The sequence below is a fragment of the Rhinoderma darwinii genome, chromosome 1, assembly GCF_050947455.1.
Source record: "Rhinoderma darwinii isolate aRhiDar2 chromosome 1, aRhiDar2.hap1, whole genome shotgun sequence".
Lineage (NCBI taxonomy): Eukaryota > Metazoa > Chordata > Amphibia > Anura > Rhinodermatidae > Rhinoderma > Rhinoderma darwinii.
This window is the reverse complement of record NC_134687.1, coordinates 30,753,339-30,823,445: the sequence shown is the minus strand read 5'-3', so window position 1 is coordinate 30,823,445 and position 70,107 is coordinate 30,753,339. Positions and strand designations below refer to the sequence as shown.

The 70,107-nt window shown below is 45.9% G+C and overlaps 1 protein-coding gene across 1 annotated transcript; it reads right to left on the bottom strand.

Annotated features, from left to right (window-relative positions):
• Positions 1-10,803: 10,803 nt before the first annotated feature.
• On the bottom strand, positions 10,804-34,376 carry LOC142724025 (NELL2-interacting cell ontogeny regulator 1-like). Its single transcript, XM_075848953.1, has 4 exons — positions 34,241-34,376; positions 20,211-20,361; positions 15,440-15,528; positions 10,804-11,269 (listed from the first exon to the last, which is right to left on the bottom strand). The coding sequence occupies exons 2-4, from the start codon at positions 20,332-20,334 to the stop codon at positions 11,198-11,200; spliced, it is 285 nt and encodes a 94-aa protein (XP_075705068.1). The 5' UTR covers positions 20,335-20,361; positions 34,241-34,376; the 3' UTR covers positions 10,804-11,197.
• Positions 34,377-70,107: the final 35,731 nt, after the last annotated feature.

The window sequence follows — 70,107 nt, the reverse complement described above, 5'->3', positions numbered from 1 at the left end:
AAGCAGGTGCAGACTGATTACCTATGGGCGTTGACACAGAAGCTGTGCCTGGCAGATCCTTTACACCTTCCATGTGTCCCTCCTGAAACCAGTGGTCCTGAACCACTACAGCAAGACTTGTAGTTCCACAGTTGCTCCCAGCTGTCCTTCTGATATATTCGAGGTAAAGGAGATCCTGGACTGCAAAAGGGTAGGAGGAAGGACTTTCTATTTGGTGGACTGGAGAGGGTTTGGTCCTAAGGAGAGGTCCTGGGAGCCAGAAGAGAACCTCAGCGCCCCTGCTCTTATTAAAAAGTTCCTCTCTCACTCTGGCCCCAAGAAAAGGGGGCGTAAGAGGGGGATACTGTAGCGTCCATGGCCGCGGGCCGTCGGGTTTGCTCACCTCCCGACGCCCGCAGCCATGGTCTCCGTCTCCCTCCTAGGAGATGCCAGCGCTCACTTCCGCTCCGTTCGGCTGGGTCCCGTAGGGTGCTCGCGCACGCTCGCGCCCGGCCTTAAAGGGCCAGCGCGCGCAATTAGGAAATCGTCATCACGATCAACTGCCACGATTTCCTGGTCTATAAGAAGGCCCCTGGCCTTCTAATCCTTGCCTGAGCGTTGTTAGTCTTTCCCAGTCTGTCTCGCAATGGTCCCTTAGTGTCTCCCGTTCCAGCTGTTACCCGTGCCCTGTTACCGTTCCTGTATTCCGTATTGTTCCTGTGCCTACCAGCGTTGGAGTGTCATCTGCCATGTCAAGTGCCATCTGCCACGTCAAGTGCCATCTGCCACGCCAAGTGTCATCTGCCACGCCAAGTGTCATCTGCCACGTCAAGTGTCTTCTGCCACGCCAAGTGTCATCTGCCACGTCAAGTGTCTTCCGCTTCATCGGATACTGCCCGCCATGTCTGGCGCCACCTGCCGCATCTGCCTCCATCCGCGCTGAAGCCACAGCCACCGTCCGGACTATTTCAGGTACCCAAGCATTACTGTCTGCCATTGACTTCCGCATAGACTGTGACCTGGTCAACTGCCTCCCCGCTACGGCGGAGCGGCCTAGTGGGTCCACATACCCTGTGTCCGTCACAGATTGGAATGATATTTTGGAGTCTCATCTTCAAGTTTCCCCATCCGCAAACAATATAAAATGATCCAGTTATATATAATACACCAGGCATATTTGACCCCGGTTAGGATATTCAAAATGAGACGTTTGCCTTCTTCAGACTGTCTGAGATGCCATGTAGCACAGCATTGGATGAATGATCGACTTCCATCAATTGGTCATTGGAAGGGATTGGTAAATTCTGTAATACCTTTCGAGAAGGTTGTATTTCTGAATCGTGGTTGTAGTACTAAGTTTTCTAAGGTTTGGGATATTTGGAATAACTCCCCTCTGACAGTCAACCCCTCCGTTGGTTCACCAGATACCGTGAGATAGTTATATAGGTGACCCGCATTTTTATTATGTATCTCCATGAACTTGCTGTGCCGGATTTATTAGATGCTCATGGGTGACATGGGTCCTAGGCTGTTTTGTTTTCTTTTATCTCTGTTCTTGTTTTTTGTCCTTTTATTACCATTGTCATGCATACGTCCAAGCAAACCAGTCTAAGTGCCATTGTTTATGACATATCATCTTTTTGGAATGCTCTGTATGTACTCATTACTTGATTTGTTGTATGTAAATTTCCTTGATCCAATGTGCCATATTTTGTAATTAGTGATGTGTGACTGATTTTATACTTGTTACTGTAACAGTTCTTAATAAAACGAGTTTAAAAAAAAAAAAAAAAAAAAACCCTGGAGAATCAATTCCGAGGTAGGACCAGGGCCGGATCAAGGTTGGTGGAGTCCCCGTAGCAAACAATATGGCGGTAGCCCCCTCCACAGTACCAGTGTCATATAGCGTATGCCTAGATTATGGTGTCTCCTAAATGCTCTAGATTCAGTAGGAAAGTCCTATTGTCCCGGGACATATTGCTTCTGTCCCAGCAGTGGTGCCCTAGGAGAATTATGGCCAGCACTGTGGTCTGCACTATTATGGGTGAGACCTAAGTAATTCACTTCAACACACGATCTACGTGATCTACATGTCCCATTTTGGCATGGATGTCGACCGCTGGTGAAGCTCAGGCATCACTATTGTTTGGCTGCTGAGGCCTCAGAGGAAGAAGTTTGAGAAGCCTTCCTCTCGAGCTCTACAGAATATAATAAAAAATAAACTGTTTCGCCACTGTTGTCCTATGACGGGGAGATGTGTTCCTGCTGATACATGCAATACGTTAGTCCCGGGTAATGAATTATAAATGTTATTACATTATCTATCTGTAGAGCAGAATACCTTCATCTCTGGAAGCATGGGGATCCATCCAGAGAGCTTCATCTACGTGGCAATAAATGTTCTTCTGGCGGGAAGGAGTGAGAGTGATCAATAAAATATGTCTCCTAGAGAAGCTGTCAGGTTTACAGATTATCATTACAATAAATATTCAACCCCCGCCCCCCTCCCCTCCCCCCCCCCCCAGTGTTCAAGCTTCTGTCATCACATTTTCGCCTCCAAAACCGCTATATACCATAGGTAAGGATGAGAGTTTTTTTAAACATACCTATGTTGCCCAAGTCATCCCATTGTGAACCATAAAAAAGTGGGCACCATATGCAAATGAGCACTGATGAGTCCTGCAATCCAGGAAGTGTCCTGCATTCTAAGCAGAAACCATGTAGAATCCGGACACTTCCTGGATTACAGGACTCATCAGTGCTCATTTGCATACGACACCGGGAGGAATAAAATCACTATGGGCTGACTTGGGCAACATAGGTATTTTTCACTGAATAACCACCAATGGGGATTTTATTGTTAAAGCATAACATAATGTTATGATTTTCAAAAAAAAAATCCCCTTTGGTGTTTATTCAGTAAAAAATAAGAAATATTTTGCCCAGGGGAAACTCGTGTAGACCTGTTATCGGTGAATAAAGGGCAACATAGGTATGTTTGAAAAATGATCATCCTTAGGGGGGATTCACACGAACGTGTATTGGGTCCGTGCGGGCCGCGTGGTTTTCACGCGCCACGCACAGACCAATACAAGTCTATGGGGCAGTACAGACAGTCCGTGCTTTTTGCGCAGCGTTTGTCAGCTGCGCAAAAAGCGCGACATGCTCAATATCTCCGCGTATTTCGCGCATCGCGCACCCATTGAAGTCAATGGGTGTGTGAAAACCACGCAGGTCGCACGGAAGCACTTCCGTGCGAACCGACTGAAACAGCGCACCAGCTGTCAAAAGGATGAATGTAAACAGAAAAGCACCACGTGCTTTTCTGTTTCCAAACATCCAAACGGAGTGTCTTTGAGATGAACGAACCCGGACAACCGAACCGAACTTCACCGGGTTCGGCCGAACTCGTTTTGGCCGAACCCGGCAAAAAAAATTCCGGTACGCGACGTCAGGAGAAAGTCACTGTCCAGGGTGCTGAAAGAGTTAAACTGTTTCAGCACCATGGACAGTGACTTCCGATCCCAATATACATGAACCTGTAAAAAAAAAACAAAGTTCTGACTTACCGATAACTCCCGGCTTCTTCCTCCAGTCTGACCTCCTGGGATGACAATTCAGTCCAAGTGACAGCTCCAGCCAATCACAGGCCAAGCACAGGCTGCAGCGGTCACATGGACTGCGCGTCATCCAGGGAGGTGGGGCCCGATGTCAAGAGAGGCGCGTCACCAAGGACGCGTCACCAAGGCAACGGCCGGGAGGGAAGTTCTCGGTAAGTACGAACTTTTTCTTTTTTTTAACAGGTTTCTCGATATTGTGATCGGCATTCACTGTCGAGGGTGCTGAAAGAGTTACTGCCGATCAGTTAGCTCTTTCAGCACCTTGGACAGTGACGGGCGTCGACTAGCCTCATCTCTATGATGGCGGCTGCGCGAAAATCACACAGCCGCGCATTATACACGGATGACACACGCAGCTGTCAAGGTGTTTCTGCGCGCGCAAAACGCTGCGTTGTTTGCGTGCGCAAAAACGCAATGTTCGTCTGAATCTGCCCTCATAGCGGTATTAGCGGTTTGGGGGGTGAAATTGTGATGACAGACTCCCTATAATACATATTCGCTATCCTGCTGACGATCCATCTAATGCAATTCTATTTGTTAAATATAGACATTTAATGTTCCATGGTAAATTAGTCTGATATAGAAGTATTAAAGGGGTTTTCCACTACAACACTTTTCTGACATCTCAATCAGACCCCTCAATACTCCAATATTTTCCAATAGAGAGTGACTATGCAGGAGTGTACACAGAAATCACAGGGTCGTACTGAGACCGCCAACAAAAGTACTATGTTACACCCTTTATAAAGTTAAAGGGGTTATGTGGGGACTGAAAATTATTAGCAGTGTAGTCATTGCAGTATGTGTCTACACTCGCTAACATACAGTTAGGTCCAGAGTTATTTGGACAGTGACACAATCTTCATGATTTGGGCTCCGCTGCCACCACATTGGATTTGAAATGAAACAACTGAGATGCAATTTAAGTTTAGACTTTCAGGTTTAATTCAAGGGGTTGAACAAAAATATCCTGTGAAACATTTAAGAATTGCCACCATTTTTCTGCAGACTCCTCATTTCAGGGGCTCAAAAGTAACTGGACAAATTAACATTACCAGAAATAAAATGTTTTTTTTTTAATACTTTATAGAGAATCCTTTGCAGGCAATGACGGCCTGAAGTCTGGAACCCATGGACATCACCAGACGCTGGGCTTCCTCCTTTGTGATGCTTTGCTCGGCCTTTTCTTCAGCGTCTTCACTTGTTGCTTGTTTGTGGGTCTTTCTGCCTTATGTTTTGTCTTAAGCAAGTGAAATGCAGCTCGATCGGGGTGACATCTGGTGATTGACTCGGCCATTGCAGAATATTCCACTTCTTTGCCTTAGAAAACTCCTGGGTTGCTTTCGCATTATGTTTTGGGTCATTGTCCATCAGTCCTGTGAAGCAACGTCCAATCAACCTGCTGCATTTGGTTGAGTCTAAGCAGAAAGTAAATCCCTGAACACTTCAGAATTCATCCGGCTGCTTCTGTCTTCAGTCACATCATCAATAAACACTAGTCACCCAGTGCCTTTGGCAGCCATGCATGCCCATGCCCTCACACTGCCTCCACCATGCCCTCACACTGCCCCCACCATGTCTTACAGCGGCGTTTTTTACGGCCGTTTTTGGAGCTTTTTTCACTAGAGTCTATGGAAAACGGCTCCAAAAACGTCCCAAGAAGTGTCCTGCACTTCTTTTTCGCGGCCGCGAAAAACGCACCGTCGGAACCGAACGCTGTTTTCCCATTGAAATCAATGGGCAGATGTTTGGAGGCGTTCTGCTTCCGATTTTTCGGTAGTTTTTCGGGCGTTTACAGCCCGAAACACGGCCAAAAATAGGCCGTGTGAACATACCCTAACCGTAGTGACGGTGCTCCGCCTGCCCTGACTTCTACCTGCCTGACCTTGTATATTGCCTGCTTCTCTAGTATTTTGAATCAGAATTCTCAATCCTGCTCACGTTAGTCGTTGCCAATAAACACTAAACTGGGGGTAGCTGGGGACTCCGAGATGCAAAGTCCACATCTCCGTACGAAGGTTAAAGTGTGAACCTGGGAGTCCGCTCCCTGGACTAGCCTCAGGCTCACATTACTCTCTGCTGGCTCCGTGACATCAATTCTAATCCAAAATCACTAAAGTCCAAATGAAGAAAGTGGCATATTAGCATCAAGTCAATGAGGGTCAATGACTTCAAACCTCTTTTAGAGGATCTAAAGGAACTGAAGAGAACTTCTAGTTAGATGGGTTTATCTCAGGAAGTTGAAATTTCCTTCTAATTAAATGTAACATTCAGTATTGGCTCTAATGCAGTGTTTCTAAACGTTTCTGAGACAAGTGCCCCGCGTCACAGAAATTTGATCCAACTACGCCAAGACTATGCTCAATCAGGGTGGGGGGTCAGTTCGGCTTCCTATTCTTTCGTCTACCCATTTCTTTGCATGGAGGCTCTGCAGACAATGCAGGAGATCTATTCTTGGCACCCGTGCATCTTATACATAGTAGACGGGCCGACACTGGGCCGGTGCAGCGAGCGCTGATCAACGAGACATCGTTGGTCGGCGCCCGCTTGCTCCTGTCACACGGAGCTGTAGATGGGGACAAGCGGTCGTTACTCCGATCGCTCGTCCCCATACATTATTATCATGTCGGTAGCGCGTCTCTCTGTTTACACAGGGCGATGTGCTGCCGACAACGATTATATTTTACTTTTTTAAAATTATATGATCAGCAGATGATCAAGCGTTTGCTCGTTCATCTGCTGATCGCTGGCCTGTTTACACAGGGCAATTATCAGGAACGAGCCTTCTATGAACGTTCGTTTGCACGATAATCGTCCTGTGTTAAACCCCCTTTGGACTTCTAACCTAAAAGTTTAAGAAACTGCAGTTATGATAATATCCCATTTCCCCTATGTCACACCCTTAGGCTACATTCACACTAGCGTGTCCGATTTGCGTGCGCAACAAACAGACCGTATTTCCTGCATTTCATGTCCGTGTGCCATCAGTGTGCATTCCGTGTGGTATCAGTGTGCTTTGCATATGGCATCCGTTTTTCACGTCCGTGATTATCCTCGGCAAGAACTTCCTTTTTTTCTTTTCTTTTAAATTTCTCTGCTTTTCTTTAGCAAATGATGCGTGAAACACGGGCAGCCCACAGATTTCGTCCTTGTGCTGTCCGTGTTTTTCATGCACCCATAGACTTCAATGGGCGACAGGGTATATAGGACATGCAGTGAGTTTCACGCAACGAACATGCGCTGCGATAAAAATCACGCATGTCTGAATAGCCTCATTGATTTGCATGGGTCCGTGTGCTGTCAGTTTTTTCAACGGACAGCACACGAAACACGCTCGTCTGAATCTCAGGAACTTGAGATACAAGTGTTTGCCTCTGGGAAGCGGAGGGAATTTTCTAGGCATATTGATATAATTGTGGCACAAAAAAAGGTATACCAACACAATACAAGCCTGACGGAGGCCAAAACACTTTTTTTAACCTCTGTTGGGCTATTGGAGCCCTATGGGCATAATTAGTCTGTACATACACGCTAAAAGTAGGGCAAAAAACAAGATGTGAACAGGGCCTTATGCACAATGACATCATCTATTTGTAGTTTTGTAGGTTTGAAAAGGTTGTGCACCACAGGTTGATGAGTGATAGTAGTTGCTGCTATTGGGTTCACGATAACGTTTTAGCATTGATCTGCCATTTTTTACGCATCTCTTTGCTGTAAATCCAAATGCATAATGTTTTTTGTGTACACTCATTTACGTTTCTTATTCAGTCAGTTTATGCCTCATCCACGTTATTGTGTTACTAAACATAAAATTACGCTTTACAGATTACGGTAAATTGCAGACACGTAAACACAGCTGCTGTTTATCTCATCACATGCTATTCTTCTACGCATTTCAGATAAATCAAATACAATAAGATAAGAATTTACATCCTTGTTTTTCCTTTGTCAGATTGAGCTTTTATCTATATTATTTTATTGTGTAGTTCTATTGAGTTCATAATAGAACATGATGCATAATGCAATGTGGAAAATTACATATAATTACAGAGAGACTGCAGCAGAACCGTGAAATAAGTAAGGGTCCTTTTACACCAGCCGATATTGGCCGTAAAGATGAGCACCGATCAACGAGACAGCACATTGATTGGCGCTTGTTTGCTCCTTTCACAAGGAGCTATGATCAGTAAAGTATGGGGCGAGTGATCGTTACTACAATCGCTCGTCCCCATGCCTTACCATCAGGGCCGGCCTTAAGATAGATGGCGCCCCGTGTGAAATTATCTTTCATCGCCCCACCCCATCATTAAAAAAATGCCCCATAAAAAGTTATAATGCCCTATATAGTGCCCCCAGAGAGTAGAATGCCCCTTTAGTGCCCCCCATACAGTATAATAATAATATTTAATAATATAATATATTATAACCCCTTCAAGGACACAGTATTTTGTCCTCTTATTGTGCCCAAACAGTATTATGCCCCCTAAGTGCCACACGCAGTATATTGTGCCTGTAGTGTCCCTACACAGTACTGCTTAGTGGCGTCCACGCACAGGGGTCATGGGCCCCGGTGCAAAAGTCCATCTTGGGCCGCTCAAACTTCTTCTCATGGCCGACGGTCCGCAGATTTCAGCTGCATCGCTGGGTCTCCTAAGTGACCCAACGATGCAGCACCAGCAGCCAGGGGCGTCGCTAACGTCTTAAAATGTCAGGGGCGATAGCCCCAATACATATGTCCCCCCCCCCAAAAAAAGTGTGTGCATGTATATATATGTATATATAGGAGACAGAATATCTATAGCACTACTACCCTATAGCTATGGATAGGATTAGATACAGTGGCTCAGCAGACGGTAAGTATCACACATGATAGGATTAGATTTAGTGCCCAGCTCGCTGACATTGCGGCTCCAGCCCTGTACCCAGGAAAGGTAAGTATAAGAACTGCTCTGCTTTTTTGTATGTCACAAATTTGTTTGTGTTTTTACAGGTTCGGTTTTGGAATACTTCTTATACGAGAACTACTTCGATGACGGCGTTTATTTTATTCTCAATAAAATGGTTAATGAGGGTTGTGTGGGGGGTTTTTATTTCAATAAAATATTTTTTCTATGTCCTTGTATTTTTTTAAACTTTATTACTACTGTTTTAGTAATAGCTGCTGGTTGATTGACAGCGTCCATTACTAAGGCGGGGATTAGTGTTAGCTGGTCCAGAGGTTAACACTAACCCCCATTATTACCCGGGTACCCACTGCCACCAAGGGAACCGGGAGGAGGCAGGCGTGATCCAGTACCCGACCATCTGTAGTGATGGTCGAGCACTGGGGCGGCCGCTGGCTGGTATTATTAGCCTGGGAAAGCCCAAAATCAGTGGCCCTTCCAACTCTGCTAATGCTAGGCTGCTACTGCTATGTTGTATCTGGCTGGTTATGACAAATGGGGGCATTATTTCCAATTTTTTTTTTTTTTTTTTTTAAATGACATGTTGTCCCCCCCAATTTTGATAACCAGCCAGATACAACATAGCAGCAGCAGCAGCCTAGCATTACCAGGATGGGTAGGGCCACTGTTTTTTGGCTTTCCCAGCCTAATAATACCAGCCTGTGGCCACCCCGTGTCAGATGGTCGGGTACCGGATCGCACCTGGCTCTTCCTGGCACCCCTGGTGGTGGTGGGTACCGGGGTACTAATGGGGGTAAGTGTCTTGAGAGTGAATAGGTATCACCACCAGCCAGGACGCGATGTCTATTCATACTCCTGACACTTCGGTAAAGTTTCTTGGGGACTTACTCACACAGCACGGCGTGATCTCGCAAGATCACGTGTGCTGTCATTCACAGAAACTTTACCAAAGTGTTGGGAGTGTGAGTAGACATCGCGTCCTGGCTGGAGGCGATGTCTATTCACTCTCAAAACACTTCGGTAAAGTTAATGTGGGAGTATGTGACAGTACAGCGTGATCTCGCGAGATCACGCTGTGTTGCGAGTACTGCTAAAAATTAATGGAGAGAAGTGTATGACGCTGATTGGTCAGCGTCATACACTTCTCTTTACATCGCCCAGTTGCTAAAGAAGTAAAAACACGCCCAGTTGTCTATTAAGAAACGAATTAGCATAAATCTAAAATTGTTCATAACTTGCTCAAAATTGATCGTTTTTCAAAATAAAAACCACTGTTGTTATCTACATTACAGTGCCGATCATATTATGTAGGCAATTATAATGTGATGACAGAGCCTCTTTAACACCACACACGAACCTGGCCCACATTATAACAGCGTTTTTCAATTTTCCCTCATGCAATCTCCAGCTTCTGTCCACCATCTTGACTGTACAGATTACATTAGACATGAAGCAGCTCTGGTAAAAACATCTCTCAAGATGTCTAGTCCAGGCACGACATAGGGAATGGGCCTGATCACATGTAGCAAAAGCTATAGCTATGTAGATCATTCCAGATTTTGAGCATGATGCTTGAGAGCCACAGATGCAGGTCTAAGGCACAGGAGAGGCTACAGACTGTGCCCTGTGCAGCAGCATTTATGTCACATGCCGTGTGCAAACTTCAGCCTGCTACAGGGAGAGGCAGAGATGATTATTTTTATTTGCTAAATGACACATTGTGCAAATGACTGCAAGGTCTAGGATTCTTTCCTGAGAATCTGCTTGATGCGATTAGGTCCATCCATGAATGTCTTCACTAGTTGCCCTAAGCGGTACTTACAATGACCAGACTTAAGAAATGTTAGAAGACTGCGGATCTCTTAAATGTTGCTGCCTCCCCACTGTCCTAAAAGGGTAATCTTTGAGATGACATTTTTAATATATCTTCATTTTCTGCAATGGAAACAGGGCATACCAGCCCAACCAGGGCTATACAGGGCACTCTATGGAAAACCATTGTCTAAATGCACAGAATTTTTAATCAGATAGAGGGCTAGTGTTCGACCCTACCATAAAGGCAGACCACTCACTGCAGTGCAGGGTAAACTCTTTCAAATTGTTTCTCCACTCTGCCCTATAGAGGGGTGTACTGAGTGGATATTTGACATACATATGCCCTATTAGGGTATAAGGAAAGGGATTGACTTCTTGAGACAATAATTTTAACAAGAGAGGAAGACTTACGGACTTTCATTTGCTTATATTTTTTTAAATTGGGGCAAATGCCCTTTGATACATATAAATAAAGAGATAGTATGTTTGTTTTGAGTCATTCTCCCAATGGCTGTAGGAAAATAAATTTATTTAAATATGGATAAACAGACATAGCATGGTATCAATGACAGCATTCGTTATTTCAATAAAATGCATATCTAATCAAAAATGTGATTTACCCCCAAAAAATGCAAAATGAATACAATAAAAAAAATATTGTGATCTTTATTAAGAATTTCTCCCAGCCATAATGTCTCCTCGCACACATGCACGGTTCAGTGTCAGGATGGATTTGTCATGTGTATTCATGAGATGAGCTGTGTGTTTAACACTTAGGCTGCCAGAGGGAGCTGGTCCACAGTGCAAAGCAATGCATTGCCAAGCCCAAACCAGCAGCAGAAGAGTTAAGGGGATGTCCTTATGAAATGTTGCTCATCTTCAGCTCAGCCCCTCCACAGATATGCAGTCACACAGGGTTCTCCGCTCTACCTTGAGAAGAAGTGTTTCCGTCTATAAAAAAGAGAGAGAAGAGAAAGACGTCATGTTATTAATCACTGATAAGTATAGGTAGTTAATAATATCGCAGAATGACCAGGGACAGTATAAGGGGTGGCAAACTGGGCAATTGTCTAGGGCTCTCATTTTCAAGAGGGCCCAAGGACTGGGCTCCCAGGAAAAACGGTCAGTTCCAGTAGCCGGACAGAGTGCGCATTTATACAGAGTGCTCTCTCTGACAATAGATTAAAATGAACCCTAAATACACCCAGTATTATTCATTGCTGTATGGCAGTGTTATTTGGTGATGAATTGTTGTATTATGTGTGGACTATATGGCAGTATTACGTGGGTACTTTGAGGGAGTATTATTTGGATACTGCATATAATTTGAGCACTGTATGGATGTGTGGGCTGTATATGGCAGTATTATGTTGAGGCACTATATGGCGGTATTATGTTGAGCCACTATATGGCGGCATTATATTGAGGCACTATATGGCGGCATTATATTGAGGCACTATATGGCGGCATTATGTTGAAGCACTATATGGCGGTATTATGTTGAGGCACTACATGGCAGTATTATGTTGAGGCACTATATGGTGGTATTACGTTGAGGCACTATATGGCGGTATTACGTTGAGGCACTATATGGCGGTATTATGTTGAGGCACTATATGGCGGTATTATGTTGAGGCACTATATGGCGGTATTATGTTGAGGCACTATATGGCGGCATTATATTGAGGCACTATATGGCGGCATTATGTTGAAGCACTATATGGCGGTATTATGATGAGGCACTATATGGCAGTATTATGTTGAGGCACTATATGGTGGTATTACGTTGAGGCACTATATGGCGGTATTACGTTGAGGCACTATATGGCGGTATTATGTTGAGGCACTATATGGCGGTATTATGTTGAGGCACTATATGGCGGTATTATGTTGAGGCACTATATGGCGGTATTATGTTGAGGCACTGTATGGCGGCATTATGTTGAGGCACTATATTGGGGCATCATGTTGAGGAACTATATGACGGCATTATGTTGACACTATGGGAGTATTATTTAGGCATTGGATGTCACTATTTTTTGGGAAATATTACACTAAAATATGATGGTGTTATGTGGGCACTATATGGTTGTGTTCCTTGGATAATGTATGGAGGCATTATTTAGACATTTTATAGTGCTATTATTTGAGCACAGAATGGCTGTACTATATGGGCATTGTGTGGAGGTATTACTTGACATTGTATGGCAGTATGGGTAAATATGGGTATATATACATTTTGTTGCACAGGGCCTCAATTTGCTTAAACCCGGCCCTGAGAATGACTGAACTGTGCATTCACATATTCATAGGTATCTCGTGATTAAATCCGTACTTACATGACATCGGAAATTACTGTATGTACAAATGTTGTTTTTTTTATCTGACAGTATACACTGTTTATACTGTATCTTTGCCTAAGTGGTAATTTGTGAAAGTCCTTAACCCCTTTCAGCCAAAGCGCTTTTTTTTCATTGTAGTTTTCTTCTCCTTGCCTTCCATTGACATAGCCGTATGAAAACTTATTTTTTGGCGGAATGAGTTGTAGTTCTTAATGTTACCATGTAATGTGCTAAAAAACTTTAAAATAAAATTTTTTGTTGAATGGAATAAAACCAGCAATGATTTTTGAATTTTGATTTTACAGCATGGAGCTTTGTTAGGGCTTGTATTATGTGCGGCAAGTTGTAGTGGTGACATTTTGTGGAGCATATGACTTTTGAATCACTTCTTATTCCATTTTTTTGGTAGGCGAGATGACCAAAAAAAAGCAATTCTGGTGTTTGTTTTTACGGTTCGCCGTGCAGGATAAATATTATTATATTTTAATAGTTCGAATCATCACGAATACAGTGATGCCAATTATGTTAATTTTTTTATTGTTTACATTATTTTACAGAAAAAATGGCAAAAAGTTCAACAAATTCATGCATATATTCTTAAAAACGTATTGAAACTAAGTTTGATTTTTTTTTAGGGGGACTTAAATATGCAATTTTTGGATCGCTTATACAATACACTGCAATTCTTACGTATTGCAGTGTATAGTGCTTTTAAAGCTCTCCAATTAAGCTCTTAATAGGAGGACCAAGATGGCATTAGGCCCCCACCTGCCATGACAATCCATCACCACCCTGCAATTGCATCATTGTGCGGGGAACGATGGGATGCCAGAGGGCTCCTCTCTGTCTAATTGCTTAGAGGCCACTGGCGCTTTTGACCGTGGCACTTAAGTGGTTGAACGGCCTGGATCGGAGTAAGCTCCGATCCTGGTCATTAGAGCAGGGCAGCAGCTGTAATATAAAGCTCACACCCGCTGCGTATGGAGTGGGCTCAGCTCATGAGCCTGTGCCATACTTCCCCCGCCCAACTATGACGTTCATGTACTGTATGTCAAATGTCGGGAAGCTACTATCAATGTTTGTCTATGGAGATTACATGGCTGCAGTGGCGGATCATCATTAGGGCGGTACGGGAGGCCGCCCCGGGCCCAAGGCTCCCAGGGGGCCCATGGCTGCCCGAAGCGCACATGACCGCACGAGCCCCCTCATGCCCGGTGGTGTCACTAGCAACAGAGGGGGCCCCGGTGCTAGCGGCAGCCACATTTACTTGTATCTGAGTCCTCAGGACTCAGATACAAATGAATACTATAGGCTGCAGGCCACGTTAGGCCTGCAGACTATAAGGCGCCGGGAAGACTCCCTGCGCAGGCCGGCGTGATGACATACTGCATCACGCCGGTCTGCGCATGCGTCTCACCAGGCGGATGCGCATGCATTCGGCAGGAGCTGCCGTCGCGGGAACAAGGCAATGTAAGTACAATATATATTTTTTTAGGGGGGGCAGCACTGTGTGGCCCTATATACAAGGGGGAGCATTGTGTGGCCCTATATACAAGGGGGGAGTGCTGTGTGGCCCTATATCCTATATACAAGGGGAGAGCACTGTGTGGCCCTGTATACAAAGGGGGAAGCGATGTGTGACACTATACAAGGGGGGAGCGCTGTGTGACACTATATACAAGGGGGAGGGCTGTGTAGCACTATATACAAGGGGGCGCTGTGTGGCGCTATCCACACGGGTATGTGTGTGGCACTCTCTACAGGGGGGCTGTGTGGCACCATCTATAGGGGGCTCTGTGTGGCGCTCTCTCCTGGGGGGGCTGTGTGGCGCTATCTATAGGGGGCTGTGTGTAACGCTTTCTATAGGGGGGATGTGTGTGTTGCTAACTATAGGGGGATATCTACAGGGGGGCTAAGTGTGGCGATATCTATAAGGGGCTGTGTGTGGTGCTTTCTACAGGGGGCTGAGTGGTGCTATCTATAGCGGGCCATGCGTAGCACTCTATGAGCTATGTATGGGGACGAGCGCTCATTACTACGATCGCTCGTCCCCATACATTTCTATCATGTCGGCAGCGCATCTCCCTGGGCAATGATCGGGAAAGAGCTTTTTGTGAGCATTTGCCTGATAATTGGCCCGTGTAAAAGGGCCTCAACAGTGCCACACAATGCCTAACTAAATACGACCATTCAGTGCCAAAATAATACCGCCATACAATGCACAAATAACAGCTCCATGCAAAAACTAATGTAATAACAGTGCCATACAATGTCTAAATAATACCGCTATACAAATAATATTAGGATTGGTGTTTGTAAGCCTCGGATCTGTGGTGCCCCCTTAAGCAGAAGTGGCTAAAGCGCCTTTTCTTAAAGAAGCACTCCGGCAAAATCTTTTTTTTTTCCTGTTTGTAAAGTAGGTTAAGTAAAAAGGTAGTGAAAGATGTTTTCTTACTGGGGATTATCCGCTCTGTTCGGGGCCATGGTTACACCACGTGACCCGCACTGTGACTCTCTGAATTCTACAGCGTCTGCTGTGTGTTATGGCAAGCTGGGTGCAGGACATTGATCATGTTTCACCGCGATGTCACTAACGGTTGTGCACCCTGCCTTGGTGCAATCTTCTTGTGATTTTAGCAAAACCAATTTTTTTTTGCAGCGGAAATATGAAATATGTTAAATTATAAAGGACTGTTGTTTTGGCCTTTGGGCACTCGCCCTTTGTGCCCTCCCTATAATCTAGCTTTGGATGTGATTGCTTTTGTCATACGATACATACCCGAGAGTCCAGGTTGTAGGCTGTCTTTTTGAGGTCTTGCAGAGCTCTTTGCATAAATTCAAAAGCATGGCAATCCACACAGGGGCGACCTGAAAAAAATATTTAAAAAAAAATCAATTAATTCTCAAGAATTGGGTTTATTAATTTATCCAGATTTTGACTTCAGGAAAATGTGGAGTATCTATTATTCATGAGAATGCTATGGACTAGTGGGGAACAATGTTTCCTCTAAGCTTCGTGCTATGGAACTGTTACCATAATCATCAACATTAAAAGAAAAAAATGCTGGAAATAGATCACTCTGTGTGTAATGAATCTATAGAATATATGAGAGACACTTTTTGAATTGAATTACTGAAATAAATTAACTTTTTGATGATATTCTAATTCATTGAGAAGGACTAGTGTATATAATATAATAATATATAGTATTTTTTGAAAAGTAGGTTCCGGGGAACACCCAATTTTTTTGCAAATGCTCTTAGGGGTACCATGAGTTAAACATGGGCAATGGAGAAAAAAGGAGGGATCCGGCAGGTTTACAAGCTTGTAGATGTGTACGGTGTGGGGGATAAAAATTCCCAAATTACATGGAAATGTTGCTTTATATGCTTTATTGGATTTTGGGCACTCCTTGTCATTGTAAATAGTATGCAAGCATAATACTGCACTGTACCTTTATGATTTGCTGTTGTCCGCTGTTATCTGCTGTTTTACACTAGGTGGCATTGCAGAGGGGGAGTAGTAAGTCCGGCCACTTTATATTGCACAGTGTATTAAGTGTTGAGCTGATGTCATGTTGTTTTAACTCGGTTCCTTTGCAGGTCTAGCAAGGGATGGTTGGCTTACTGGTTCTATCTAAATTGTAGGCGTCGGGAAGCAAGGCCCAAGCGCCATTTTGGGGCGGAGCTTAGTGTATAAAATTACAGGCCCTCAGGCTTATTGGGACTATGACTGTTGGCAAGGAAGGGGTTAATATGGGTACAGCAGGGCTAGGGGAAGTTTAGTTCCCCCCCTCCTTTTATTGATGGCAGGGTAGCCTATAGGGCTATAAGGTCCCCTCCTACAGGGCATCATTAGAGAGATCAAGGGCGGGTTTACCCCTCCTCCTTGCCTGGGTTTATAAGACAAGGGTGGGAGGGCATCTTCCTCTTTTGGCCGTTACTTGTCCCACCCTCCTTCCCTGTTGACTGTTTATATGTGTGTTTTCAAAAAATAAATAAAAATATATATATATATATAAAAAAAAGAAAAACTATATATATATATATATGGGAAGAACAAGGATAAAAAAAAGAAAATAATAATAAAAGAAAATATAAACCGTATGTATATTTAAAAAAAAAGAAAAAACAAAAAAGATAAGAGTAAACGGTTTTACGGAGATCCGTGAGGTGATTTCTGACATCTGGTAGTTATGGACGTCCTCTTTGTCCTTCTGCCAGGGCGATTTGGTCATTTTATTTTCTGTTTTTTGTCTGTTTTTTCGATTTTGTATTGGAATACTGGTGTCACAGCAGGCGGTGTTTGGTAGAGATCTGACCTACATGCCCTTCCTTAGGCGGGCTGGCATTCGGGTAATAAGTTATGGTTATATATATATATTCTTTCAATCAGTTACTGTTACAAAAAGCTAAGCAAAATAAAAAATATAAATATAATAAAGCTGTGGTCGACCCTCGTGTCAACCCATGTTATAAAATAAAGAAAGCCTCATTTGATTTATTGTCATAGTGTTATGTATTTCTCCCTAGCCAAAATTGAGGTATCAGTGGTATGCACACAGTCCAGCAGGGAGCCCGCCAAACAGTGTTCAGAGTGTGGACTAAGGCACATGAAATAACAAGTCTGTGCAGGAGGGAGTGAGGAGCAGTGACAAGATGTAGTGCAGATGGAGATAGAAGTAGGTACATGCTCCCACACAGTCCAAATTGAAGGTCTTCGGCCGAGCGACGTCCGGCGCCATTTTCTTGTGGACCGGAAGCCGCGGCCGGACAGTAAGATTCTACTTCCGGTCGCGGCTTCCGGACTGTGTTCTGAAGCAAGCACGAGGAGCGGAGGGAGCAGACGGACCGGAGGGAGCGGCGGCAGGAGCAGGTAAGTTAGGTCTGTGTATGTACGTGTTTTAGTGTGTGATTACTACTGTATGTAAACCTACTACACTGTGTGTTAGCTCAAAAAATGGCGACACACAGTGTAGGAGGTTTGACCGTTCAATCCCCTCCTTTCTCCTGGCACTAGCCAGGATAAGGGAGGGGGGATTCTGTGAGCTCACTAGAGCGAGTGTGTATTCTCAAATTTTGCAGCATAAAGCAATGTGGTTGCTTTACCACATGCCAATGCTGCAATTTTGGGAATTGCTCCATCTAGTGACCAGCACTGGGAAATGTTATAAATTAGAATCTAATTTATAATATTTCCTGACTCGTGAAAATTTTTAAAAAATTAGAACAATGTTTAATCATTTATACACTAACTGTTTAACTAAAAAAATATATATATATTTCTAGCGACACATTCCCTTTAAGGTCTGCTAGACCTGATTATAGACAACCAGCAGCCGCCATTACGTGGCATACTGGGCCTGAATTACCAGACCAACCCCTGTACCAGGGAGGGGCGCTCTTGGCTCTGTCTGCAACCAGTATACAGCAAGCCAGTCATCACCTGCCCACCCTGGACCATTGCATTGCATATAAGACTTTGCCTCTCAGTGGCTACTGAGAAGAATTGTTGTCATTTTATGCTGTGGTCGTGTGTGTGATATTTCCCACCGGTCTGAAAGTAAAGATGTGTTTTGCCATCACCCCTGTTTTTGTATCATCTATTACACAACACAATCTTTTCCGGGCCCGACAGAATTTGGGGCTCCACCTTACAGATGCTCCACCCAAGTAGATCAGCAGGAAGCCAATTCTACAGTTATTCATTAGGCGGAAGAGATGCGTATCTCAGAAACACCATGATGCACTCCACCTCACACCTCCTACTATAAAACGCAATACAAAAGTAGAAGTATATCCTGCATTCTACAACCTGCGGCCTAGTACACAAGGATCACAAGAATTTGCTAACCCGTTTCCTGGGGGTGGTAGACTGAAGACCTGAGGCAATTATCTTTAGAAAACCACAAAGATCTCCACCACCACGGCACAGCTGCAAACCTGATGCTGTGCAGATATAACAAATTCCTTTTATTATAACAACCGGAAGTCCTTAACCAAGACATGAAGACCTCAACAACTGAGTCCCCCTGTGATTTGGTTGTGCCAGTGTGCGTGTCAGGTTTCACAATCTGAGGTCTACTGTGCCGCTGCGAGTCACTGAGGCATCACCATCTGCCACACGGCCTACCCAGCACCACTGTGACTCAACTGGGTTGCACCACACTCCCTGCAGAGGATGCCCTCTGACCAATTTCACCTTTGTGAGTCCACATGATGGCACCTACTACCTTTCATGGATAGTTCTTGCACTAGACAACAACAACCTATTTATTTCAATGGGCACTGTGTAATGCTTCATTACCCCTGTGGTGGTGCTGCAGGGAAATTGAACATTTAAGACAAGGCTTCCCCATAGATTACTGCTGATCGCTAGGGGTCCCAATAGGGGTGAACTCCACGGGGAAAACCAGGGTTCCCTCAGGCCCAAACAGTACAGGCTCTTCTTGCTGCGGTCTTGGTGCCCATTACCACATGCCTGCTCCTTCCTCCCCTTCTTAAAGGGAACCTTGCCATTACATGCCCCGTTGACAGTTCATGGGGTTATTTAAATATCGGGCGCCAAATATAACGGCACCGATATCTAAATAGCGGAGGAGGGTAGGAAAAAATGTAAAGTGCCCCAAGGTTTGTTCAGCCGTGCCCATTACATGCTGCACAAAGGTTCTCTTTAACTCACCACCTCTACAGGCGCCACATTAATCAGAATTGAATGGTGCAGCCAACTTGCCAACATGTTCGGCCCCTTCTCGCTGCTTAGTTGCCAGGATAATCGAATTACTGAATGCAGCACTGGCTCTAGAAGCATCTGGTTGCCCAAAAGAATAGTGACCAGGGACAAGGGCATCACATACAAGATGGGAACAAGGGACTGGGGAACTACAGGACACACTGAACAAGGAGAGGGCAGACAGATCAGGGAACACTACACAACAGACTAAGCACAGACCAGCGGCCGGGCATTCCCTGCTGGAGTCCGCACCGGCTATCCGCAACTAATCCGCCATGTCTGAACATTGTATCCAGTGTAGACAACTGTCTGTGAACTAAACAGACAGCACTCTACAGGCTGATACATTTTGTAGCATTGATACATTGTAGCAAAATATGAGGACTGGAGAGAGATTGTTGATGCTCCACAAATTCATCTCACAGGGGATTGTCTAGACTAGATAAAATTCTAGCTTTCTCTAAGCTGTAAGAAGTGTAAGGCTGGATTCACACATGCAGTTTTCGACGCAGTTTTGGTTTCGTTTTTATAGCCAAACACAGAAGTGTATACAAAAGAGGAGATGTACAAGTCTTCCTTTTTTACTTTACTGGATCTACTTCTGGCTTTCGCACAAAAAAAAAAACTGTGTCAGAAACTGCGATTTCAGCCTTAGTTTAATTTAAGAATGTTTCCATTCACTAACAGCAAGCAGAAATCTTGAAAACAATGTAAATATAATTTGCAAAGTATAAAAAAAATGCAATGAAATAAAAAAATAAATGCACTAATATAACAATTGAAATTGAAATGAAATAACACCGATAAGAATACCTACTTTCTGGTGGAATTGTGGTGCCAGGCAGCTCCTCTGCTTGGACGAGCTTGGTGAATGGCAGACCCATCATTATCATCAAAAGGAAGAGGGCATAGATCCTGGTTGTTGTGTTTCTATACGACATGGCACTTTATCCGTGTTTCTAGTCCCCCTGCAACGAAACAGAATGATTTATCTTGTTAAACACAGAGAGCAAGTGAATAAACACCGCTGCCACCTCTACAAAGCATGCGATTAATAATAAAATGGCTGCCTGGGCTCCATTAATAATGTATCTCATGGTAGTTTGTAAGATCATTAACTGTGGCATCAGATACATGAAAGTCTATGTTAAAATGTCTCGTTTTATATGTAGGTCAGATGCGGATATTACTAGAAAGAATGTTTTGTATTTCCTTTCTCTGCAGTACGTCTGGGAATAACTAAGAAGGTTTAATATCTTAAAGGCAATGTGTTGCCAGAAAAAGATGTTTGTTTTTTTTTAATTAAACATTTAGTGTGTAGGTGATTAAACATTGTTCAAATTTTTTTTATTTTTTTCACGAGTCAGGAAATATTATAAATTAGATTCTAATTTATAATATTTCCCATTGCTGGTCACTAGATGGCGCTATTCCCAAAATTGCAGCATTGCAAAATTGGGTAAAAAGCCCTCGCTCTAGTGAGCTCTCAGCATCCCCCCCTCCTTTATCCTGGCTAGTGCCGGGATAAACGAGGGGTTTGAACGGTCTAACCTCCTACACTGTGTGTCGCCATTTTTTGAGCTAACACACAGTGTAGTAGGTTTACATACAGTAGTAAACACACACAAACACGAACATACATTGAAATCTCTTACCTGCTCCTGCCGCCGCGGCTCCCTCCGGCCCGTCCGCTCCGTCTGCTGCCGCTGGTCCAAGTGCACAAGTCCGGAAGCCGCGACCGGAAGTAGTAATCTTACTGTCCGGCCGCGACTTCCGGTCCACAGGAAAATGGCGCCGGACGGCGCCAATTTCAAATTGGACTGTGTGGGAGCGGCGCATGCGCAGTTCCCACACAGACGGCGTACACAGAAGTGGATGGGACGGGAGCCGTTCGCAGTCCCTATGGGACTGTGGCTGCCGTATTCCATGTCTGTATGTGTCGTTAATCGACACATACAGAAATGGAACAAAAAATGGCAGCCCCCATAGGGAAGAAAAAGTGTAAAAATAAGAAAAAAGTAACACACAAACACACAAATAAATACAAACGTTTTTAATAAAGCACTAACATCTTTAACATATGAAAAATAAATTTGTGATGACACTGTTCCTTTAAAGGGCAACTCCAGTCAGAGAGGAAAATTCATCTTCCTATGCGTCTACCTAGGATAAATCCTGAGGTGTAAATACGGAGGGTGTGTCAGGAATACACAAAATACTTTCTGTAATTCAGTGGGTGACTACACATATCACCCCATGAACATGGAGATCCAGTGTAGTCACCCACTGGGAATGCTGTGTAAGACAGCTCAGATACCTGTGATATCTGGCAAGCAGGGCCGGCGTCAGCACCCGGCGAACCCAGGCAAGTGCCGAGGCCCACTACCCTCAAGGGGGCCCACTCGGTTGCCGGGTGCTGACACAGTCGTCGCGGCTCTCCTCATGGCTGCCGTCCTGGCTTCCCTGGGGAGTCCAGGGGCAGATTGGGCCGGGGTTCCGCCAGTAAATTTTTAGGGCCGCTCTCCAAATTTTTTCCCCTAAACTCCCCCCACCGCGGCCGTGCTATTCCTTTAAGATCCCTTATCTAGCAGACGTGCGGCAATTGGCACGTCTGATAGAACACGCCCCTCCTCTCCCCTGATGCTGCCCGCACTGCCAGAGCGGAGCAGGAGCGCCGGAGAGAAGATACCGAGGAGAGGCAGCCGGGCTGAGACTAAGGGGAGCGCTGTGTTAAAACAACTGAGCGCTACTCACTGCACTCAGCCTTCTGCGCCCCTGCCCCTTATTAATTTAAAAAAGTCATCGCCGGCCGACGCTGGGGATTTTGGCTGTTTGCAGGGGGGGATTTTGGATGATTGCAAAGGGGGAGGGTTGTCTGTTAGCAAGGGTTTTTTTTGGGCTGTTAGCAAGGGGGGATTTTGGCTGTTAGCAAGGGGGGGGGATTTTGGCTGTTAGCAAGGGGGGATTTTGGCTGTTAGCAAGGGGGGGATTTTGGCTGTTAACAAGGGGGGGATTTTGGCTGTTAGCAAGGGGGGATTTTGGCTGTTAGCAAGGGGGGATTTTGGCTGTTAGCAAGGGGGGGATTTTGACTGTTTGCAGGGGGGGATTTTGGCTGCAAGGGGGGGATTTTAGCTGTTTGCAAGGGGGTCTAAGCATCTCGCTGACTGCAAAGAGCTCTAAGGGGGGGATTATCTGCAAGGGGGTGTCTGAGTATCTATGACTGCTCAGAGCCCTCAGCAGTCAGAGTCAGACCACCACACATGCAGTATACTTCTTCCCCATAGAGCCCTCAGTCGGATGCTCAGACCCAGGGCCGGCATCCGCACCCGCTGCCCTTTGGGGACTCACTAGGCCACCCGGTGCTTCCATATGCTGCATCATGGCTCCTCCAGGAGCGGAATCCCCGGCCAGAGCGTTGCCCACGCTCTTGCAGGGGATTCCGCTCCTGTAGGAGCCCCTGACAACACTGTCCATGTATGGACTATGACATCAAGTGCTCCTCTGGAACCAAAATCCCCGGCCAGAGCGTTTGGCAACGCTCTGGCTGGGGATTTCACTGTTAGAGGGAGCCACAATGGCGCTATCTACAGGGGGGGTGAGGCACTATCTACAGGGGGCTGTGTGTGGCATTATCTACAGGAGACAGTGTGTGGTAATATCTACAGGGAGCAGTGTGTGGTAATATCTACAGGGAGCAGTGTGTGGCATTATCTACAGGGGGCTGTGTGTGGCATTATCTACAGGGGGCTGTGTGTGGCATTATCTACAGGGGAAAGTGTGTGGCATCATCTACAGGGGTCATGTGTGTGGCATTATCTACAGGTGGCTGTGTGGCAGTATCTACAGGGAGATATGTGTGGCATTATCTACAGGGGGCTGTGTGTGGCATTATCTACAGGAGATGTGTGTGTGGCATTATCCACTGGGGGCTGTGTGGCTTTATCTACAGGGGGCTGTGTGCACCATTCTCTACAGGGGGTGTGGCATTATCTACAGGGGGCTGTGTGCCATTATCTACAGGGGGTGTGTATGGCATTATCTACAGGGTGTGTGGCATTATCTACAGGGGGGTGTGGCATTAGCTACAGAGGGCACTGTATATATGTTGGCATAAACTGGGGGCCTAACCTCCATATGGGGGCATAAACAATGCCTAACTTTTATATGGGGGCACAAACTGGAGGCCTAACTTCCATATGGGGGCACAACCTGCCGTTTTACTGCAGCTTTAAGTGAGTTTCCCCGCAAATGGGCCCACTAAGTCTACCTGGATTCTTCAGGTAATATGAAGGATATGATAATATATAATGTCAAAAGGAAGCCCTGATTTTTTACTGGAGCTTCCCTTTAAGCACAATATTTGCTGAAGCTTTGTTTCTGTAGTACTGAATGGATCATCTATGCAGTGGTTTCACAATGTCTAATACATTGAGTCTTTTGAAAGGGCAAACAAATATAATCTGACCATCCCGGCAGTGGGGTACGTAGAGAAGAAGAGGCCCCATAGCAAAGCATAAAAGGGATTTCCCTCAAAAAACTTTAATGTCATATCAATTTGCTATGCCATAAACATCTTATCCGTGTGGATCCCAGATGGTAGGGCGGCAACTACCCAATGGGATTGGGGCACTGGGTCTCCTTGTTCTTGGGATCGGTGGGGTTCTCTCAACTAATAAGATCTTTATGGCACAAATGTTTATTGTGGAAAAATAACCCCTTTAAATTTGGGCACCATTAACACCACTAAACCCCTCTATACCTGGGAGAGTAGGGCCTGCTGCTGGTTTGCCTCCGAACACCCCCTTACTTTATCCTTGGGCCAATTCCCCACCTCATTGTGTGCTAAAGTTGCAATGGCCATGGAGAAGGAAAAAGGGCATATGGAAAACTAGGGCTGGGCCTCCTTCCTCCAGTGGCCTTATGGGCTACCTCTATGGTATGAATGCCATTCATCTCAGGATCTCACAACCATGAATCATTTTACAGGCTTATCACCTGATGATGGGGATCTCATAAAAGTGTATAGTGTATAGCATGCAACGTAATGTTTATGTTTATCTAATGTTGTGGGTCCTGGCTTGTGCTATGCCTACCTTGTGATTCAAATAGCCGTATGAGAAAATTGAACAACTGTCATCTGTCAGCAGGTCTATTCTCTCCTGCACTGATGTCTAACAGCAGAACAAAAGAGTCTGGGAAAAGAGTCTGAATGGGATCTTCCTGGTAGTGCAGGAGATAACACATCTGCATAACACCATAGAAGAATGAAGCCAAGACAAAAAGTACTGCGCACCACTGATCACCAGGGACTGAGCATAGCATTGCTCCACTGGTCACCAGGAACTGAGCATTGTCCAAATGGTCACCAGGGACTGAGCAATGCACCACTAATAACCAGTGACTGAGCATTGCACCACTGATCACCAGGGACAGAGCATGACACCACTGGGCCAACTGGAACAATACGCCACGAAACCAAAAGAGACTGACAATGGAAATAGGACACTTGCTCAGTGAATCAACAGGGGCTAATTAGTATTCCTCTGGGTCTCCCAGGATCTTCCTGGTAGTGCAGGAGATAACACATCTGTATAACACCATAGAAGAATGAAGCCAAGACAAATAGTGCTGCGCACCACTGATCACCAGGGGCTGAGCATTGCACCACTGACTAAGAGGGACTGAGCATTGCTCCACTGGTCACACCAGGAACTGAGCATTGCCCAACTGCTCACCAGGGACTGAGCATTGCCCAACTGCTCACCAGGGACTGAGCATTGCTCCACTGATCAGTGGGGACAGAGCATTGCTCCACTGATCACCAGGGACAGAGCAATGCTCCACTGATCAGCAGGGACAGAGCATTGCCCAACTGATCAACAGGAACTGAGCACTGCCCAACTGATCACCAGGGACTGAGCACTGCACCACTGATCACCAGGGACTGAGCACTGCACCACTGATCACCAGGGACTGAGCATTGCACCACTAATCACTAGGGACTGAGCATGACACTACTGGGCCAACTGGAACAATATGCCACGAACCCAAAAGAGACTGACAATGGAAATAGGACAATTGCTCAGTGAATCAACAGGGGCTAATTAGTATTCCTCTGGGTCTCCCAGGACTGTATTTTCTTTTGGGTCACTAAGATTGGACACTTGCCAACTGAGCCACAGTACCCCAGTCTGCACACCGTACATACACTACCGTTCAAAAGTTTGGGGTCACTTAGAAATTTCCTTATTTTTGCAAGAAAAGCACAGTTTTTTTCAATGAAGATAACATTAAATTAATCAGAAATACACTCTATACATTGTTGATGTGCTAAATGACTATTCTAGCTGCAAACGTCTGGTTTTTAATGCAATATCTACATAGGTGTATAGAGGCCCATTTCCAGCAACCATCACTCCAGTGTTCTAATGGTACATTGTGTTTGCTAACTGTGTTAGAAGGCTAATGGATGATTAGAAAACACTTGAAAACCCTTGTGCAATTATGTTAGCACCGCTGTAAACAGTTTTGCTGTTAAGGGTATGTGCACACGATGAGAGGCATTTACGTCTGAAATGACAGACTGTTTTCAGGAGAAAACAGCTGCCTCGTTTCAGACGTAATTGCTCCTCCTCATGCGAGGCTTCTCTGACAGCCGTAAATTTTGAGCTGTGCTTCATTGAGTTCAATGAAGAACGGCTCAAATTACGTCTGAAAGAATTGTCCTGCACTTCTTTGCCGAGGCTGTATTTTTGCGCGTCGTCGTTTGACAGCTGTCAAACGACAACGCGTAAATGACAGGTCGTCTGCACAGTACGTCGGAAACCCATTCAAATGAATGGGCAGATGTTTGCCGACGTATTGTAGCCTTATTTTCAGACGTAAAACGAGGCATAATACGCCTCGTTTACGTCTGAAAATAGGTCGTGTGAACCCAGCCTTAGAGGAGCTATAAAACTGACCTGCCTTTGAGCTAGTTGAGAATCTGGAGCATTACATTTGTGGGTTTGATTAAACTCTCAAAATGGCTAGAAAAAGAGAGCTTTCATGTGAAGCTCGGCAGTCTATTCTTGTTCTTAGAAATGAAGGCTATTCCGTGCGAGAAATTGCCAAGAAACTGAAGATTTCCTACAACGGTGTGTACTACTCCCTTCAGAGGACAGCACAAACAGGCTCTAACCATAGTAGAAAGAGAAGTGGGAGGCCCCGCTGCACAACTGAGCAACAAGACAAGTACATTAGAGTCTCCAGTTTGAGAAATAGACGCCTCACAGGTCCTCAACTGGCAGCTTCATTAAATAGTACCCGCAAAACGCCAGTGTCAACGTCTACAGTGAAGAGGCGACTCCGGGATGCTGGCCTTCAGGGCAGAGTGGCAAAGAAAAAGCCATATCTGAGACTGGCTAATAAATAAGTGGGAGATTTGTACAAGGTAAAAGGGATTTTGAATAAGGAAGGCTATCACTCCATTTTGCAACGCCATGCCATACCCTGTGGACAGCGCTTGATTGGAGCCAATTTCATCCTACAACAGGACAATGACCCAAAGCACACCTCCAAATTATGCAAGAACTATTTAGGGAAGAAGCAGGCAGCTGGTATTCTATCTGTAATGGAGTGGCCAGCGCAGTCACCAGATCTCAACCCCATAGAGCTGTTGTGGGAGCAGCTTGACCGTATTGTACGCAAGAAGTGCCCATCAAGCCAATCCAACTTGTGGGAGGGGCTTCTGGAAGCATGGGGTGAAATTTCTCCCGATTTCCTCAGCAAATGAACAGCTAGAATGCCAAAGGTCTGCAATGCTGGAATTGCTGCAAATGGAGCATTCCAAGACCAAAGCAAAGTTTGAAGGAGAAAATTATTATTTGAAATAAAAATCATTATTTCTAACCTTGTCAATGTCTTGACTATATTTTCTAGTCATTTTGCAACTCATTTGATAAATATAAGTGTGAGTTTTCATGGAAAACACAAAATTGTCTGGGTGACCCCAAACTTTTGAACGCTAGTATATATATAACATTTTTTCAGTTGATAAAAACAGTTGTTTTCTTTAAATAAATAACTTTGTTGGTTCATTTATTTTTTCACTAACTGTTTAATTAAAATGTACTTAATTTGTATTTATTTTTTTATAAATTTTTTCATTATGATATTAATGTATTCCAACGCTTTACTGTCTGTGCATATAGATTCACAGGCAGCTGTTAGGGCGGGAAGGTATACACAAAGGACAATCCCTTAAAACTGTGAAACCCGACAAACGCTATGGCCAATGCTGATGCTTGGGGGCAAACCTTCGTGATTTTGCGATCTGAGCTTTTCGCTAATCATGGACATAATCAGCCATTGCCTCGTAAATGTACAGCGATGGGAGTTAAGCACCGGCTCCCAGCGTCGTACATTTAACATGCAGGGCGGGAAAGGGTTAAACGTAAAGATTGTAGTATTATTATTATGGCTTGTCATCATGTAACGGAATTGCTGCAGAAAATTTCTGCAGCAATTCCGCAGAAACTAGCAGAAATTCCGCTGTGGAAAAACTGCACCATTTCCTTCGTTTTTTAGGCTGGGTTCCCACTTAGCGTAAACGCTGCCGAATTTCCGCAACGGAATTCTGTGAAATTAAGCAGCATTTACAGTAACAGCAAATTAGATGAGATTCAGAAAATCTCATGCCCACGCTGCGGAAAAAACCCGCAGCGTAAACGTTAATAACTTGACCTGCGGTATGTCAATTTATGCTGCACTTTTTCTTATTTTCCGTTGCGGGTTTTCCCCATTGAATTAAATAGGGATGCGAAACCTGCAACAGATAGCCAAGTGTTGCGACTTTTGCAGCGTATTCGCAGTGTTTACGCCGGAAAAATCGCAACCACAGAAAATAAAAAAAACTCCTCCATCCTGCAGTCCGGCCTCCAGGGATGACGTTGCATCCCATGTGACTGCTGCAGCCAATCACAGGTTGCAGCAGTCACATGGGCTGCAGCGTCACCCGCGGAGGCCGGACCGGACTACGATGGAGGGACACGTGGCCATAACAACGACCTAAGGGCAGATTCACACGAACGTTGCGTTTTTGCGCGCGCAAACAACGCGGCGTTTTGCGAGCGCAAAAACCATTTGACAGCTGCGTGTGTCATGCGTGTCTGATGCGCGGCTGCGTGATTTTCGCGCAGCCGGCATCATAGAGATGAGGCTTGTCGACGCCCGTCACTGTCCAAGGTGCTGAAAGAGCTAAATCTTTCAGCACCCTCGACAGTGAATGCCGAACACAACAGCGAAAAACCTGTAAAAAAAAAAGATAAAGTTCCTACTTACCGAGAACTTCCCTGCCGTTGCCTTGGTGACGCGTCCTTGGTGACGCGTCCTTGGTGACGCGCCTCTCTTGACATCGGGCCCCACCTCCCTGGATGACACGGCAGTCCAAGTGACCGCTGCAGCCTGTGATTGGCTGCAGCCTGTGCTTGGCCTGTGATTGGCTGGAGCTGTCACTTGAACTGAAGTGTCATCCCGGGAGGTCGGACTGCAGGAAGGAGACAGGAGTAATCGGTAAGTTAGAACTTCGGGTTTTTTTACAGGTTCATGTATTTTGGGATCGCAAGTCACTGTCCATGGTGCTGAAACAGTTTAACTCTTTCAGCACCATGCACAGTGAATGTCTCCCGACGTCGCGGACCGGAATTTTTTTTGCCGGGTTCGGCCAAAACGAGTTTGGCCGAACCCGGTGAAGTTAGCTTCGGTTGTCCGGGTTCGCTCCTCGCAAAGACACTCCGTTTGGATGCTTGGAAACAGAAAAGCACGTGGTGCTTTTCTGTTTACATTCATCCTTTTGACAGCTCGTGCGCTGTTTCAGTCTGTTCGCACGGAAGTGCTTCCGTGCGACCTGCCTGGTTTTCACGCACCCATTGACTTCAATGGGTGCGTGATAAGTGAAATACGCAGAGTTATTGAACCTGTCGCGTATTTTGCGCAGCGAACAAACGCTGCGCAAAATACACAGACTGTGTGTACTGCCCCATAGACTTCTATAGGGCATTGCGTGCCGCGCGAAAACCATGCGGCCTACACGCTGCCAAATCACGCTCGTGTGAATCCCCCCTAAGTATGAGTGGTTTCTACCGCTGCCTTCCGCAGCAGAAATTCTATCCGAAAAAACACGCCACAATTTTCAGACGGAATGTACTGCGGCTTCCAGATCGGATACGCTGCGTGGTTTTTACACGGCCTATCCGTCTCGTGGGCACCCGGACTTACTTCAGAAAATGGTGCGTATTTTGCTACGTTTTTTCCAATGTTGGGGGATGGTGACATCTCCTTTGAAAAACGCAGCAATTCTGTCCACTTTCCGCAGCAAGAATTGACATGCTGAGGTCTGAAAAATAACGCACCGTAGGTAAATTTCTGGTCTGAATTTTTACGCAGGGTGTGGATTAGATTTGTTAAATCTGACCCACTTTGCTGCTATTGTATTCTTCTGTGTATCGTCCGTCCGCGATTCCGAACTGAAAATATGCAGCAATTCCGTTACGTGTGGACAAGCCCTTACTCAGTGCGATACACTTTGAGTCTCTGCAGTACCAGGCACAGCCACACTCGTATGGACGTCACTGCGCTGTAACCCTGCGGTGAAGGCGCTCCATGGGTCATACATCTAAAGATACACCATCAATGTAAAATCCCGGAAAAAAAAAAATCTGGTCCTGGGAAAGTTGGGTTGACAAACAATAAGCTTTCCTAGAGTGAGTCTTGTATAAATAATGTAGATAGTTTGCGATAGAGGGAGGAGGGTATGTCTCACTCTTTATCTAGGCAGATTTGACATTCAAGCAAAAGTTGATCACAACCCCGTCCAGGAGTTGTACGAGGAGCCATATTGGTTGTCAGATAGGTCAAGGTTAAAAAAAATGTTTTCTTGAAGCTTACATACTGTACGAATAGAACTGTAAATAGCCACATTGTGCAAACCATCATTTAAATAGTAGGGACTTGTACTTAAAGAGGCTCTGTCACCAGATTTTGCAGCCCCTATCTGCTATTGCAGCAGATCGGCGCTGCAATGTAGATAAGAGTAACGTTTTTATTTTTTAAAAACGAGCATTTTTGGCCAAGTTATGACCATTTTTGTATTTATGCAAATGAGGCTTGCAAAAGTCCAACTGGGCGTGTTGAAAAGTAAAAGTACAACTGGGCGTGTATTATGTGCGTACATCGGGGCATGTTTACTTCTTTGAGGCACTAAATCAAATAGAGAAAGTGCCTGGGACTGTATGTGATAGGGGGATGGAAGGGGGGAAAAAAGTGCGGGAAAAAATCAGGAGCAGGGATTGGTTGGACAAGGGGATAGAGGAGGGGTTAGGAGCAGATAAATAGTTGAGGTCAAGGGCAGTTCACTATCTTACCTGCTGGAGCTGCAAACGTCCCTCCCGCCCTCCCTCTTTGGGAAAATTTGGGTGTGTAGTTATGGTGTTTTCTCTGTCTTTTAATTTCTTTGGTTTTCTATGCCATGTCTATTATGGCTCGTCGGTTGCTTCCTTTTTCTTTGCGTAGGCGTGTTTCTGTGGTTTTTCTTTGTTTTTCAGATGTCACAGCAGGCGGAGATAGGCTCTGAAGAGTAAAATCCGGAGAAGAACCTACATGCGCGCCGCTTCACAGTGGGCGGCATCACAGGAGATGTGAATAAATTAAGTGGTTACTTCAGGGCCATGTGATACAAAAATGTTTGGTTGTGTTAAATAAAGCTGTGGCCATTCCCACATTCTCCAAGAAACAGGTTTCGTTGCTTTATTGGTTTATTAAATGGGGTAATGATGCATCAGCGACACTTAATATGGGGATAACATTAGTACATGCAGTCTTTACTAGCTGGGCGTTGTGTATAGAAGTATCATCCACTTCTCTTCAGAACGCCCAGCTTCTGGCAGTGCAGATCTGTGACGTCACTCACAGGTCCTGCATCGTGTCGGCCACATCGGCACCAGAGGCTACAGTTGATTCTGCAGCAGCATCAGCGTTTGCAGGTAAGTAGCTACATGGATTTACCTGCAAACGCCGATGCTGCTGCAGAATCATCTGTAGCCTCTGGTGCCGGTGTCCTCGCTCGTCTGACACGATGCAGGACCTGGGGAAGTGACGTCACAGCATGATCTCTCGAGAACACGGCTGTGTCTGCACTGCCAGAAGCTGGGCGTTCTGAAGAGAAGTGGATGATACTTCTCATCAGAGCGCCCAGCTAGTAAAAGAAGTAAACACGCCCCGATGTACGCACATAATACACGCCCAGTTGTACTTTTACTGTAAACACGCCCACTTGGACTTTTGCAAGCCTCATTTGCATAAATACAAAAATGGTCATAACTTGGCCAAAAATGCTCGTTTTTTAAAAATAAAAATGTTACTGTAATCTACATTGCAGCGCCGATCTGCTGCAATAGCAGATAGGGGTTGCAAAATCTGGTGACAGAGCCTCTTTAAGCCCCAACTTTTCAAGCAGGGGATAAACAGTATGCAGAAAGCTGCTGTGCTCCCTCTAGTGGCAGCTAAGGGCACACACAATTTAATTATTTAGCTTTGGCTATGAAGTGGATTTGGAGATCTTACTGCTATAAAGAAATTAATGAGCACAGAGTTTTCAACCTATTTCGATAAGAAGAGAAAAAAATTGTGTGTTTAAGAGATGGACTGTGGACATTCCCTTTAATGTAGGAGCTGCAAAAAAAAGCAAACACAACACCTGGGGGCTCATAGTCTACCAAGTCACCCGGACAGCAAGATTCTAAGAAAGTAATGCAATAACTTAGTTATCTCTCTCTGTACAAATGAATATATGTTATCATTTATGTAGACTCTAGGTAGCTTGTCATCATTATATACAGTGACTGCTGAAGATATGGGTAGTCAGGTGGAAGGCACAGATATAACCTATCCACCAGGTCATAAATTCTATACTGTATATCTGGAAGGAACCTGTTGGTGTTATTGATAGGTAACTTGTGAAATGAACAGGAATTTAAGTGCATATTCATTACTATCAGATAGATAGATAGATAGATAGATAGATAGATAGATAGATAGATAGATAGATAGATAGATAGATAGATAGATAGATAGATAGATAGATAGATAGATAGATATGAGATAGATAGATAGATAGATAGATAGATAGATAGATAGATAGATAGATAGATAGATAGATAGATAGATAGATAGATAGATAGATAGATAGATAGATAGATAGATAGATATGAGATAGATAGATATGAGATAGATAGATAGATAGATAGATAGATAGATAGATAGATAGATAGATAGATAGATAGATAGATAGATAGATAGATAGATAGATAGATAGATAGATAGATAGATAGATAGATAGATAGATTTGAGATAGATAGATAGATAGATAGATAGATAGATAGATAGATAGATAGATAGATAGATAGATAGATAGATAGATAGATAGATAGATAGATAGATAGATAGATAGATAGATAGATATTAGATAGATAGATAGATAGATAGATAGATAGATAGATAGATAGATAGATAGATAGATAGATAGATAGATAGATAGATAGATAGATAGATAGATAGATAGATAGATAGATGATAGATAGATATGAGATAGATAGATAGATAGATAGATAGATAGATAGATAGATAGATAGATAGATAGATAGATAGATAGATAGATAGATAGATAGATAGATAGATAGATAGATAGATAGATAGATGGATGGATGGATGGATGGATGGATGGATGGATGGATGGATGGATGGATGGATGGATGGATGGATAGATAGATAGATAGATAGATAGATAGATAGATAGATAGATAGATAGATAGATAGATAGATAGATAGATAGATAGATAGATAGATAGATAGATAGATAGATAGGTAGATAGATATGAGATGATAGATAGATAGATAGATAGATAGATAGATAGATAGATAGATAGATAGATAGATAGATAGATAGATAGATAGATAGATAGATAGATAGATAGATAGATAGATAGATAGATAGATAGATAGATAGATAGATAGATATGAGATGATAGATAGATAGATAGATAGATATGAGATGATAGATAGATAGATAGATAGATAGATAGATAGATAGATAGATAGATAGATAGATAGATAGATAGATAGATAGATAGATAGATAGATAGATAGATAGATAGATAGATAGATAGGTAGATAGGCTTTATTGCAGCCATTCTGCTCATTGCTTTTTAATGAAGTGAAATGTTACCCGTATGCCAGGCAGCGGAGATAAGCACAGCACATAAAATACACTGCAGGAAAACACTGAGCCGCTTCTCTGTCAGTCAACGCAGAGGATCATTCATTAACCCCATAGTGACTGCCAGGGCCTAAACCACCGACCCTTCATAAGAATGACCTATGTATTTCTCCTTTTAGTCTAAAATAACACATGAGATAAAAAGCAATCACATTTAATAACAGATGCAGCAGAGCTGAGTTTGTAATTCATCATGGTAATATCACAATGTGATTATCTGTGGTTTCCCATAGGATTGGCAGTAGTCCAACTATTTACCTTAAGTCGAGAAATAACCACAGCGCACTATAACAATACAACTAGCATGACAAATTCAGCTCTGCTACATCTGCCTATATTTACAGCCTTTATGTTGCATCATCCCCAGCTCTTCTATTCCCGATAACGTCAGCTCAGTTTGATCTTGACATTGTGATTTCCTCTGGGTACATTATAGATTTAGCTACATCTACGCTATACTATAAGGTTGTAGTGTCGGCATGCAAGTCCCAATGATGTGTGAATATATGAATATCCGCAGCGATGGATGATTGTACCTTTCCCCTGTTTTTCTTTTGTCTTCTGGGTATCAGAAATGGCTGCTCCGATCTGCTAGAAGCTCAGCATTTGTGAGCGGGTGCTGTGTGCGCAGTGAAGTAGGTGATGCTTGTTACCATGGCGAGCCGTCATAGCAACCGAGCAGTTTGCATTGGTGCTCCTAAGACTAGTGACATGAAGGGTAAAGGGTGGTGGGTGGTGACAATTTATATTCAAGCATTAAATATGTTCCTTGTAAAAGCGACGGAGGATGAGAAGAAAATTGTAGGTTTTTGAATGGGGTCGTAGCAGGAAAATGATTCTTAGACGAGTTCACGCCGATTTTCATCCTGGGATTTAAGGTGCGCGGCCAAAGAGCAAGTCCTGTTTTGTACGTCATATTAGGATAAATGGAGTGAAATGATAATATTCTCGATGAAGCTACGAAGGGGCAGATTTTCCAGGGCGGTGTTCACATTGGAGCCTCCATCGCAGATCTTATCAAAAATGTCTGGCAAAATGATGGAAACCTCATAGAACCCATTAAAGTTGACCGGTTCCGTTGGGCACTGTTGGTTCCCGTCATGCGACATCCGGCACTTCCGTTTTTGTTTTTTTTAAATTTTTTATCTTTTACTATGATGAAACGGAAAAACTGAAAAATGAAAGCAGATGTGAATATAGCTTTAGGTCCTGTTCACACGGCGGGATTTTAGCAGCGGATTGCGCCACAAAATACCGCCTCCCATTCATTTCAATAGGAGTCGGATGCTTCTTTTTCCCGCTAGCTGATTTTTTTTTCAGTTAGCGGGAAAAAGAAGCGTCCTGCTCGATCTTCAGGCCCGAACCTCCCACTGAAGTCAATGGAAGGAGGAATCTTTCTTCCGATGGCAGGAGTAATTCTGCGGCGGATTTTGTGGCAGGACCTGCCACGCAGGTAGGGGGGGAAGTATGGAGTCGGCTCATGGGCTGTGTATTACAGCTGAAGCCCATCTCTAACGGCTGGTATTGGAGATAACTCAGATCCTGGTCGTATAACCACTTAAATGCCACAGTAAATCCATTGCGGAGTGTCGATGGTTGTCATGGCAGCCTAGGAGCCTAGTGAAAGCCCCCAGGTCTGCGATGTGGGTTCTCCTATTAAGCTCTTCTGGGGCAGGGATTAATAGGAGGCGGTAAAAATCGCAATATACCGCAATACATAGCTATTGCAGTGTATTTTACCAGCGATCGCTTGTTAACAATTGCTGAGGCGGCAAGGGTTAATTCAGCTGCATAAAAATATATATAAGTGTATTTCCCATTGAAATTAATTAGAAGCTGTTTGCCGGCTTATTTGAAGTGTATTTCAGCACGCAATTAGAGCGTTTTATGTGCCAAAATATACCATGTGATCATAGCCTAAGAGAAAAACCGTGCTTGTTGCCCATAGCAACCAATCAGAGCGCAGCATTGTGATTTGTTAGACAGTTTTGATAAATCTGCCCCAATGTTCTGTTTCTTTAGTACAGATAACAGTCCACGTCCACCACTCCCCCCCCCCCCACATCAAATTATCAATGCCTGTTGCCACCACTAGGGGCACATATGTAAATAACCACATACTGATTGCCCCTAGTGGTGGTAGCAGGCAGCTGAGTTTTCTACAAGTATGGATAAGTTTACAAGTAGCGAAAATCTGCAGCAAAAAAACAACTCGGAAATTGACCTGTGGCGCCGTTTTTTTAATCCGCATCATGTCAGTTGTATTTGCGTAATCGCTGCTTTTTTGTTGCGGGTTTTCACTATTGAATTCAATGGGGATGTAAACCCCGCAACAAATAGCAGATGTTGCGTTTTTTTGCGGAGGAAAAGCAGTGATTGCGTTGCAAATAATAAAATAAATCTTATACTTAAAATTATATAAAATTCTGTGTTTCTTCGTCCAGGTCGGCCGCCTGGGATGACGTTTTATCCCATGTGACCGCTGCAGCCAATCACAGGCTGCAGCGATCACATGGGATTAAACGTTTTCCCAGGAGGCTGGCCTGCAGGACGGCAGAGGGACGCATAAGTATCAAACTTTTTTTTTATGTGCAGTTTTCCGCAGCGAACATTACGGCCGAAAAACGTAACAATTTGCTGCGGTTTTTCAGCCGGAATTCCCTGTGGAGCCCAGGTCGGATACACTGTGTACTTTTACACAGCGTATTCGCCCTGTGTGAACATAGCCTATGTATGTAGGGGAACAAAGGGATCCCAGCAAGAAGTGAGAACATCTAAATATTGGGTAAAAAGAAGAAAGGAAAACATGAACTTATAATGGGGGAGGGAGGATAATAGGCGGCATCACCCATCTGTAGGCTATGTATTCAGTGGATCAGTAGAGCCTTATATTCATCAGTGTACTGAAGCTGCATCCATAAGAAGCATGTGGGTCTATAAGAGCCTGGTCCTCCATTCTCATAATATCTATGACCTTGTAGGAGAGTATTTTTGCCTTAAAGGGTCCTCCTATTTAAAAAGACTCAGCTAGTCGGGAGTCTTTAAGCCAAAATGATAGTCACCTATAAGTGGCGCTAGAGAGAACGTTTTCTGCCTTCTGGAGAACTGTTTTGCAGGGTTTTCCCACAAATAGAAGCTATGACAATTCGCTAGGATCCTAGAGGTCAGAAACAAAAGATGGGGACCCCTTAAGCACTTCACTTGCACATCACAGTGCCCAGGGACCGGCTCAATTTGAATAATTAATCTGCCCCATAATTCCGTTTCGTTGTAGCCTGAGACTGACAGTGTATAGTTACACTATTCTATATATATTTTTACAATTGATCCTTCTCATACTATTATCCATCCTTCCTCCGGTTCTAGTCATCAGGCAAATGTCAGCTGTCTACACATCGCAGCCAGAATGATGAAAAGGTCTGTTGAGTCACATTAAATCTGTACAACATCTTCCAAGACAAGTTACATGAGCTCTTGTGATGAGGTAAAGTAAATATTTAAGAGCAAAGACGTCAGACGAGAGCTGAATATAAATGTCATAACATTACGGAATCAGTCCTGCTGACCGCACCTACGGGCATTAAGTGGTCAATATGTCCATTGTCCGTTTTCACCGCCGTCCCTCTATCCTGGGCAGGCCATAGGAGTGTGTTACCTGTGCAGTCGCACAAGGTGGACATCACCTGTCACTACTGACGAGGGAGCCACAGGCACTGTATGATTGTATTATTTGGGTACTGTATGATTGTATTATTTGGGTACTGTATGATTGTATTATTTGGGCACTGTATGATTGTATTATTTGGGCACTGTATGATTGTATTATTTGGGTACTGTATGATTGTATTATTTGGGTACTGTATGATTGTATTATTTGGGTACTGTATGATTGTTTTATTTGGGCACTGTATGACTGTATTATATGGGCATTGTATAATTGTATTTTTTGGGAACTGTATGATTGTATTATTTGAGCACTGTATGATATTATTATTTTGGTACTGTATGATTGTATTATTTGGGCATTGTATGATTGTATTATTTGGGCACTGTATATTTGTATCTTTTGGGCACTGTATGATTGATTTATTTGGGCAATGTATGATTGTATTATTTGGGCATTGTATAATTGTATTATTTGGGCACTGTATAATTGTATTATTTTGGCACTATGATTGTATTATTTGGGTACTGTATGATTGTATTATTTTGGCACTGTATGATTGTATTATTTGGGCACTATATGATTGTATTATTTGGGTACTGTATGATTGTATTATTTGGGTACTGTATGATATTATTATTATTATTTGGGTACTGTATGATTGTATTATTTTGGCACTGTATGATTGTATTATTTGGGCACTGTATAATTGTATCTTTTGCGCACTGTATGATTGATTTATTTGGGCAATGTATGATTGTATTATTTTGGCACTGTATAATTGTATTATTTGGGCACTGTATAATTGTATCTTTTGCGCACTGTATGATTGATTTATTTGGGCAATGTATGATTGTATTATTTTGGCACTGTATAATTGTATTATTTGGGCACTGTATAATTGTATCTTTTGCGCACTGTATGATTGATTTATTTGGGCAATGTATGATTGTACTATTTGGGCATTGTATAATTTTATTATTTGGGCACTGTATAATTGTATTATTTTGGCACTATGATTGTATTATTTTGGTACTGTATGATATTTTTATTTGGGTACTGTATGATTGTATTATTTGGGCACTGTATAATTGTATCTTTTGCACACAGTATGATTGATTTATTTGGGCAATGTATGATTGTATTATTTGGGCACTGTATGATTGTATTATTTGGGCACTGTATAATTGTATCTTTTGCACACAGTATGATTGATTTATTTGGGCAATGTATGATTGTATTATTTGGGCACTGTATATTTGTATCTTTTGGGCACTGTATGATTGATTTATTTGGGCAATGTATGATTGTATTATTTGGGCATTGTATAATTGTATTATTTGGGCACTGTATAATTGTATTATTTTGGCACTATGATTGTTTTATTTGGGTACTGTATAATTGTATTATTTGGGTACTGTATGATATTATTATTTGGGTACTGTATGATTGTATTATTTTGTCACTGTATGATTGTATTATTTGGGCACTGTATAATTGTATCTTTTTGGCATTGTATGATTGATTTATTTGGGCAATGTATAATTGTATTATTTGGACACTGTATGATTTTATTATTTGGGCACTGTATAATTGTATCTTTTGCGCACTGTATGATTGATTTATTTGGGCAATGTATGATTTTATTATTTGGTCACTGTATGATGGTATAATTTGGGCACTATGATTGTATTATTTGGGTACTGTATGATTGTATTATTTGGGTACTGTATGATTGTATTATTTTGGCACTGTATGATTGTATTATTTGGGCACTATATGATTTTATTATTTGGATAATGTATGATTGTTTTATTTGGGCACTGTATAATTGTATATTTTGGGCACTGTATGATTGTTTTATTTTGGCACTGTATGATTGTATTATTTGGGCACTATATATACACCGTGAGGGGAGGGGCAATAATATAAAGTATAGATGATCAGCAGAATGTAGCACCCGACACAGCAACATTCATACACTTTTAGTAGTCTCTGGTACTGCAGCTCAGTACCATCATCCAAGCGCCTGTTCAATTGACTGGGCAGAGCTGCAGTACAAGACACAGCCATGGGTATATGAACGTCACTGTGTCGGATGTTGCAAAGAAAGGGCTGTGGTCCTGTTTTGCTGTTTGCTGGGGGTCCCAGGGTTTTCCCATAACCATTATTTCTCACCTTTCCACAGAATAGGTGATCTATATCTGATTGGTGTGGGTCCAACCGCTGGGACTCCTCCGATCACAAGAACGCGTTTACCTTGCCATTTCTGGGCGCCACGTAGGAATGGAGCAGTAGTGCGCATACTTGACCACCGCGCTATGAATTTCTATGGGGCTGCCGAGCGCTAACTTCGGCAGTCCCATAGAAATGAATAAAGCGGAGGCAGAGCATGCACCATACAGACCCCCACCGATCAGATATAGGTGGTAGGTGGATAGGTGATAAATATTGATTATGGGAAAACTCCTTTAAATATGTAGAGCGCTATCGTGTGCTATATTAGAATTTCATTGGCATCATAATAGTGTGAATTGAAAACAAGTCTCATGAATCTTTCACAGAATCACAGTCTAATTGTGATAGATTACAAATATGTAATATTTAGCAGAATGTGATTGTACAACATTTAAGAAAATTACCTCAGATAAACACAATCTCTACATTCATTAAATATGGAAGAGCTGCCTGCTTAAAATGCCAGAAAGTGCCGCTTTGTATAATCACAATGTCACACGTCTCTCTGGAAGCAGTTGTTCTAAGAATTAGATTCACTTGATGAAAATGACTCTTCCAGCTCCTGCTCATTATCCTCAGAGTCCTTGGGGCTTCTATAACTAGATACTTTATGAGGATGACGTCACACAGAATGGTCGTGGAATTTATCACCGTGGCCAAATATGCAACTGTAATAAATGAGAAATCCACAAAAGTGTCTCAAGTACAATCACTTGGTGACTAACCTGTAGGTAAATGTCTGACTTCTTAAAGAGGCTTGAGACATGACCCAGGCACTTTTGTTGCTCCTCGTCAGTATGGTTCCGAGTGGGATAAGATATTTACTCACAGGATAGTCGCCTATAGATGGCACTTGATAGACCGTTTTCTTCAATCGAGAAGGGAACTATTCTGTCTTTTTTTTTTCCATAATGAACATAGCCTTACAGGGGTTGTCCACTTTAGGCAACCATTTTTCATATAGCCTATTCGGATGTAATAGAAGGTAACGCTCAGGATCCCCCTCTATTAACCAGAATGGGGAGTGCTGCAAAGAGCAGTACTCCTACTGCAGGAACCAGAGATGGTCCATTATTGCAGGAGGAATGAAAACTAGTCGCACACTTCCCGTGATAACATCTGATAAACTTTCAGATTAAAACACTAATATTTTAGATTAATAATTAAAGCTATGTATATCTATATGTATCCATGGTAACAGACTACAAACAAGCCCTGTGTAGTCTGATCTTGCAGTCATACTCCTTTCCATCTGTCCCATACTTACCTATCATATGCATATTAGCAAAAAGTGGAGGATGAATAAAAGCGGCATGACTGCAGGATCAGACTTTACAGGATTTGTTTGTAATCTGTTACCATGGAGATAAATAGATCTGTATAGAAGATTTAGACACAAAACGGTAGGACATTCTAATAAGACGATTTGCAAAGTTACCTAATTTCCCATTTTAGATGCATTGGGAAAATACAAAGATTGTGACAAAAGAATTTCAAAATTCTTTTGAGATGGTACAGATACCCAGACCTTCTGCACCGAATGCATCTGGCAGTCACTGAATTATGCTGGTGTTGCAACACAGAAGTTGGTACTATGCTTCATATATGGTGGTTGTGCTCTGCCCTTCAACCTTGCTGGTAGACTATTTTTTAAATCTATTTTCAAGTGACTGATCACAAGATGACACCTTACTCTCAGATTGCTCTTTTATCCTTGCTACATAGACACATTTCTATCCTTAAAGGGGTTTTCCCATAATCATTATTTATCACCTATTCACAGGATAGGTGATAAATATCTGATCGGTGGGGGTCCGACCACTGGGACACCCACCGAGAACAGCCTTAAATTGCCGTTCCTGGGAGCCCCATAGGAATGGAGCAGTAGTGCACATGCTCGACCACCACTCCATTCATTTCTCTGGGGTTGCCGCTCCGCTATCTTCGGCAGCCCCAGAGAAATAAATGGAGTGGTGGTCGAGCATGTGCACTACCACTCCATTCCTATGGGGCTCCCAGGAACGACTGTACCGTCCGCACATGCGGCTGTCCTGTCCTGCAGTGACCACTAGGGTGCACGCTCAAGCTCATTCCCGGCCTTAATATGCCAGAGCGCACACATGTTTTAGATTGACTGATTGCTCCCATGATTACCCTGGACTATAAGAAGTCTGAGCTTTGTTGTGTTTACCCGTGTTAGTCTTTGCAAATGGTCCCTTAGGCTATGTTCACACGGAGTATTTTGCCGAGTTTTTTGACGCGGAAACCGCGTCGCAAAACTCGGCAAAAACGGCCCGAAAATGCCTCCCATTGATTTCAATGGGAGGCGTCGGCGTCTTTTTCCCGCGAGCAGTGAAACTGCCTCGCGGGAAAAAGAAGCGACATGCCCTATCTTCGGGCGCTTCCGCCTTTGACCTCCCATTGACTTCAATGGGAGGCAGAGAAATCGTATTTCGCTGTGTTTTATGCCCGCGGCGCTCAATGGCCACGGGTGAAAAACGCCGTGAAAATCGGCGTGCAGGGAGAGGAAAATCTGCCTCAAACTTCCAAACGGAATTTTGAGGCAGATATTCCTCCTGCAAAATACTCAGTGTGAACATAGCCTTAGTGTTTTCCAGTTCCGAGTGTTCCCGTTCCTGTATCCCATGCTACCTTGTTCCTGTGCCGTAGAGAGTTGGAGTCGTGTTGTGTCGTATACTACGCCTGCTGTATTTCACCGGGCCTTGTGTCTGCCTGCTGCCAAGGTCCCATCCGAGCCTGCCATCGCTACTGCCTGTATTGCCACAGGTACCCTTATTCGAACTATAGAAGAGGCTGGACGCAGCCGCAGGGTGAAGGGAGGCCGACATGACCGTCCTGGTAGGGAAAGGGTTAATTAGGTGAGGGAGAGTTGGAAGGAGCTGAAGGAGGGACGGGGAGGAGTTAAGGGGGACGGGGGGCCGTTACTGCGCTTCCCGCTGTTTCTCGGCATTGAGCCGGAAGCAGCGGGAGGAGTAACATAGAAGCAAGTAAGCTCCCCGTTGCCCGTGCTTTTAGAAATGGCAGAAGCCCTCATGTTAGAGCGGCTGCGTGCCGCTGCTGTGCACCACGGTCCCGGATGGCTAGAGGAGACCGTGGCTGCAATAACGAGGATCCCGGACGCCGTTTCGCCACGTCGGGCACGGCGTTCGGGGTCTGTTGAAAAGGACAGGCTCCCCTCCCCCGGCCCCCTTACGAGCATGGCTATGGCGGCGGGGGGGGAGTCGGCAACAACCGCTCCTGCGCTGGGCAGGCAGAGAGCGGTGCCAGGGGTGACGGCGGCGCAGGCTGGGTCGACCCGTCCCTCTCGGCGGTCCCGACCTCCAGAGCGCCTCAGTCCGGAGGTAGTCCCGCGGACACGGCGTCGCAGAGGGAGCCCGATCCCGGACGCTGCAGGCCAGGCAGCTGGGAGGACCGCCCCTTCCCAGGCCCTGCGTCCTGGCAGGAATCCCAGGCCGCGACGGGGTCCGGCGGTAAGCAGGGAGTCGCAGGCTGGGCTCCCTGTCACCCCTCCCCCATCAGATGGAAGATTTGGAGGACAAGGTACGGCCGCCCCGCATGGTGATGTTCCGGCCAGGGGGCAGGCTTCGTCAGGGTCGTCTAGACGGACGCCTAGAGCTGCAGCGACGTCGAGGCAACAGGTCCGGTCGGAAGTCTGGGTCCCGGCGGTCGGGCGGCAGGTTGCCGGCCCATCGGTCAGCGCGTCCTCATCCCCGTTCCGAAGATGTCGTTGGGAGGGACAGTCGTCGGCGAGAGAAGAACTGGAGGAAGGTGAACTGGACGTGTATCGTCGAGGTCAGGATGGTCCGGCTGACGGGAACACAGCGCCTGTGCAGCCCGGTGAGTGTATAACTCCATCATTGTCTTATCCAGCGATTTTTATGTCGGGTGTCGGCGGGGGGGCTGCTAGCATTGCATCGGGGGCCGGTAGTGGCGCGGGCGGACGCGACGGAGCGGGTTTGGCAGAATTAGTGGGTTGCTTACGGGAGCTGGTGGGGCGCCTGGATAGGGCCGCGGCGCCGGTAGTAACGGAAGTGTCTCCTGCGGTAGTTTGGGAAGGCCCCAGGGACGTGGGATCGTTACAGGCGCGTCCTGTGGTGGCGGTTAGAGAGGCGGTCGCGGTGTCGGTACAGACCGAGGCACAGAAGGACGGCGATCGAGTGCGTATGGACGATCGTGCTCGGGGGGAGGTGTATGTTTGTTTTGAGGGTCCGTTGGGGGCGCATTTAAAGCAGGAGGTGCGTGATCGGATCTGGAAAGACGAATATGTTGAAATTTTTTCTCTCTTGCCGCTGGCTAAATTTAATTTGGATAAGAGCAAGCGGGATGAGAGTAAAAAGGACGAGGAGGAACGGCGGCGGTATAGGCTTATCCCGCAGACGTTCGTTAATTGGTCGCAGGCGTTCGCCATATTGGCTAGTGTGATAGTGGAAAAGGCGCCGGAAAATTGTTCGGCGTTGTTTTGTTATTTTGATGCCATTGGGGAGGCTCATAGGGCGTATGGGGGTCAGGCGTGGCTGCGATATGATGAGCAATTCCGTCAGCGGAAGGCGGTTCGGCCGGCGATTCGGTGGGACCAGAAGGATATTGCTCTCTGGTTACGGGTTACGGCTCCGGTTAGGCAGCCCTTTCCCGGGAGCGGTGGCCAGGGAGGCCAGTCTAGTCAGAGTGGACAAAGCGGCGGGGGAAAGGTGGGGTTTTGCTGGCAATTCAATGAAGGTCAGTGCAAGTTCGGGGCCACGTGCAAGTTCAAGCACGTGTGCTCCGAGTGTAATGGTGCATCACACGGGGCGGCAAAATGTCTGCGAAAAAAGAGGTCAGGGAACCAGCACGGGGCTGGTCAAGAGGGTGTCGCCGGTGAGGGTGGAAAGGATGGCCCCTTATCTAAGTGAGTATCCGGATAGGGCGGCAGCTAAGTTGCTTTATGAAGGGTTTCGTGTGGGTTTTGTTATTCCTCCGCCTCCTTATGAGGTTCCGGTTACGCGGAGGAATTTGAAATCGGCTTACTTGCATGCGGAAGTCGTGTCGGAAAAGTTGTTAAAAGAAGTTTCGTTGGGGCGCATGTCGGGGCCATTTGTTGAGTCACCGGTAAAAGATTTAGTTGTGTCCCCTTTGGGTATTGTCCCTAAACGCGAGCCCGGAAAGTTTCGTTTGATTCAACATTTATCGTATCCCAAAGGTTCGTCGGTAAATGACGGGATTGATCACGAGTTGTGTTCCGTAGTTTATACCTCATTCGATAAGGCGGTGGGGTTAGTGCGGGCTGCGGGTCCGGGGGCGCTGCTAGCAAAAACCGACATCGAGGCGGCGTTCAGGTTGTTGCCGGTCCATCCTGAAAGCCAACGGCTGTTGGGTTGTTTTTGGAATGGGGCCTTTTACGTGGATCGGTGCCTTCCGATGGGGTGTTCTCTTTCTTGTGCATACTTCGAGGCGTTTAGTAGTTTCGTGGAGTGGGTAACGAGGGGAGTATCCGGGGTCGATTCGTTGATCCATTACTTAGATGATTTTTTGTGCGTTGGCCCGGGGGGTTCGCCGGTTTGCGGTAATTTGCTTCATGCACTACAGAAGGTGGCGAGGGATTTTGGGATCCCTTTGGCGCCGGAAAAAACGGAGGGCCCGGTAGCGACGATTTGTTTCTTGGGAATCGAAATTGACTCGGTGGCAATGGAGTGTCGGCTTTCGGCGGATAAGTTGGGTGCTTTGAGGCTGGAGGTTCGACGGGCTTGTAGAATGAAGAAAATGGCGCTGAGGGAGCTTCAGTCGCTGCTGGGGAAGTTGAATTTCGCCTGCCGGATTATGCCGATGGGGAGGGTGTTTGGTAGGAGGTTGGCGGCGGCAACGGCGGGAGTGCGCGCGCCGCATCATTTTGTGCGGCTCAAGGAGGAGCACCGAGCCGATCTTCAGGTTTGGGATGACTTCTTGGGCCAGTACAATGGTCGCTCGCTATGGATGGCTCCTGCGCAGGATACGAGTGATTTGAATATTTTTACGGATGCGGCTGGGGTGGGCGGTTTTGGAGCTTACGGGGGAGGTCCGTGGTGCGCGGGTCAATGGCCGGCTAGCTGGGTGTCCAGTGGACTCACGCGGAATCTGGCCCTGCTCGAGCTGTTTCCCATCGTGGTGGTGGCTACCATTTGGGGGGACAGGCTCAGGGATAAGAAGGTCCGTTTTTAGTTTTTACTGCGACAACATGGGGGTGGTGCTTGCCATTAATAACATCACGGCGTCCTCTCCTCCGGTAGTTCAATTGTTGCGACATTTAGTGTTGGTGTGTTTGTCATTGAACGCGTGGGTGGTGGCGGTGCATGTCCCGGGTGTTCAGAATTGTATCGCTGATGCTCTTTCTCGCTCGCAGTGGGACCGGTTTCGGCAATTGGCACCGGGAGCGGAACGGCTCGGGTTGGCGTGTCCGGAGCATCTTTGGGATCTGGTATCGGTCCCGTAGAGCAGCTGTTAAAAAGGTCTTTGGCGCGCGCGACGTGGAGTGCGTATGCTGCTTGTTGGAGGCAGTGGGAGGAGTGGGTAAGAGAGTTGGGTGACGTCAATACGGATAGAGACAGGTTGGTGGCACTTTTGTACTGGTTAGGGGACGCCTGGGAGTCGGGGTTTTCAGTAGCGAAGGTGAACCGGTTCATATCTGCGGTGGCGTTTGGGTTTAAGCTGCGGGGCTTTCGGGATGTATCGAAGGAATTTCTGGTATCGCAGGCTTTGAAGGGGTTGCGTCGAGGTAGGGTGGAGGCAGATAGTAGAAGGCCGGTGTCGTTTGCTTTGCTTAACTCGTTGGGCGGTTCATTAGCATCGGTATGTCGTTCTTCAGATGAAATGGATTTGTTTCGATTGGCTTTTTCATTAGCGTTTTTTGGAGCATTTAGAATAGGTGAGTTGGTGTCGCCAAGTACTAAACGGGCAGGGGGGCTGAGATCTGGGGAGGTGAGCCTATTTGCAGATCGGCTAGAGGTATGGTTGCGTCGATCAAAAACTGACCAAGTAGGGAAGGGAAAACTGATAGTTTTGTTCGCTCTCCCGGGGTCGGTCATGTGCCCTGTAGAGTGCATGCGGGGTTTTACGCAAAACGGGGGTCTCCAGATTTGCCTTTGTTACGTCATGTGGACGGGTCGTTTTTGTCCAGGTTTCAGTTTGGAGCTGTATTTAAAAAATGTTTGACGGCGGTTGGTGTTGCGGCAGGCTCATATTCATCTCATTCCTTCAGGATTGGCGCAGCAACGGAAGCGGGGCGCTGGGGGTTGGATGATGAAGGGGTGAGGCGTATTGGTCGTTGGGAGTCAAAAAGGTTTAAGTCCTATGTCCGCCCCCATATGTTATGATTGGGGTTGTTTCACGCTTTACAAATGTTATATTGGTGGTGCCTAATTGTTTTTTCCGTTTCAGATTCGCCTCCTTGTCTGGTGTGGTTGATGCGTACGTGCACTGGGGGGCTTTGAGGGCGGACGTCCGCCCGGATGGTCGCCAGTTGCGCATTCCGCGACAGGATGCGGTTGTGCATTGGCTGGGTTTTAGAGGTATGTCGTGGAACAGGGTGTTGGCGGAATTCCAGACATATGCGCGGCTTGATAGGGTTCCGGAGGTTTTAGTGCTGCACGTGGGTGGGAATGACTTAGGAGTCCGCCCTTTTCGTGAGTTGGTGCGGGATATCAAACATGATATGTTGTGTTTGTGGGTATCTTATCCCAAGTTGGTGTTAGTGTGGTCGGACATAGTCCCGAGAAAGCATTGGCGGTTAGCTAGATCGGTGGAGAGAGTCAATAAGGCTCGCATAAAGGTTAACCGGGCGGTGTCCCGTTTTGTGGCAAAGAACGGGGGCATTTGCGTAAGGCATAGGGATTTGGAGTCAGGAGTGGGGAATTTCTGGAGAAGTGACGGGGTTCATTTGACCGAGGTTGGCATTGATCTTTGGAGCTTGGCGATAGCAGAAGGCATAGAAAGGGCGGTGGTGGTGTGGAGGAACTCACAGGCTTAAGGGGGTCAAGGCCTGTTTCGCTGTGGCGGGGGGAGTCCTTGAGGCCAGTCAGTACAAAATGGTGGGGGGGTCGCATCGGGGGTATGCGTCCCCCAAAAAAGGTACATGGTTGAAGACTTCATCGGGTGTTATCCCTTTGAAGTGGTCTTCTGGTAGAAGGTATATCACTTGAAGGCTTCATCGGGTGTTATCCCTTTGAAGTGGACTTCTAGTGGTCGGTATATCACTTGAGGGCTTCATCGGGTGTTATCCCCTTGAAGTGGACTTCTAGTGGTTGGAGCCATCTGCAGAGGTGAACGGTGCTTCCGAGCTGGTTTACGGCTGGAGGTAATTGGTGGTTTGCAGATGGCTAATTCGGTGTGTTCTTAATAAGGAACATCTGAAGGGGCTTCAAGGACTTCCTCTGCTCGGGTTAATGTTAACGTTTAATTGTTATTTATGATTCTGACCCATGTTGGGTCATGTGAATTATTAGGAGGAATTCTCTGGTGGATTCCTAACTAGTTATCCGAATGTTTCGGATTTAAATTGTTTTTATAAAACTGTGAAATTAATAAACGGCTGCTGTGGCCATTTCACATCCAACCTCGGTGTCACGTGTCTTTACTAAGTGGGGGTGGGGGGGATAGTATGGTCTAATGGTTAACACACGACTCTACCTAGGCAGGTCAAGAAGAGGCTGGACGCAGCCGCAGGGTGAAGGGAGGCCGACATGACCGTCCTGGTAGGGAAAGGGTTAATTAGGTGAGGGAGAGTTGGAAGGAGCTGAAGGAGGGACGGGGAGGAGTTAAGGGGGACGGGGGGCCGTTACTGCGCTTCCCGCTGTTTCTCGGCATTGAGCCGGAAGCAGCGGGAGGAGTAACATAGAAGCAAGTAAGCTCCCACCCTCCCACCCTTGGTTTGTTACTCCTTAGGTCTTATGTACGTTCGTCTATGAGCGTTGTGTTTTATTTGTGTGCTTATTTAACATGTTTTGCTTTTTTCCGGAGTAGGTTCTGTTGTCATGGCAGCTGGCGGGGGGAGTCCTTGAGGCCAGTCAGTACAAAATGGTGGGGGGGTCGCATCGGGGGTATGCGTCCCCCAAAAAAGGTACATGGTTGAAGACTTCATCGGGTGTTATCCCTTTGAAGTGGTCTTCTGGTAGAAGGTATATCACTTGAAGGCTTCATCGGGTGTTATCCCTTTGAAGTGGACTTCTAGTGGTCGGTATATCACTTGAGGGCTTCATCGGGTGTTATCCCCTTGAAGTGGACTTCTAGTGTTTGGAGCCATCTGCAGAGGTGAACGGTGCTTCCGAGCTGGTTTACGGCTGGAGGTAATTGGTGGTTTGCAGATGGCTAATTCGGTGTGTTCTTAATAAGGAACATCTGAAGGGGCTTCAAGGACTTCCTCTGCTCGGGTTAATGTTAACGTTTAATTGTTATTTATGATTCTGACCCATGTTGGGTCATGTGAATTATTAGGAGGAATTCTCTGGTGGATTCCTAACTAGTTATCCGAATGTTTCGGATTTAAATTGTTTTTATAAAACTGTGAAATTAATAAGCGGCTGCTGTGGCCATTTCACATCCAACCTCGGTGTCACGTGTCTTTACTAAGTGGGGGTGGGGGTGATAGTATGGTCGAATGGTTAACACACGACTCTACCTAGGCAGGTCATGACTTTGCCTTGGTATCCTGTTTGGCCAGCTGCTGTCCCGCTGCAAAGGGGGCTGTATGGCGTTCTCTACAGGGGGCTGTATGGCATTATCTACAGGGGGCTGTATGGCGTTATCTACAGGGGGGCTGTATGGCGTTATCTACAGGGGGGGCTGTATGGCGTTATCTACAGGGGGGCTGTATGGCGCTCTCTACAGAGGGGGCTGTATGGCGTTCTCTACAGAGGGGGCTGTATGGCGTTCTCTATAGAGGGGGCTGTATGGCGTTCTCTACAGAGGGGTCTGTATGGCGTTATCTACAGAGGGGGCTCTATGGCGTTATCTACAGGGGGGGCTGTATGGCGTTATCTACAGGGGGGGCTGTGTGGCGTTATCTACAGGGGGGTCTGTATGGCGTTATCTACAGGGGGTCTGTATGGCGTTATCTACAGTGGAGGCTGTATGGCGTTCTCTACAGGGGGGCTTTAAGGCGTTATCTACAGAGGGGGCTGTATGGCGCTAACGCCATACAGCCCCCCCTGTAGGGAACGCCATACAGCCCCCCCCCTGTAGGGAACGCCATACAGCCCCCCCCCCTGTAGGGAACGCCATACAGCACCCCCCCCCTGTAGGGAACGCCATACAGCCCTCCCTGTAGGGAACGCCATACAGCCCCCCCCTATAGGGAACGCCATACAGCCCCCCCTGTAGGGAATGCCATACAGCCCCCCCCTGTAGGGAACGCCTTACAGCCCCCCCCTGTAGGGAACTCCATACAGCCCCCCCCTATAGGGAACGCCATACAGCGTCCCCTCCTTTAGGGAACGCCATACAGCGTCCCCCCTCCCAAAAAAATGCGACCGACAGCGTGTCCTACAAAAGAGAGGGGGGGTCTGTATGCCGCTATCTCCAGGGGGTCTGTATGGCGTTATCTACAGTGGAGGCTGTATGCCGTTCTCTACAGGGGGGCTTTAAGGCGTTATCTACAGAGGGGGCTGTATGGCGCTAACGCCATACAGCCCCCCCTGTAGGGAACGCCATACAGCCCCCCCGTAGGGAACGCCATACGGCCCCCCCCCTGTAGGGAACGCCATACGGCCCCCCCTGTAGGGAACGCCATACAGCCCCCCCCTGTAGGGAATGCCATACAGCCCCCCCTGTAGGGAACGCCATACAGCCCCCCCTGTAGGGAACGCCATACAGCCCCCCCTGTAGGGAACGCCATACAGCCCCCCCTGTAGGGAATGCCATACAGCCCCCCCCTGTACGGAACGCCTTACAGCCCCCCCCCTGTAGGGAACGCCATACAGCCCCCCCCCCTGTAGGGAACGCCATACAGCGTCCCCCCCTTTAGGTAACGCCATACAGCGTCCCCCCTTTAGGGAACGCCATACAGCATCCCCCCTCCCAAAAAAATGCGACCTACAGCGTGTCCTACAAAAGACATGTATCCCCTATCCACAGGAGAGGGGATACATGTGTGATCGCTTGCAGCGATAGGGAGAACGGGGGACCGAAAGTCCCCCGAAGTTCTCCATGACAAACCTCTGACTTCCGGCGTCTGCGCAGCTCAATAAAAATTAAAGGAGCACTGGTCACGCATGCGCACAAGCACAAGCGCGACCGGCGCTCCATTCATTTCTACGGAGCTGCCGACACAGACCCCTTTCAGTCCCCCGTTCTCCCTATCGCTGCAAGCGATCACACATGTATCCCCTATCCTGTGGATATCCTGTGGATAGGGGATACATGTCTTTTGTTTAATGGCAGAGCGGGGAGATACCTCCCTGCTCTGCCGTAGTCGTGTTCAGTGGCATCGCGCTGTAGCAGCCATAGCGGCTGCTAGCGGAGCCTCCGGCCATGGTAGGGGCCCGTGCCGGCGGGCGACACGGGCCCCCTCATGCCGCGGGCCCCGTAGCAGCCGCTACGGCTGCTACGGCGGTAGTTATGTCACTGTCTGGGCCAGTCGTGAAAGGACCATATGGCCCTTGCCCAGACTTGGAAACGTGTACACCCTTCTACTCTGCCCTTCCCCTTTTCTTTTTTTTTTCTTCCTCTCTTGCTACTTTCTACTTCTTACTCTTCTTCTTTTGTCTGTATGCTCTATTGTACAGCTCTTCTTTTAGGTTATTAGTTGACCTCCGTGTGTGGTGGCTCTGAGGTGATAGATTCATTACGGAATTACGTCTACTGGTTTGATGCGCAATGTAGGCTTCTGTTTTGACCACAAGAATAATGCCCGAATAGTGGCTGTTCTTGAACTCTTTATTTTGCTGATTGTATTTGATGATGTCACTGTATTACCTGTTTGGTGCCAATATGGTGCTGCTTTATGATTATCTTTACTTTATAGTTTATTGTAAAACGTAATAAAAATCATAATATGTAAAAAAAAAAAATTGTGGACATAACATTTAAATCTAAACGTTTTCTCCTAAGGCTACATTCACACGAACGTGGCCAACCTCGGATGTGAAAAACTACAGTTTTTCACGTCCGAGGTGCACCCGTGCGGGACGCGTTATCACGCATCCCCCATAGACCAGAGTCTATAGAGGAATGCGTGAAGCGCCAAAAAATTTAACATGTCATATTTTTTCACTGACGCTTCACACGCTCCATTGAAACAACGGTCTTGTGAACGGCCCCATTGAAATACATGAGTCCGTGTGACGGCCATTGTTTTAACGGTCGTCACACGGACGTGATACAGGCACGTCTGAATGAGCCCTGAAGAACTAGGCTTTCCTGTCCTTCTCACCTACAAGGGATTACACGGTGGTGGGGAAGGAGACAAGTGGCAGATCCTCCAGTCTAATTGGCTGCAATGGTAGGAAACAGAATAAGAAGGGGGCCAATTTAGATGTTTTCCTCCAGGGCCTCCCATTGTGTAAGTTGAATGTATACACTGCATTGTGTTTTCTGAGTACACAATAATGTTCATAGGTTAAAAGCACGCATGAAACATAAGTAATGGCGCATGTGAAATGCTCATATTCTATGCAGCCCACCGTCTTCTCTTCAGTGTAAAATGCTAATTTTCTGAAATCGTGCTGAAAAATAAATTTGATGGATATTTCATTGTTTTTCAGACGCTAATTAAGAGCGCTTTTTCAGAAGAAGGGACCTGAACAGAATTTGCTGAGGGAGAGGAGATATTATCTCTCCCAGCGGCGTCTATCAATAATACATTTCCTGGAGATAGACTTATAGCTGGATCACTAATTGCAAACTTAGCACCAGAATGGGAATTAAAGGTCCATTTACACAAATGACATTATTTCCAGATATCCAGATCAGGACATTAGTCGTACATTTGCATTTAAGCATGATCCATTTTCCAACAGAGTTACAGCATATAGTATGTATTGGTTGAAACATAGAAAAAACAATTCAGACGACAATAAAGTAAATGTAATTTTTTGGTACAAACTTGTGTGCTGTTTCATTTCTTAATATATCTGTATGATGGACGGGGCTCCTTTTTCCTGTTGTATAGCTCCAAATCCCTGACATTAAAAAATAACATTCTGTCTTCACCACTAGATGGAGCTTAAGAGCGCACTGAACGTTGTTATTATTGAGTTTAATGTATGAGTAATATGCCTACTGCAACAGCTGGGATCGGAGATTGCTCCGTTCCCGGCCATTTAACCATTAGATTCCGTGGCATCTAAGCAGTTAGAAAGAGGGGGCGGCCTACTCCGAAAGCTTATCACCCCCCCCATCGCGATGCGATGGCAGGGTGCAATGAAAGGCCCCCAGGTCTGCCATCTTTGTGATCCTTTTAATGGGAGCCGGTAAAAAACACAATATACTGCAATACATTTGTTTTCCAGTTTACCGTGCAAGCGATCGCTAATTTAAGTCCCTTAGGAAAACGAAAAAAAAAGTAAAATATAGTTTTTGTTTATTTACATAAAAAATATGAAGTGTTTTAGTAAAAAAGTGCTTTCACATTTTTCCCCAAAAGTAATGTCAAAAATAAACATAATTGGTTTTGCTGCGTCTGTAAAAGTCTGACCTATTACAACAGAACATTATTTAACTCATACGTTAAACGCTGTAAAATAAAAAAAATTAAAAAGACAGAATGACTGTTTTTTTGTAACCTTGTCTCCCAGAAAAATTTGAATAAGAAGTGATCAAAAAGTTGCATGTACCCCAAAATGGTACTAATAAAAACTACAGCTCGTCGTGCAAAAATCAAGCCCTCACTCCGCTTCATTGATGGAAAGTAGTTAACACATGGTGACACAAAAAAATGTGAATATAAAAAAAAAATGTTCTTTATAAAAGTAGAAAAACATAAAAATTGTATACATTTCGTATCGCTGTAATCGTATTTACCCACAGAATAAAGTTAACATGTGATTTTTACCGCACAGTGAACACGTTAAAATCAAATCACTTTTTTTCACCATTTCACCCTACAAAGATTTTTTTTCCAGTTACCCAGTGCACAATATGGTACAATAAATGGTTCCTTGAAAAACTACAACACATCCCGCAAAAGACAAGCCCTCATACTTCTATATTGACGGAAAATAGAAACTTTATTTCTTTAGAAGATGAGGAGAAAAAATACAGAAATTAAAAAAAAGAAAAATGGCTGCAATGGGTTAAAATCTGTCAATGCATTTTGAAAACGCAAATTGTTAAATTATTTTGTTTCAAATTTCATCTATATTAGTTATATTAGATATAGCTACAGGGCCTGGGCCCTCGGGCCAAATAGTGTCTGTCAACCACTCTGCCACATAAAAAAAATACCATTGGCTTTTTACCCCTACAGTGACATCGCTATGTTCATTATCCCTGTACTGTGACGTCACTGTGTTCATTACCTCCATAATGTGACATCACTGTGTGCATTATCCCTGTACTGACATCACTGTGTTTATTGTGCTTGTTCTGTGACATCAATAAGTTCAATACCCCTGTACTGTAACATCACTCTGTTCATTATCCCTGTAATGTGTCATCACTGTGTTCATTATCCCTTTACTGTAACATCACTCTGTTCATTATCCCTGTAATGTGTCATCACTGTGTTCATTATCCCTGTACTGTGACGTCATTGTGTTCATTATCCCTGTACGGTGACATCACTGTGTTCATTATCCCTGTACTGTGACGTCATTGTGTTCATCATCCCTCTACTGTGACGTCACTGTGTTCATTATCCCTGTACTGTGACGTCACTGTGTCCATTATCCCTGTACTGTGATGTCACTGTGTTCATTATCCCTGTACTGTGATGTCACTGTGTTAATTATCCCTGTACTGTGACATCACTGTGTTCATTATCCCTGTACTGTGACGTCACTGTGTTCATTATCACTGTACTGTGACGTCACTGTGTTCATTATCACTGTACTGTGACGTCACTGTGTTCATTATCACTGTACTGTGACGTCACTGTGTTCATTATCCCTGTACTGTGACGTCACTCTGTTCATTATCACTGTACTGTGGCATCACTGTGTTCATTATCCCTGTACTATGACATCATTGTGTTCATTATCCCTGTACTGTGACATCACTGTGTTCATTATCCCTGTACTGTGACGTCACTGTGTTCATTATCCCTGTACTGTGACGTCACTGTGTTCATTATCCCTGTACTGAAACGTCACTGTGTTCATTATCCCTGTACTGTGACATCACTGTGTTCATTATCCCTGTACTGTGAAGTCACTGTGTTCATTATCCCTGTACTGTGACGTCACTGTGTTCATTATCCCTGTACTGTGACGTCACTGTGTTCATTATCCCTGTACTGTGACGTCACTGTGTTCATTATCCCTGTACTGTGACGTCACTGTGTTCATTATCCCTGTACTGTGACGTCACTGTGTTCATTATCCCTGTAATGTGTCAATACTGTGTTCATTATCCCTTTACTGTAACATCACTCTGTTCATTATCTCTGTAATGTGTCATCACTCTGTTCATTATCCCTGTACTGTGACGTCATTGTGTTCATTATCCCTGTACTGTGACATCATTGTGTTCATTATCCCTGTACTGTGACATCACTGTGTTCAATATCCCTGTACTGTGACGTCACTGTGTTCATTATCCCTGTACTGTGACGTCACTGTGTTCATTATCCCTGTACTGTGACATCACTGTGTTCATTATCACTGTACTGTGACGTAACTGTGTTCATTATCCCTGTACTGTGACATCATTGTGTTCATTATCCCTGTACTGTGACATCACTGTGTTCATTATCCCTGTACTGTGACATCACTGTGTTCATTATCACTGTACTGTGACGTAACTGTGTTCATTATCCCTGTACTGTGACGTCATTGTGTTCATTATCCCTGTACGGTGACATCACTGTGTTCATTATCCCTGTACTGTGACATCACTGTGTTCATTATCCCTGTACTGTAACGTCACTGTGTTCTTTATCCCTGTACTGTGACATCACTGTGTTCATTATCCCTGTACTGTGACATAACTGTGTTCATTATCCCTGTACTGTGACGTCACTGTGTTCATTATCCCTGTACTGTGACGTCACTGAGTTCATTATCCCTGTACTGTGACGTCACAGTGTTCATTATCACTGTACTGTGACGTCACTGTGTTCATTATCCCTGTACTGTGACGTCACAGTGTTCATTATCACTGTACTGTGGCATCACTGTGTTCATTATCCCTGTACTGTGACATCATTGTGTTCATTATCCCTGTACTGTGACATCACTGTGTTCATTATCCCTGTACTGTGACATCACTGTGTTCATTATCCCTGTACTGTGACGTCACTGTGTTCATTATCCCTGTACTGTGACGTCACTGTGTTCATTATCCCTGTACTGTGACGTCAATACTGTATGAATCATATTTGCACCGTGCTGTCACTGTGACAATTAACTTCAAAATGGACATCACTACAAAAGATTATGCTCTTAAGAATTTGTTTTTATTTGACTTCAACAAGTCCACCAAAGAAGCAATGTTTCAGGCTACCACATTTTCATAAGCCCTTTCTCAAACTGTAGCTGTGAACTGTCCAACTTCATGCCATGGTTTTCATTGTGGCTATTATTCTAGGGTTATTACTTAATTTTGGTCTTTGCTACGATGCCACAAATTATCACATTGCCGGGTTCTCTGCCACTATAGGGGGTTTTACACTGGCTGATTGTTGGGCAGATGAGCATTCACAGAACGCTCGTTGCCGATAATTGCCCTGTAAACAGGGCAGGGATCAGCAGATTAACGAGCAAATGCTCGTTCATCTGCTGATCGTATAGGTTTAAAAAAGTTAAATATTATCGTTGTCGGCAGCACATCTCGCGCTGAGACGCGCTGCCGACATGATAATAACGTAAAGGGACGAGTGATCAGAGTAACGACCACTCGTCCCCATCCATAGCTCTGTGTGACAGGAGCAAACGAGCGTCGATCAAAGATGTCTCATTGATCGGCGCCTCTCTGCACCGGCCGATTATCGGCCGATGTAAAGGGGTCTTAAGAGTATGCCAGTACTGTGAATTGAATATAAAGTTGGGGTCCCTGTTACAGATTTTGAATTGGGGCCCTTGTAAATTAAATGTATGCTCCTAGGGCATGGGATTGTTGGGGAGCCTGTAGTGGGAAAGGGTTCACCACTGAACTGCTTGCCCTACTTGCTGTGACACTACCTGCTACCTACTGAATAAAAAAATAAAAAAGGGCACCACTAGATTGAGAAAAGGGGTGCAATAAAAGCGTCAAAAGACAATATGACATCCAGAAAAAGCGACAACTCAAGAAAGTATGCACACCCACAAAAATGAAAAAGCACTATAGCTTTATTATGCTATACAAAAAGATATGAATATGAACAAATATAAATAATAAATCGAATAATATTTTTCTTGTGTGCACTCCATACATGGTAATTATTACGGTGTCCATTGCATTGGAGATTTCATACAGTTTTGACTGGTCTAACCTTATTATTAGGGACCTCATCACTGGAGAGTCACATTATTGTTTGTGACCCCCTTTGAACATTGTCCATTTTTATTGTGTTTTTACATTTGTATGTGTTTTTTGTGGCTGTACATGTAAGTGCATATCTTTTTGTATACCATAATAAAGCTAAAGTGTTCTTTCATTTTTGTATTTTTGTGAGTATGCCTGCTTTCTTGAGTTGTCGCTTTTTCTGGATATCATACTACCTGCTACCGACTCTAGGGGGAGCTCACTACATACAGATTTATATACTCCAATTGAGCTGTGTGAACCAAGTTAGCTCCCCATAGTGATAGCTTCATGCTGGCAGAATTTTATCTCGAGGGTCATTACTCTAGCTTGAGTCACACAGCCGAGTTTGCAAACCACATGTAGCTCCCGCGCTACTGCTTTGGGCCAACTAATATAAAGTTCCAAGAATAAATTATCCCCATTTTTTGGCATCATGGGGCTCTGAAGCAGTGATACTGCAATAGTGTATTGCCTATATATGATCCTGGCCCAAAAGCCACATGAATGTCATATGTCTCTGACCCTGGTACCAAATTTTAGCAATGCTATGACATTCCTTCATGGGGGGCATTGGTGGAGAATGTTTTTTGCAGCTTTAAAAAGTCACTAGCCACTTGCATGTTGCAGGTGAGGACTGTGTTAGTGCATTACTCAAAATGTGTCTGCTCACATAGAAATAAAATGTAAGTAAAAGGAAATATCAGAAGGAGATGAGGATGACACAAGTGTCCTGTATGTGCCAGTTATAGGGTGTGTTAATAAATAGGCTACACATAGAATCAGGCTTTGCAAATGGTTAGATTCATTTTACAAATGGCTTAGGAATCTGGGTTAGAAGTCTCTAGATACTTGTACTACAAGCTCCGTCACTGATTGGAAGGATTTGGTCTTGAAACACTTCACAAAAAGAGTCCGTAGGCCATCATATGGGAAGAGTCATGTCCATATACTGATAACCTACAGACTTTCAGGAGCCCACTAGGCATTGAGCGCTATTAAGTAAATTACTTCCTTTGCCCAGACCAAATTCCAATTTTCCTACAGATTGTCTACCTGATATTTTATGTTTCTGAGTGTTATGATGTGTCTAAATAAATGTACAAAATATGATGAATCAGTTGGAAAAAATATTATAAGATTTTTGTTCTTTTTTTTTTACAATCATTAAATTTGATAGAGAAATGAGGGGTATTGAGCGATATTTGACTTCGAAGAGCATTAAACGGGTTCTCCCGAAACCCCCGGCAAACAGCTGATTCTGCCTGAGGAAGCCGCGGTCAGCCAGAGATTTCCCTTGCTGAAAGTGAGTGGGAATATAACATTACATGGTGGCCAGTATAGCTGTCCATCTAATGCATGGATACCCCCAAGTATGCCAGAGCAGCTACTTATTAGTGGCGCCCCGACCTGCTTCATAGAGGGGAATCCTGAGTGGGAGACCCTCCTCTATAATGTCCATAAAGACAGGGTCTATCCCATTAGGATACTAGAAGGAGGAGACTGGAAGGACATACACAACGTCATTGGACAGTTAATCAAATTTTTAACACGTTGGGGGAGACTTATTAGTATTGGCGCACTGTGCAAACAGATTTTCTCCCCCATGCAGTAGAAAAGTTGTGGAAAATGTTAGGAAATTAAATGTTTTATGGACTGAACGCCATATTTTTCAATGTGCTGTATAGGATTATAATTGTGTTGCTGTAAAGTAGATCTCTGAGTGTGATGTAAATCTAGCCTTAGAAATTATGAGACCAATTTAATATTTGTATACATCCCCTTCAAAGTGTCCATATAATTGCGTTCTCCCGTCTGACCTTACGTCAGACGTGGGGACAGGCAGGGAGCACGCTGGGTGGTATAGTTGATGAGGCAGCCATACCACGCCCAGAGATAAATAGAACCTTGTGCACAAGACTTCGGGCATTATATAATTGCCTTGGCGTGCTCCCCGCGTCTCTACATTCTTCTACATAAGGGTATATTTACATTGTGCAGTTCTCGGCCACGCAGCAAAAAAAACACACCATGTGAATATACCCTAAGATCGGCAGGACAATGCAATTATAGGGACACTTTAATTCTATAAATTGCTTCCAAGCAGCATTGTTATGAGCAGCTGTGGGGGCTTCTTCATGCATCTCACCTCACAAAAACATCAACAATTTCCCTTTGTTGCCAACCAATAAGCTTTCCTGGGAAAATCCCCTATGTGTATTAGGCCTCATTTACTTATATAGCGCCAACATATTCTGCAGTTCTGCACAGAGATTGTCGTCAGACATCAGTCCCTGTCCAGTGGGGCTCACAATCTAAATTCCAAATGAGTTATTGTCCACACGTAACGGAATTGCTGCGTATTTTCCGTCCGGAATTGTGGACGGAAAATACGCAGCAGAATACGGTAGCAGCGAATTGGGTGAGATTTAACAAATCTCCCCCACACGCTGCATAAAATTTCCCAGCAGAAATTGATCTGCGGTGCGTATTTTTCGGACCACAGCTTGTCAATTCCTGCTGCGGAAAGTGGCACAGGAGATGTCACCATCTTCCAGCATTGTGAAAAATGCAGCAAAATATGCACCATTTTCTGCAGTAAAAAACACAAGAAATTGCGCTGTTTTTCCGTAGCAGAATTTCTACTAGTTTCTGCGGAATTGCTGCAGAAATTTTCTGTGGACAAGCCTTAACCTGTCCGTATGTGTTTGGAGAGTGAGAAGAAACTAGAGGGAACTCACACAAACACGAGAAGAACATACAAACATACAGATATTATCCATGGTCGGATTTCAAGCCAATACCCCACCGTGCTGCCTTATGCTCATGACCATGTGTATGAAGCCTGGGTAATAGGGTGTACAATATTATGAACCAAATCTTTCCGTGTAGGGTGCCATATCTAGGACCGAGTTTATTTTACTATAAGCTTTGCTCTAATATATGGTCCTGTTCCTTGTAACCATTCCTTTTTTTGGGACCACCAGCTGTCCATGGTACCATAGGAGATATATATATATATATATATATATATATATATATATATATATATATATATATATATATATATATATATATACATATATATATATATATATATATATATATATATTAGGGCTGGGCGATTATCGCGTAAATCAAAATCACAATTAATTGGGTGGCGTTGTCTCGGCATGTGAGGAAGAAAGACGTGTTCTAGGGAGCTCCCGCCGACCGTGACTAAAATCGTGACATTAGCTACACCAGCGGTTCACAAAACCCCGATACACTGAGGTATGCCCCGGGGGAAGAACCTCAAGCCTCCGGAGAAGATTACGCTGACATCCTCGTTGTCCCGTTTCTTGAGGCCACGCACTTCACAGAAGCAGGAGGAATCCATCATGGCGACCGCTGCCCACAGCGTGACTCCACAACGGCCGGCAGTGATCCCACAGCACCGTCCCGGTACTACTACAGGTGCGTCTACTCCATTGCGGCCCCCCCTGGACACCCCAGCCAGTAGACAAGAAGCAGAGAGCTCCCCTGTTGATGCCGCATGGTCATCTAGCCCTGTCTCCCCGCTTTTATCTGAGACGCCATTGACGAGACTTGATCTATCTGAGGCCCTTAAGCACTTACCATCCCAGAGCTTTTTGGACAATATGTTAGGCAGGATGGAAAAAATGCAACGTACTTGTCTGGAAGAGGTGAATCGCACAGTGGAACAAATGTGCTCACGGGTATCGGCCATTGATCAGCAGACAACTTCACATGGAGATAGATTAGATAGGCTGGAGAATCAAATTCGGTCTCAACAGTCGCTAAAGAAGAGGCTGGACGCAGCCTGCAGGGATTAAGGGAAGCCGACATGACCGTCCTGGTAGGGAAAGGGTTAATTAAGTGAGGGAGAGTTGGAGGGAGTTGGAGGGGGACGGGGAGGAGTTAAGGGGGACGGGGGGCCGTTACTGAGCTTCCCGCTGTTTCTCGGCATTGAGCCGGAAGCAGCGGGAGGAGTAACACGGAAACAGTAAGCTCCCCGTTGCCCGTGCTTCTCAGGATGGCAGAGTCTTTAATGTTAGAGCGACTGCGTGCCGCTGCTGTGCACCACGGTCCCGGATGGCTAGAGGAGACCGTGGCTGCAATAACTAAGATCCCGGACGCCGTTTCGCCACGTCGGGCCCGGCGTTCGGGGTCTGTTGCACAGGACAGGCTCCCCTCCCCCGGCCCCCTTACAAGCATGGCTATGGCGGCGGGGGGGGAGTCGGCAACAACCGCTCCTGCGCAGAGCAGGCAGAGAGCGTTGCCGGGGGTGACGGCGACGCAGGCCGGGTCGACCCGTCCCTCTCGGCGGTCCCGACCTCCAGAGCGCCTCAGTCCGGAGGCAGTCCCGCGGACACGGCGTCGCAGAGGGAGCCTGATCCCGGACGCTGCAGGCCAGGCAGCTGGGAGGACCGCCCCTTCTCAGGCCCTGCGTCCTGGCAGGAATCCCAGGCCGCGACGGGGTCCGGCGGTAAGCAGGGAGTCGCAGGCTGGGCTCCCTGTCACCCCTCCCCAATCAGATGGAAGATTTGGAGGACAAGGTACGGCCGCCCCGCCTGGTGATGTTCCGGCCAGGGGGCAGGCTTCGTCAGGATCGTCTAGACGGACGCCTAGATCTGCAGCGACGTCGAGGCAACAGGTCCGGTCGGAAGTCTGGGTCCCGGCGGTCGGGCGGCAGGTTGCCGGCCCATCGGTCAGCGCGTCCTCATCCCCGTTCCACAGATGTCGTTGGGATGGACAGTCGTCGGCGAGAGAAGAGCTGGAGGAAGGTGAACTGGACGTGTATCGTCGAGGTCAGGATGGTCCGGCTGACGGGAACACAGCGCCTGTGCAGCCCGGTGAGTGTATAACTCCATCATTGTCTTATCCAGCGATTTTTATGTCGGGTGTCGGCGGGGGGGCTGCTAGCATTGCATCGGGGGCCGGTAGTGGCGCGGGCGGACGCGACGGAGCGGGTTTGGCAGACTTAGTGGGTTGCTTACGGGAGCTGGTGGGGCGCCTAGACAGGGCCGCGGCGCCGGTAGTAACGGAAGTGTCCCCTGCGGTAGTTTGGGAAGGCCCCAGGGACGTGGGATCGTTACAGGCGCGTCCCGTGATGACGGTTAGAGAGGCGGTCGCGGTGTCGGTACAGACCGAGGCACAAAAGGATGGCGATCGAGTGCGTATGGATGATCGTGCTCGGGGGGAGGTGTACGTTTGTTTTGAGGGTCCGTTGGGGGCGCATTTAAAGCAGGAGGTGCGTGATCGGATCTGGAAGGACGAATATGTTGAAATTTTTTCTCTCTTGCCGCTGGCTAAATTTAATTTGGATAAGAGCAAGCGGGATGAGAGTAAAAAGGACGAGGAGGAACGGCGGCGGTATAGGCTTATCCCGCAGACGTTCGTTAATTGGTCGCAGGCGTTCGCCATATTGGCCAGTGTGATAGGGGAAAAGGCGCCGGAAAATTGTTCGGCGTTGTTTTGTTATTTCGATGCCATTGGGGAGGCTCATAGGGCGTATGGGGGTCAGGCGTGGCTGCGATACGATGAGCAATTCCGTCAGCGGAAGGCGGTTCGGCCGGCGATTCGGTGGGACCAGAAGGATATTGCTCTCTGGTTACGGGTTACGGCTCCGGTTAGGCAGTCCTTTCCCGGGAGCGCCGGCCAGGGAGGCCAGTCTAGTCAGGTTGGACAAAGCGGCGGGGGAAAGGCGGGGTTTTGCTGGCAATTTAATGAAGGTCAGTGCAAGTTCGGGGCCACGTGCAAGTTCAAGCATGTGTGTTCCGAGTGTAATGGTGCATCACACGGGGCGGCAAAATGTCTGCGAAAAAAGAGGTCAGGGAACCAGCACGCGGCTGGTCAAGGGGGTGTCGCCGGTGAGGGTGGAAAGGATGGCCCCTTATCTAAATGAGTATCCGGATAGGGCGGCGGCTAAGTTGCTTTATGAAGGGTTTCGTGTTGGTTTTGTTATTCCTCCGCCTCCTTATGAGGTTCCGGTTACGCGGAGGAATTTAAAATCGGCTTACTTGCATGCGAAAGTCGTGTCGGAAAAGTTGTTAAAAGAAGTTTCGTTGGGCCGCATGTCGGGGCCGTTTGTTGAGTCGCCGGTAGAAGATTTAGTTGTGTCCCCGTTGGGTATTGTCCCTAAACGCGAGCCCGGAAAATTTCGTTTGATTCAACATTTATCGTATCCCAAGGGTTCGTCGGTAAATGACGGGATTGATCAAGAGTTGTGCTCCGTAGTTTATACCTCATTCGATAAGGCGGTGGGGTTAGTGCGGGCTGCGGGTCCGGGGGCGCTGCTAGCAAAAACCGACATCGAGGCTGCGTTCAGGTTGTTGCCGGTCCATCCAGAAAGCCAACGGCTGTTGGGTTGTTTTTGGGATGGGGCTTTTTACGTGGATCGGTGCCTTCCGATGGGGTGTTCCCTTTCTTGTTCATACTTCGAGGCGTTTAGTAGCTTCGTGGAGTGGGTAACGAGGGGAGTATACGGGGTCGACTCGTTGATCCATTACTTAGATGATTTTTTGTGCGTTGGCCCGGGGGGTTCGCCGGTTTGCGGTAATTTGCTTCATGCACTACAGAAGGTGGCGAGGGATTTTGGGATTCCTTTGGCGCCGGAAAAAACGGAGGGCCCGGTTGCGACGATTTGTTTCTTGGGAATCGAAATAGACTCGGTGGCAATGGAGTGTCGTCTCCCGGCGGATAAGTTGGGTGCTTTGAGGCTGGAGGTTCGACGGGCTTGTAGAATGAAGAAAATGACACTGAGGGAGCTTCAGTCGCTGCTGGGGAAGTTGAATTTCGCCTGCCGGATTATGCCGATGGGGAGGGTGTTCGGTAGGAGGTTGGCGGCGGCAACGGCGGGAGTGCGTGCGCCGCATCATTTTGTGCGGCTCAAGGAGGAGCACCGAGCTGATCTTCAGGTTTGGGATGACTTCTTGGGCCAGTACAATGGTCGCTCGCTATGGATGGCCCCAGCGCAGGATACGAGTGATTTGAATATTTTTACGGATGCGGCTGGGGCGGGTGGTTTTGGAGCTTACGGGGGAGGTCCGTGGTGCGCGGGTCAATGGCCGGCTAGCTGGGTGTCCAGTGGACTCACGCGGAATCTGGCCCTGCTCGAGCTGTTTCCCATCGTGGTGGCGGCTACCATTTGGGGGGACAGGCTCAGGGATAAGAAGGTCCGTTTTTACTGCGACAACATGGGGGTGGTGCTTGCCATTAATAACATCACGGCGTCCTCTCCTCCGGTTGTTCAATTGTTACGACATTTAGTGTTGTTGTGTTTGTCGTTGAACGCGTGGGTGGTGGCGGTGCATGTCCCGGGTGTACGGAATTGTATCGCTAATGCTCTTTCTCGCTCGCAGTGGGACCGGTTTCGGCAATTGGCACCGGGAGCGGAACGTCTCGGTTTAGCTTGTCCGGAGCATCTTTGGGATCTGGTATCGGTCCCGTAGAGCAGCTGTTACAAAGGTCTTTGGCGCGCACGACGTAGAGTGCTTATGCTGCTTGTTGGAGGCAGTGGGAGGAGTGGGTAAGAGAGTTGGGTGACGTCAATACGGATAGAGACAGGTTGGTGGCACTTTTGTATTGGTTAGGGGACGCCTGGGAGGCGGGGTTTTCAGTAGCAAAGGTGAACCGGTTCATATCTGCGGTGGCGTTTGGGTTTAAGTTGCGGGGCTTTCGGGATGTATCGAAGGAATTTCTGGTTTCGCAGGCTTTGAAGGGGTTGTGCCGAGGTAGGGTGGAGGCGAATAGTAGAAGGCCGGTGTCGTTTGCTTTGCTTAGCTCGTTGGGCGGTTCATTAGCATCGGTATGTCGTTCTTCAGATGAAATGGATTTGTTTCGGTTGGCTTTTTCGTTAGCGTTCTTTGGAGCATTTAGAATAGGTGAGTTGGTGTCGCCAAGTACTAAACAGGCAGGGGGGCTGAGATCTGGGGAGGTGAGCCTTTTTGCAGATCGGCTGGAGGTATGGTTGCGTCGATCTAAAACTGACCAAGTAGGGAAGGGTAAACTGATAGTTTTGTTCGCTCTCCCGGGGTCGGTCATGTGCCCAGTAGAGTGCATGCGGGGTTTTACGAAAAACAGGGGGTCTCCAGATTTGCCTTTGTTACGTCATGTGGACGGGTCGTTTTTGTCCAGGTTTCAGTTTGGAGCTGTATTTAAAAAATGTTTGACGGCGGTTGGTGTTGCGGCAGGCTCATATTCATCTCATTCCTTCAGGATTGGCGCAGCAACGGAAGCGGGGCGCTGGGGGTTGGATGATGAGGGGGTGAGGCGTATTTGTCGTTGGGAGTCTAAAAGGTTTAAGTCCTATGTCCGCCCCCATATGTTATAATTTTGTTGTTTACGCTTTACAAATGTTATATGGTGGTGCCTAACTGTGTTTTCCGTTTCAGATTCGCCTCCGTGTTTGGTGTGGTTGATGGGTCATTCGTACGTGCACTGGGGGGCTTTGAGGGCGGACGTCCGCCCGGATGGTCGCCAGTTGGGCATTCCGCGACAGGACGCGGTTGTGCATTGGCTGGGTTTTAGAGGTATGTCATGGAGCAGGATGTTGGCGGAATTCCAGACATATGCGCGGCTTGATAGGGTTCCGGAAGTCTTAGTGTTGCACGTGGGTGGGAATGACTTAGGAGTCCGCCCCTTTCGTGAGTTGGTGCGGGATATCGAACATGATATGTTGTGTTTGTGGGTATCTTATCCCAAGTTGGTGATAGTGTGGTCGGACATAGTCCCAAGAAAGCATTGGCAGTTAGCTAGATCTGTGGAGAGAGTCAATAAGGCTCGCATTAAAGTTAACCGGGCGGTGTCCCGTTTTGTGGCAAGAAACGGGGGCATTTGCGTGAGGCATAGGGATTTGGAGTCAGGAGTGGGGAATTTCTGGAGGAGTGACGGGGTTCATCTGACCGAGGTTGGCATTGATCTTTGGAGCTTGGCGATAGCAGAAGGCATAGAAAGGGCGGTGGTGGTGTGGAGGAACTCACAGGCTTAAGGTGGTCAAGGCCTGTTTCGCTGTGCGGGGGGAGTCCTTGAGGCCAGTCAGTACAAAATGGTGGGGGGGTCGCATCGGGGGTATGCGTCCCCCAAAAAAGGTACATGGTTGAAGACTTCATCGGGTGTTATCCCTTTGAAGTGGTCTTCTGGTAGAAGGTATATCACTTGAAGGCTTCATCGGGTGTTATCCCTTTGAAGTGGACTTCTAGTGGTCGGTATATCACTTGAGGGCTTCATCGGGTGTTATCCCCTTGAAGTGGACTTCTAGTGGTTGGAGCCATCTGCAGAGGTGAACGGTGCTTCCGAGCTGGTTTACGGCTGGAGGTAATTGGTGGTTTGCAGATGGCTAATTCGGTGTGTTCTTTAAAAAGGAATATCTGAAGGGGCTTCAAGGACTTCCTCTGCTCGGGTTAATGTTAACGTTAAATTGTTATTTACGATTCTGACCCATGTTGGGTCATGTGAATTATTAGGAGGAATTCTCTGGTGGATTCCTAACTAGTTATCCGAATGTTTCGGATTTAAATTGTTTTTATAAAACTGTGAAATTAATAAACGGCTGCTGTGGCCATTTCACATCCAACCTCGGTGTCCTGTGTCTTTATTAAAGTGGGGGTGGTGGGATAGTATGGTATAAGGTTAACACACGACTCTACTTAGGCAGGTCAAGAAGAGGCTGGACGCAGCCTGCAGGGATTAAGGGAAGCCGACATGACCGTCCTGGTAGGGAAAGGGTTAATTAAGTGAGGGAGAGTTGGAGGGAGTTGGAGGGGGGACGGGGAGGAGTTAAGGGGGACGGGGGGCCGTTACTGAGCTTCCCGCTGTTTCTCGGCATTGAGCCGGAAGCAGCGGGAGGAGTAACACGGAAACAGTAAGCTCCCACCCTCCCGCCCTTGGTTTGTTACTCCTTAGGTCTTATGTACGTCCGTCTATGAGCGTTGCGTTTTTATTTGTGTGCTTATTTAACATGTTTTTCTTTTTTCCGGAGTAGGTTCTGTTGTCATGGCAGCTGGCGGGGGGAGTCCTTGAGGCCAGTCAGTACAAAATGGTGGGGGGGTCGCATCGGGGGTATGCGTCCCCCAAAAAAGGTACATGGTTGAAGACTTCATCGGGTGTTATCCCTTTGAAGTGGTCTTCTGGTAGAAGGTATATCACTTGAAGGCTTCATCGGGTGTTATCCCTTTGAAGTGGACTTCTAGTGGTCGGTATATCACTTGAGGGCTTCATCGGGTGTTATCCCCTTGAAGTGGACTTCTAGTGGTTGGAGCCATCTGCAGAGGTGAACGGTGCTTCCGAGCTGGTTTACGGCTGGAGGTAATTGGTGGTTTGCAGATGGCTAATTCGGTGTGTTCTTTAAAAAGGAATATCTGAAGGGGCTTCAAGGACTTCCTCTGCTCGTGTTAATGTTAACGTTAAATTGTTATTTACGATTCTGACCCATGTTGGGTCATGTGAATTATTAGGAGGAATTCTCTGGTGGATTCCTAACTAGTTATCCGAATGTTTCGGATTTAAATTGTTTTTATAAAACTGTGAAATTAATAAACGGCTGCTGTGGCCATTTCACATCCAACCTCGGTGTCCTGTGTCTTTATTAAAGTGGGGGTGGTGGGATAGTATGGTATAAGGTTAACACACGACTCTACTTAGGCAGGTCATGCAATCTATGGCCTTGGAACATGACGATTTAGAGAATAGGAGCAGGCGCAACAATGTGCGTATCAGGGGATTGCCTGAAGAGAAAGAGGGAAATAACATCCGGGCCTTGGTGATGGAAATGTTTAATGGCATTTTGGGGGAGCCTCCGGACAATCATATTGAACTGGACAGAGTACACAGAGCATTGGGGCCGAGGTCACAAGACCCGGGGAGACCTCGAGATATTGTCTGCAGGATCCATTACTTTACCGTTAAAGACACCTTAATGTGCAAAATGCGCAACTTGGGTCATGTGAAATTCCGAGGTGCTGAGATTCACATTCTGCCTGATTTATCGGCTCGTACATTGCATATGAGACGTGTCCTGCGTCCATTGCTGGACATAATCAGAGAGGCTGAAGCGACATATATGTGGGGATTTCCGTTTCACCTTATTGTCAGAAAGCAGGGCTCGATATTTACCATTCACTCCCCGCAAGATTTTCCCGCGCTTTTTGTTTTTCTGGATGTTCCACCAAGCATCATCCCAGACTGGATTTCTGCATCCCTGGATTACCGGCCAGCTCGTCGCGGAAGAAACCGCAAGATGGATCAACCTCAACCCAGACCGCAGTGCATCAGACCGGTGAGGCAGCTCCAACCATAAATGGGACTCAACATTAATAGCAAGTGTTATTTGGGGCGGGTGGTCAGGTCTTTCGATGGCTCCGAAACATATGTAAACATGTATTGCAGATGGTTGTTATACAGATCTTTGATATAAAAAGCCCTGAGCAGGTTATATATGTAGTTCCAGCAAGGAGCTGAACAGAAGTGTAATGTAGCACTGGTATTGTTAAGTGGCTACGGGAGTCGTTCCTGAGAATTGCTCTTGAGTGAATACCAGTTATATTTCAGGAGGTAAGGAGGGGTGAAGGGGGATTGATTGCCCGTAGATCATAACTTAGACTGGCTTCATCTTACAAGAATGTTTATACCTGCTGTTATGAAGGGATAGAGCGGTAAGATATTTCAATACGTGCATATGGAGCGGGGATCATGAATATCTCAGTACAAAGTTCTATATCCTCGATATTGCGGAGGTGACGACAGGCATATCACAGACTGTCTCTGGCAGCTTGACGGGGACACAGGGATTATGGCTAAGAGGGCTCGGGTCATATTTATGGTATCTAGATAATGATGTGCAGGCTGGGGGACGTGAGAGACGGACTGGGGAGGAACTTAGGACCTGCCTTTCTGCTGCGGGCGAGGAGACGACTGTGGGGGTTTGGGGAGTGTGGAGGCTAGTGGAGAGGGTTGGATGGGCAGGGGGCTTCGGGGGGAAGAAAGGGCCCTGTGGGTTTACTGACCAGTTCTCACCGCATGTCCGGAAATGACGGGGGCCATATCTTGAATGTCGTTTACCCTCATAGGGGATATATGATATGGGGCAGATTATGCATCTGTTGACATAGAATCTCGCCACGGCTTCACTTACAGGTGTTAGTTAGTTGAATTAAGGTTAACCTCCTAGGGGGGGTTTTTGTTTGTTGCTGGTTGTACTTTCTGCAAAATACACGGGAGGTGGTCTCCACTTCCTTAAATACCTTACTTACTCTCTCCTTAGGTATATCCCTCGAAGAGTCTCGCCGGTCGAGTCTCTTTGAATCCTTTGGACTTCCTTAGAGTATTTACTACTTTTCTCTATCTTTTTGATTATTCTTTTTTCCCTCCTTCTTTCCCTTAGCTTTCTTTCCCGTTTTCCCCTCTCTTTCTTCCCTCGCAGCACTCGACGACCATGAATACCGATGTAAAGCTCCTCTCCTATAATGTCAGGGGATTGAGAACTCCCGAGAAGCGCTCAGTGGTCCTTGCGGAGCTATGGAGACTTGAAACTCAGGTGGCATTCCTTCAGGAGACGCACTTCAGAAAGGATAAGGTACCCAAACTCTACAATAGACGCTTCCCATATTGCTATCATGGTTGCTCAGAGGATTCTAGGTCTAGAGAAGTAAGCATTCTTATAGCACAAAATGTACCATGGGTCTTCACTGATTCTCTAGCAGACCCCCAGGGTAGATTTATAATAGTCAAGGGCACGCTCTTTTCACAGAAGGTCACATTGGCTAATCTATATATACCAAACTCAGGACAATCAGGGGCGATTGCTGCCTATATGGAACAGCTTCAGTCTTTTGGGGAGGGCCTCATTGTAGTTGGAGGAGACTTCAATGTAGCATT

What these genes read in the sequence shown, in the direction of transcription:
- LOC142724025 (XM_075848953.1), bottom strand. Translation starts at nt 20,334, where the DNA reads ATGTCGTATAGAAACACAACAACCAGGATCTATGCCCTCTTCCTTTTG. An exon ending in CACCACAATTCCACCAGAAA is followed by an intron (nt 15,529 to 20,210) that starts GTAGGTATTCTT and finishes TATTTTTTTCAG; the next exon opens with GTCGCCCCTGTGTGGATTGC. An exon ending in CCTACAACCTGGACTCTCGG is followed by an intron (nt 11,270 to 15,439) that starts GTATGTATCGTA and finishes TCTTTTTTATAG; the next exon opens with ACGGAAACACTTCTTCTCAA.